The 72,089-nt window shown below is 46.8% G+C and overlaps 1 protein-coding gene, 1 non-coding gene and 1 pseudogene across 2 annotated transcripts; 1 reads left to right on the top strand and 2 right to left on the bottom strand.

Annotated features, from left to right (window-relative positions):
• Positions 1 to 20,542: 20,542 nt before the first annotated feature.
• On the bottom strand, positions 20,543 to 40,656 carry LOC123139029 (receptor-like protein 3; annotated as a pseudogene).
• Positions 40,657 to 47,429: 6,773 nt separating this feature from the next.
• LOC123136360 (receptor-like protein 2) lies at positions 47,430 to 51,790 on the bottom strand. Its single transcript, XM_044555726.1, has one exon. The coding sequence runs from the start codon at positions 51,348 to 51,350 to the stop codon at positions 49,200 to 49,202; it is 2,151 nt and encodes a 716-aa protein (XP_044411661.1). The 5' UTR covers positions 51,351 to 51,790; the 3' UTR covers positions 47,430 to 49,199.
• A 1,042-nt stretch (positions 51,791 to 52,832) lies between these two features.
• On the top strand, positions 52,833 to 53,022 carry LOC123140238 (U2 spliceosomal RNA). The gene has a single exon (XR_006469886.1). It is a non-coding gene; the product is annotated as a U2 spliceosomal RNA (small nuclear RNA).
• The last annotated feature ends 19,067 nt before the right edge of the window (positions 53,023 to 72,089 follow it).

Here is a 72,089-nt window from a genome sequence, read left to right as displayed (position 1 = left end):
TACCTATATGCGGTATTTACCTGCCGTTCCAAGTAAATTTACATGTGCCAAACTCTAAACCTTCAAATAATAATCTGTTTTGTATGCCCGAATCGCTCATGTAGCGACTAGGGGTTGTCAGTATCTTCCATGCTAGGTGGGTTATTCTGACGATGAGTGGACTCCGCTCATCATTCACGAGAAAGTGGTTGGTAACTGGGATGCCCAGTCCCATGATCAAAAGATCAAAAACAAAATCACAAATAAATTAAACAAAACTCCCCCAGGAATGTTGATAGTTGGACGGCACCCGTTGTTTCGGACAAGCCGTGGAGTGTGATTGTTGGTGGAGGGGGAGTAAAAACTTTACTATTCTGTTTGGGAACCGCCTATAATGTGTGTAGCATGGAAGATATTGGGAACTCTTGGTTGTTATGTTGACAATGAAAGCATACCTCTCAAAATTATTTTCATCTCTGTTTTAAAGCTTTGAGCTCTGGCACCTCTGCAAATCCTTGCTTCCCTCTGCGAAGGGTCTATCTTTTACTTTTATGCAAGAGTTAGTAGTATTCCTTCTCATTCCAACCTACTATTTAGTTGGCAAGCATCATGTGATGGAAGATCCAAGCATATATGGCCATTCAAATATATTTGATCATGAATTATTATTGTTGACAATTATCTTTATGATAAGTAAGTTGGGAGGCGAAATATTAAGCCCCTATCTTTCTCTGTGTCCGATGGATGCTATTTGTTCTAAAATTATGCTTTGAGTGGTGGCAATCATGGAAGACTATATGATAGTTGAGTATGCGGGATTTGCTAAATCAAAGCTCTGACATAGACTCTTCATGAAAATAAGATGAATTGCAATTGTTTGATGACTGAGAATGAAGTTTGCTAGTTCTCAGAGAAAGTTTATGGTCTATGCTTTAACATGTGAATAGCTTGTTACTTAGAAGTTTTATGAGATGAACTACGGTTATGACAAATAATCATGCTAGAAAAGGTGATTGAAATTATCATTGATCAAACTTGTGCACCTGCTAGCATTCACACTTCATAAATTCTTTCTTTTATCATTTACTACTCGAGGACGAGCAGGAATTAAGCTTGGGGATGCTGATACGTCTCCAACGTATCTATAATTTATGAAGCATTCATGCTATAATATTATCTGTTTTGGATGTTTATGGGCTCTACTAAGCACTTTTATATTATTTTTGGGACTAACCTATTAACCGGAGGCCCAGCCCAAATTGTTGTTTTCTTGCCTATTTCAGTGTTTCGAAGAAAAGGAATATCAAACAGAGTCCAAACGGAATGAAACCTTCGGGAGCGTGATTTTTGGAACGAACGTGATCCAAGAGACGTGGAGCTGAAGTCGGGGAAGCTTCGAGGAGGCCACGAGGCAGGGGGCACGCCCACCCCCCGAGCGTGCCCTCCACCCTCGTGGGCCCCTTGTGGCTCCCCTGACCGACTTCTTTCGCCTATATATCTCCATATACACTAAAAACATCGAAGCCGAGAATAGATCGGGAGTTCCGCTGCCGCAAGCCTCTATAGCCACCAAAAACCTCTTGGGAGCCCGTTCTGGCACCCTGCCGGAGGGGGGATCCCTCACCGGTGGCCATCTTCATCATCCCGGTGCTCTCCATGACGAGGAGGGAGTAGTTCACCCTCGGGGATGAGGGTATGTACCAGTAGCTATGTGTTTGATCTCTCTCTCTCTCTCTCTCTCTCTCTCTCATGTTCTTGAGGTGATACGATCTTGATGTATCGCGAGCTTTGCTATTATAGTTGGATCTTATGATGTTTCTCCCCCTCTACTCTCTTGTAATGGATTGAGTTTTCCCTTTTAAGTTATCTTATTGGATTGAGTCTTTAAGGATTTGAGAACACTTGATGTATTTTTCGCCATGCTTATCTGTGGTGACAATGGGATATTCACGTGATCTACTTGATGTATGTTTTAGTGATCAACTTGCGGGTTCAATGAATCTATGCATAGGGGTTGGCACACGTTTTCGTATTGACTCTCCGGTAGAAACTTTGGGGCACTCTTTGAAGTACTTTGTGTTGGTTTGAATAGATGAATCTGAGATTGTGTGATGTATATCGTATAATCATACCCATGGATACTTGAGGTGACAATGGAGTATCTAGGTGACATTAGGGTTTTGGTTGATTTGTGTCTTAAGGTGTTATTCTAGTACGAACTTTATGATAGATTGAATGGAAAGAATAGCTTAGTGTTATTTTACTACGGAGTCTTGAATAGATCGATCAGAAAGGGTAACTTTGAGGTGGTTTCATACCCTACCATAATCTCTTCGTTTGTTCTCCGCTATTAGTAACTTTGGAGTGACTCTTTGTTGCATGTTGAGGGATAGTTATATGATCCAGTTATGTTATTATTGTTGAGAGAACTTGCACTAGTGAAAGTATGAACCCTAGGCCTTGTTTCCTACCATTGCAATACCGTTTACACTCACTTTTACCATTAGTTTTCTTGCTATTTTTATAATTTCAGATTACAAAAACCTATATCTACCATCCATATTGCACTTGTATCACCATCTCTTCGCCGAACTAGTGCACCTATACAATTTACTATTGTATTGGGTGTGTTGGGGACACAAGAGACTCTTTGTTATTTGGTTGCAGGGTTGCTTGAGAGAGACCATCTTCATCCTATGCCTCCCACAGATTGATAAACCTTAGGTCATCCACTTGAGGGAAATTTATTACTGTCCTACAAACCTCTGCACTTGGAGGTCCAACAACGTCTACAAGAAGAAGGTTGTGTAGTAGACATCAAGGAGTCCCTTAGCAGTTTTACAAGGCATGGCTACATGACACCCACGCCCAACTCCACCTATATCCACCCACCGCGGTAAGTGACTACTCGCCCCGCGCCCACCCATTTCTAGAATATCATTCAGCCTTCCAGGAGTTGCAACAACCATGTCAGCACCATGCTCTAAATCTCTTAGCCGAGGGCCTTTTGGAGCACCACCATATAGACACCTCAAAAGAAAAATTATGATTGAGATGATATTCTATTACGGCTATATATATCTATGTAGTTTACAAAAACGGAAATACCATTTCTTAGGTATGAGTAACATTAGCATCAAGCATTGTGGATAAACAGTGTATTAAGTGGTCTAAGAGTAGAGCAGTGTAGTGCAGACTGTTAAACAACCGATGCTTATCTTGTATAGGATAGAGTTAGGAGGTTAGGATGTATATATCTTGTAGCACAAGTCTTTGTGTTCTGTTGCGATCTATTGAGATCGTATATACCTACCTGCCCTTGTATTTCTGTGTATAAAAAGAGATGGGAGGCCCTCGTTTAGAGGTGTGCCGAACTGCAAACCACATCTTTGGTATTAGACCTTCCTTTTTCCATCTAAGATGTCGACAACTTCTAGCCAAACCACCTCCACCGTAGCAGCCGCCACTAGCTCCAGCCTCACGACTCTCACCGCCGGTGCACTTTCCACCCAATCCGTCTGCGTCATGGCATCATCGTCTCACGCCTCGCCGTACCTCACCGGCCTCGTTACCATGAAGCTGTCCCATGACACCCACCTCCTCTGGAAGGTGCAGATCCTTCCAGCCCTCGCGGTGCCCACTGGATGGCCATCACAGACGTATCCGAGCCGGATCCTGACAAGGTCATCCCCGGTGCGGATGGCGCTCCGCCACAACCCATCCCGGAGTACATCTCGTGGGTGACACGGGATCAACACTGCCTCAGCTTCCTCCTCTCCACGCTCTCCAATAACACACTCCTGCAGGTGCAATTCTTGCCTCCCTCTGCAGCAGTTTGGGGCACTTTGGAGCGGACGTTTGTGACCCGATCCAGGGCGCACATCATGCAGCTTCGTCGTCAACTAGCCACGATCCAGAAGCGTGACATGACTATGGTGGACTACTTCACTAAGGTCAAGGGCCTCACTGACGCCCTTGCAGCCGCCGGCAAGCAGCTGGACAAGGAGGACATCGTCATCTATCTCCTCACCGGCCTCGACTCGAGCTACGATCCACTGGTGACCTCGGTCACCACGAGGGCCGATGCGATCTCCCTCAATGATCTCTACTCCCACATGCTCGACTTCGAGATCCGCCATTAGCATCACGACCATGTGCTCCAGCTGCCTGGCTCTGGTGGCCACTCGGCGAACAACGTCAGCCTCAACCCCAGTGGTAACAGTGGCAACGGTGGTGGCAACCGCAACCGCAACTCCGGCGGCAACCGGAACCGCAATGGCAGCGGCGGCGGCGGTGGTGGGGGCAATCACCGCTCCTGTGGCTCGGCCGACCACAACCACAACTGCGGCGACCCCAACCACAACCACGGCAACTCCTGCAATGGCAGCGGCGGCGGCAGCCGCCGCCCTGGGGGCAAGAGCAATGTCTTCTGCCATCTCTGCAAGTGCAGTGGTCATGACGTTTTTGACTGCTACAAACGCTTCGACCACTCCTTCATTTGCAAGGAGCGCTTTGCCAACGATGCCTCCGCTGGCCAAGGCTTCGATCCGACATGGTACCTGGACTCCGGGGCCACGGATCACATCACTGGACATTTAGACAAGCTCACCATGCACGAGAGGTACACCGGCAAATATCAAGTTCACGCAGCGAACGGATCAGGTATGCCAATTTCCCATGTTGGTTCATCTCAGATTCGTACGTCTCATAGGCCTCTGATTCTTTGCAATATTCTTCATGTTCCTCAAGCAACTAGGAGCTTGTTATCCACTGATAAATTGTCTAATGACAACAATGTTTGCGTTGAAATTCACCACATATTTTCTTGTCGAGGATCGGGTTTCGAGGAAGGTTCTTCTTCGAGGGGGCACTGATGGGGGGCTTTATCCCGTCACCGGTAGCCATGGCAGGACACCGCAAGCCTTCTCCGCCGTCAAGCAAACACACACACGGTGGCACTACCGTCTAGGCCATCCAGCTTCTCCGGTGGTAGATCAAGCCCTTCATCGCCAAAATTTAGAATTTCTTCGCGATTCCAATAAAAATAAAAGCCCTGTTTGCGATGCTTGTCAATAGGGGAAGAGTCATCAGCTTTCGTTTCCTAGGTCAAATAAATCATCCTCCAAACCTCTTGAACTTGTGTTCTCTAATGTATGGGGGCCTGCGTGCACCTCCTTTGGGGGTTTCAAATATTATGTCAATTTTATTGATGATTTCAATAAATTTACATGGATTTATTGCCTTAAGTCTCGAGCTGATGTTTATCGCACTTTTCTTCAGTTTCAAGTTCATGTTGAACGCCTACTCTATCAAAAAATTCTTTGCATGCAAACAGATTGGGGGGGGTGAGTATGAGACACTCAACTCTTTCTTTCGCCAACTTGGCATTGAATCACGTTTCATGTCCTCACATTCACCAGCAGAATGGCTCTGCCGAGTGAAAACATAGTCACGTAGTTGATGTTGGCCTAACTCTCCTCGCACATGCGTCTATGCCACTTCGTTTTTGAGATGAGGCTTTTCTCACTGCTTGTTTTCTAATCAATCGCATCCCTACACGCACCATCAAAAACTCTACACCTATTGAGCGATTTTTTGGAACTCCACCAGACTATAATTTTTTGCACACTTTTGGGTGTGCATGTTGGCCTTGCCTTCGTCCATATAACGAATGTAAACTTCAGTTCCGCTCCAAGCCGTGCATTTTTCTTGGCTATAGCATGATGCACAAAGGCTACTGATGTCTCCATGTTTCCACGGTCGCATCTATATCTCATGCGATCTGATTTTTGATGAAAATCTCTTTCCTTTTTCTGCTCATACACCAAAGAAATCCCCCGATCAAATGCGTGAAGAAATCCTCGTGTTCTCGCCTTCCTCTATGGGACGTACGGCCTTACATGAACCAACTGACCAAATTGGTGATCCTGTATCTGTTCCTATTTGGACTAATCCGGCTATCCAGCCGCAACTGTCGTTAGAGAGAGAAAAACAAAGTGCCAAAGCTGCACGTACTACAAATGAAGCTGTGCCGATAGAACCCCCGAGCCCTGTGTCGCTCCCCCGCGGGGCGGCCCGGGCGCGAAACCCTCACCGCTGCAGGGCGCACACCCACCACCAGACCTGTCTCCGCCGCCGCCTGCGAGAGCCGGCGGGCAAAGCCCGTGCGGCGGCGGCGGCGGCGGGCCTTCTCTTCCCTCCCGCTTAGACCTAGAGCTGCGCGGGGCTGCTCCCTTGGGCGAAGGAGGCGCTCGGCGGCACGGGTGCTGGACGCGAGCGCGAGCGCGGCCTGGCGCGCGCTGGACGCGAGGCGTCGCGGCCTGGCTAGCTGGAGGCTGGGCAGTGCGTGCGCGGACTGGGGGTGGCGCTGCCATGCGGGCGCGCGTGGATCTGGCTTGCCGCAGTCACGGCGGTGGGTATGGCGGGCGGCTGGGCACAAGTCGGGGTGCCAGAGCTGCGCGGAGGCGCGTGGGCGTCGCGGGAGCGTCAAGCTCCTGGGCGTGGTGAGCAGGGGCTGAGCCCGATCTGGGCGAATCTTCTTGTGCAGCGCGCATTTGGCTTCCCCGGTCCAGATCTGTGGGGTAGATGGCCGGCGACCACCTGGGCGCGGCTCGAGGGCGAGATGTGAATCAGTGCTTGTGCGCCATGGAATTGGTATGCAGGAAGAGCTGGCTGGGTCATAGGTTTGGGTGGGTGAGGCTGCCGGTGAAAGCCGCACTCCGGTTGTGGCCGGAGCATCGATGGCGGCGCCTATGGGCACCGTCCCCTTGTTGGAGGCATCGATTTTGCAGTCCCTCCATTCCCTTGCCTGACATTCTTTGGGGGAAACCCTAGATCCGGTCTCGCGGGTCGGACGATGATGACGCCTTCGGCTTTGCTCGGTGTCGTGTCTCCTCTTGAGGACATCGTCTTGAAGATAGACCTGGTCGGAGGGACTCGGTGCTTGTGTAGGTGGTTGGCGGCGGCTCGTGTAGCATCTTCGTGAGAGCAGCAAAAGCACCCTCCACATGCAAAGTGCGTCAGGCGAGTTATGTCAGCCAAGCTCACGGGATTGAAGCGGCATATGTTTGCTCTATCGGACATAGCGTTCCTCTTTGATGTCGTCGAGTTTTGAGGATATGCTTGTGGCAGCCTGGATTGATACAACGGTTTGCGGTGTGCACTTTGGTAGCGGCGAAAGCGCTCGAGTGCTGGGTCGGGTGTGTTGTGGGGTGTTGGCCTTCTGACGTGTTGTATGTGTTGTGGTGCTTTAGGCCTAGCCTTGTTAGGCGCTGTTTAGGTTTTTGCCCGGTTTTCCTTGATAAACAGAGCAACCCCTCTTCATTTCTTCATTTTTAGCACTCGCCTTATGCGGTGCATTCCTCGAGGTGTTACTTGTAATACCTCTTTCTGATCAATGAATTTGGCAGCTCTCCTACCAACATTCAAAAAAAACTGTCGTTATCTCATGTGCAGGAAAATCCCGGATCACCTGCTGTTTTGGATCCCGTGGCGGATTTGGCTGGCGCAGATCCCGACGGCGATTCGCCTGCCGCCAATCCCGGTGCGCCTGCCCCTCCTGCGCACATGGATCCCGGAGGAGATCCGATCTCCCCTGCTGGTGCGCGTGCCTCGCGCGGTTCGCCAGCCACCGAATGCTAGCCAGGTGGCGCTTCCCCTACGGGTTTGCATGCCGAGCCACCCGCGGTTTCCTCTGCAGTAGACCGGGGCGGGACTCGCGGATAGGCTGCCCCCATTGCAGCCTCTCGGTCCGCGCCGCTTGTCCCTGGAGTGCGCACGCGTTCACAGGCTGGGGTGCACAAGCCCTTCGTCTGTACCGATGGTACGGTCACGTATAACCCGCAGAAACGTGGTTTTCTGGCCGTGGCCCAGGCTGAGGTGGAGCCCACATCTGTTTCTGCTGCTCTGGTGCATCCCTCTTGGGCTGCTGCTATGGATGACGAGTACCAGGCCCTCCAACGCAACCGCACCTGGCACCTTGTCCCTCTGGCTCTGGGCCGAAATCTCATTGATGCAAATGGGTGTTCCGGCTTAAGCGGCGTGCAGATGGCAGCATTGATCATCACAAGTCTCGGTTGGTCGCCAAAGGTTTTAAACAACGCTATGGTGTTGATTACGAGGACACCTTCAGTCCAGTCATTAAATCTTCAACTATTCGTTTGGTCTTGTCACTTGCAGTTTCTCGTGGCTGGGTTCTTCGCCAACTAGATGTACAGAATGTGTTCTTGCATGGCATTCTGGAATAGGATGTGTTCATGCGACAGCCGCCTGGGTATGTTGATTCACGTTTTCCGCATCATGTTTGCAAGTTGGACAAGGCATTGTATGGTCTGAAACAGTCTCCTCGTGCATGGTACTCCCGTCTCAGCTTCAGATTACAGGAATTGGGTTTTTCTTCATCTCGTGCTGATACATCCCTTTTTGTGTATAACTCTGGTGGCGTCACTATCTTTATGCTGGTTTATGTGGATGACATCATCGTCACTAGCTCATCTTCTTCAGCTGTTACCCGTCTGATCGAGGATCTCCACACTGAGTTTCCCCTCAAAGATCTTGGTGATCTCCACTTACTTTTGGTGATCGAAGTGAGGCGATCAGGGGAGGATCTTGTCCTATCACAAGGCAAGTATGCACTTGATTTGCTAGCTAAAGAAGGTATGAGTCGGTGTAAGCCAGCCACCTCGCCCATGGCAACCGCAGAGAAGCTCTCACGTGATGGAGGTACTACTCTCTCTGTCGAAGACACCACCAGATATTGTAGCATGGTTGGAGCCTTGCAGTATCCACTACAAAAAAATACACTTCATGATGATACGTGTTTGTCATAGTAGGTCGCGTTTTTTGTCATGCATGTACATCCATGACGATTTTATGACAGAATCAAGATAGTCATACCTGTGCTGTCGTAGAAGTGTTCCACGACATTACCAAAATTATCATCACGGAAGTGTCCACTTCCATGACGATAAATCGCGCGTCACAGAAGTGCTTTCGTCAAGGGTGACCGACACGTGGCATCCACCATAACGGAACGTCGTTAAGCTATTGGGTCGGGTTTTGGATCCGATAACCCTTTAACAGCCCCGACCAATGGGGATTTTCCATGTGTAAAACCATCATTGGCTGGAAGAAACATGTGTTGGCTCATCGTTGGGACAGATGTCATCCACTCATTGGACAGAAGGCGCCTATGATACATCGACACATGGCACGGCCCAATAGAGGGCCATTCCTTTGAAAAAGCCGGCCCGTTTGACCTGGTCAAAAGGTGGCCGGCCGGCCCATGGAAAGCCTGTTAACGGCATGTTCGCATATAGCCCATTTACAGCCGGCTAACCCAAGGCCCGTTACGCCCTATCCGGATTAGGCCCAGTAGCGTCATCTGGGCCATCCAATATGATTCCAGCCCGTTTTCACTTCTGGCCCATGTATGGCCCATGACGTCCTTCGGCCTATATGAGGCCCTTTGTAACTCTTGGCCCATTAACGGCCCGTGGTGAAACTGGCCCGCAGTGAATAGTGTATCACTTTATACCCATTAACGGCCCGTGGTGAAACTGGCACGTAATGAACAGTGTATCACTTTATACCCATTAACGGCCCATTATTCCGTTGGGCCGTTTCCAGCCCATGTTATCTTTCGGCCTTCTCAGCGCCCATTTACTCTTGGGCCACTAGTAGAAAAGAGGGCTTTGGTCCAGGCCGGGTTAGCCCATTAGTCCCGGTTCAGTCCAGAACCAGGACTAATGGGGGCATTAGTCCCGGTTCGTGAGCCCAGGGGCCACGTGGGCCATTTGTCCCGGTTCGTCTGGACCTTTTAGTCCCGGTTGGTGCCACGAACCGGGACTAAAGGGTGCGATGCCCATTAGTACCGGTTCGTGGCACCAACCGGTACTAAAGGTTAGACCTTTAGTCCCGGTTCGAGCCACCAACCGGTACTAATGGGGTTTGAGGCATTAGTACCGGTTCATGGCACGAACCGGTACTAAAGGTCCCATTTTCAAACTCTACCCCCCCCCCCTCCTCGTGGATCGCCTTTTCAGTTTTAAAAATAAATAAAAGAAAATGATGAAAATGTCAAAAAAATAAAAGAAGATAAGTTTCCCATGTGATATGTGGTCTAGTTGTTGGGAAAATTTGCAAATGTGAATTTCAACTTTATTTGCAAAATCTCTTTAGAATTTAGTAAAATGGGCATAACTTTTGCATACTAACTCGGATGAAAAAGTTTTTTATATGAAAAATCATCTACTCAAAAAGTTACATTCGAATTTAACTAGGGGAACCGAGTTAAACATTTTCAAAATCCTCAAAAACCTAACAGAAAAAAGTTACGGGGCTTTTAAGATCTGGAGGCAAAAAAATTCATCAAACTTCAGTTTTTTTTGAATTTTTGTTAAATCTGGTCAAACTATGGTCAAACTACTTATTCAAGAAGTATTAGTGTTACTAAATAATTATTCAAAAATATTAGTGTTACTAAATAATTATTTCATTTTTTTGAATTTTGGTCAAATCTAGTCAAACTATGGTCAAACTGTAGTCAAACAATGGTCAAACTAATTATTCAAGAAATATTAGTGTTACTAAATAATTATTCAAGAATATTAGTGTTACTAAATAATTATTTCAATTTTTTTGAATTTTGGTCAAATCTGGTCAAATTATGGTCAAACTATGGTCAAACTATGGTCAAACTAATTATTCAAGAAATATTAGTGTTACTAAATATTAGTGTTACTAAATATTAGTGTTATTTTTAGAACAATAGTTTCAAACTCAAACAGTGAAATGTGTGACTTCATGCTCAAGCTAAATTCCTGAGGTTAATAGGATTGACATCTTACTATTGTCAGGAAAACAACAAGTGCAAACTTGGAAACGAGGGAGAATAGAACCCGAAAGTTAAGCGTGCTCAGGCTGGAGTGGTGAGAGGATGGGTGACCGCCCGGGAAGTTAGATGATTTGGAATGATGAGGGGTGATTAGAGATTAGAGGTTAAATTGAGCAGTGATGAGGGGTGATTAGAGATGAGAGGTTAAAATAATTCAGAAATTTGAAAATAAAAAAAAATTCCAAAAAAAATCAAAAAAAAAATTAAGAAAAAATCATAAAAATTCCTTTAGTACCGGTTGGTGTTACCAACCGGGACTAAAGGTGGACCTCCAGGCAGTGGCCACATGGAGAGCCTTTAGTCCCGGTTCGTGTTAGAACCGGGACTAAAGGGGGAGGCTTTAGTAACGACCCTTTAGTCCCGGTTCCAGAACCGGGACTAAAGGCCCTTATGAACCGGGACTAAAAGCCCCTTTTCAACTAGTGGGCCCATTTCCAGCATTCGTTTACTTACGGCCCGTTACTGTCATTTTTTGCTTGTGGGCTAAATTCAGCCCAAGGTTACAGTCGGCCCGTTTTGTGGTCGGCCCATGAACAGACGATTCCAACTCTAGCCCGTTTACGACCATAATGCGGTCTGTTATTGGCCCATGTTTGGCCAACCGATCTTACGGCCCGTACAAGGCCCATTGATGATACGTCCCGTAGAAGGCCCATTGTGTCTATGACACGTAGAAGGCCCATTGTTTCTTCGGCCCGCAGGAGGGAAATGGTAACTACAGTAAATATGTAGCCCATGGTTATTGTGGCCTAGTTTTAAAAAATAGGTTATTACGACCACTGGCAAACCGCGGAAAAAGAACTGCACTGACTACAAGCAAAGAAATAAACAAGACAATAAGGGAAAAAATAAGCAAGCACTTACGCTAGGCTATCACGGCTATTACACATATTACATCCACTGGGCATCAAAGTTCGCCACCAGTGCAAATATAGGAAAACACAGCAGCATATAAACACCGCAGCAAAACAAGTCCAGAACTAAAACCACTTCAGAAGAGCTCAAGAAACAATATCCTGGGTACCCATAATGCTGGCAAGATGCTTAGCAAGCTTATTAACTTTCTCTTGTTTGGTGCTTAAGTCCTCCAGCACTTGTTGTTGCACCAGAAAGTGTGCATCTGAATTCTGTAGGGACTTCCTCAGTCCTTCGGCTTCCTATCGCATAACATCTGATCGATGTCTTTCAACTTGAAGTTGAGACTCAAGAAGCCGAACTGATTCAGGCAACGAGTTCGAAGAGCTGGTGCCAGTAGTAGTAGCCAGTAACTCAAACACTACATCAATACATGACTTTGGGGTTGTCTCAGTGTCTTCAATATAGTTTTTATCAGCTTTCTTGGAGACCAACAGGGATGTCTCACTATCTTGAACCTTATCTGCATTACTTCCTTTACCATTGCATAACGGGGTACTCTTCTCCAATATTTTATCCGCGTTCTAAAAGAGAAACAAACAAACACATCAGAGGTTTACAATGTAGTATATGAAACTCATTTTGGTAAACCAGTTCAGTAGTAAGGGCCAGTTCTTTTGCTAGCTTTTTTGGGCTTCCAGAATAAGCTGCCCCCTACCCATCTTATTCTAGAAGCCCAACCAAAATTTTCTTTTTAAAAGCCTACTAGTCAAGTCTTAACTACTAGTCTTCTAAAAAAATAAATTTGGTTGGGCTTTTAGAATAAGCTGGGTAGGGGGCAGCTTTTTGTAGCTTATTCTAGAAGTCACCAAAAGAACTGGCCCTAAGGTGGACAGGATAACAGCATGAAACAAACATATATCATTCTAGTTTATGTTGCCAAATCAAGATAGATACAGTTTGAATCATATCTATTTAAGACAAAGCAGCATAGACAGAATATAAGTGTGGGAAAAAACACAGCAATAACAACACTTGTAATGTGCATGGCATGAGAACATAACTGTTTATTCAATTGAAACTGAAATCAACATAGAGCAAGTTACAACAGCAAACAGCCAAACACGTTGAAGAAACAGGTTTAAAACATACCTGTTGCGCCATTGGAGTTTCAATTGCATCCTTCAAATTTGAAATTAGTTGGTATCAGTAAATACAGTGATGCAAGAGCAAATTAGTATGAACCATAGCTACGGAACCTGACCCGAGAACAATTCTTCTTCTGATTTAAGCATTGACTTCGGGTTCGGAGTGGTGGTCCTCGTGATTTGGGCACTGCAGTTGCCTTACTAACTGCTCGTGTTTGGGTGCTCTATGGTGGAGACGGTGCTGTGTCAACGGGAACTGGGTGTCTATCTGCTGGGGTTGTGGTTAGAAGGGGTGTAGCTGGTTCTCTGTCCAACTGGGTAGGGGTACAATCTACATGAGTATGGGTTATGTGTGGTGGGGCTGGTTCTTGGGCAAGTACAACCGTGATTCTATCTGCATCGACAGGTAGCACGATCTTTTCTGAAGACCGTGTTTTTACTCCCACAAATACTGCCACCACTCCCTCCAATTGAAATGGCTGATAAACAAGAAAAGTAATTGAATGTACAGACATTGTAAGATAGATAGGTGCAATGGATAGTAGGGAAGAAAACATGGCATGAAATAATTCACATTTATGTTGTCTAAGCAAACAGAATAGCAGGACATAATTTCACATATATGATGGCTAATTAAACATGATAGCATGACACAATTTCACATGTATGATGGCTAACTAAACAGGATAGAATGACATACTTCAAAATATGATGACTATGTAAACAGGATGACATGATATAACTATATGATGTGTCTATTAAAGTGGTTGGCATGCCATAAATCACAAACATGCCGTCGATGGAAACATGATGGCATGATATAATTCACGGATAGAATGACATAATTTAAAATATGATGGCTATGTAAATAGGATGAGATGATATAACTATATTATGTCTTTAGAAAATGGGTTGGCATGCCATAATTCAGATACATGCTGCCTATGTAAACATCATGGCATGACATAATTCAAATATATGATTTATATACTAAGGAAGTGAGCAGAGGGCAATCGCATATATGATGTGTCAACTAAGGAGATGGCATTCAATATTGTGTATATGATGTAAAAACTAAGCATTGCAATACAACATATGCATTATATGAGTAATATAACCCTGCCAAGTTTGAGCATACACCTCAGGGGGGATAATAGGACTGGTCATCTGCCTCTGAATCCTCCTCTGAAGAGCTATCTGTAACCATCAAGATATCTGCTTCAGCAGGTAGCATTGTCTGCTCTGAAGACCTTGTTTTCACTCCAGATTTCTACATCACCAATTCAAATGGCTGATGCACAGGAAGAGCAGTTGAATATACAAACATTGTCGACAAAAGCAATGAGAAATACAAAAAAAGGACGGCATGATATAATTCACATATATGACGCTTGCCTAAACAACATGGCATTGCATAATTCACATACATAATGCCTTGCAACAAGATAACATTGCATAATTCACATATATAATGTCTTGCAACAAGATGGCATTGCATAATTCACATATATGGTAATTAGACACTAAACAGGTGGCATTCATACAAAGCATGTCTGAACTAAGCAAATTACATAGAAATGCAACATACCATACACACGATATGAGCAACATAACCCTTCCAAGTTAGAGCATGCACCTCGGGGGGAAATATGACTGGTCATCTGTCTCTGAATCCTCCTCTGAGGAGCTATCGGTAACCAGCAAGACATGCGCTTCGTCAGATATCATTGTCTGCTCTGAAGACCTTGTTTCCACTCCAGATTTTTCCATGACCGTGCCGAATGGCTGATGCACAGGAAGAGTAATTGAATGTACTAAAATTGTTGACAAATTTAACACGTAATAAAAAAATGATGGCATGATATAATTCACATATAAGATGACTGGCTAACCAGGGTGGCATTGCAAAATTCACATATATAATGCCTGGCTAAACAAGATGGCATTGCATGATTCACATATACGATAAAGAAACTAAACATATGGCATTGACACAAAGCATGTCTAAACTAAGCAGATGACATCTTTAATGTATACAGTAAGCAATGCAAGGCACCATATGCATGATATTACCAACATCAGCATGCCAAGTTAGAGCGAAGACCTCATGGGGTAAATAGGAGTGGTCTTCTCCTTCTGAATCCCCCTCAGAACAGTTATCTTCCTCTTTATTACGATCCAAAATGGGTGGAGGGGGGATGCCTTTGCGCCCACCATGGAACGACGTCTGCATGAAATTTTATTGCCACGCAAGGCTCGTCTCTTTTTCTCTACGTGATCAGTTCCATTGTGTACAATAACTGGCATGCATAGGAATAAAACATAGTGAGATTATGTAAGGAGTGCATGCACAAATCCAGAGTGATGATAGCAAACTGTGGATAGACCCAAAACCAATGATAGCAGGCAGATAATAGCTTTAGTTAAAAAATACAGATAATGGCTCCTTTAATGTTTGTTTGCACCCAACATGAAACTCATAGTAGACACCGGAGATTAACCAGATAGTAGACGGATAGTACTAATTGCTGCCCCAATATGTACCCCACAACCATTTAAAAACTCAAGTTGCAACATTAGTTTGGACCTGACTCGGCATCTAATAGGTGAACACGATGATAATGTAGCATGTCATCATATTAAGCGACACATAACGTAAGTAGACATGGAAGAGTGTGACCTCTCTTGTGGACCCATGTAATCCTCAAGGTCATCTGCTCAGTTGATGATGGTAATGCAGTTGTCGTGGCTGCCGGCGGCGGGAAAGAAGATCTGAGGCAGCGAAAGACAGTCTAGAGAGCTGATCCTTGCTTTGGTGAACCCTTCTGTCGTTGGAGCAGCTGAGCTGGGGTGGAACACAGCATCGCAGGAGCAGGACAAACCACACAAGGTTTTCTTTGACACATATCTGTAACAGAAGTAATTGATTAAGGGCTTGTTTGAATTTGAGGATTCTAACAATGCAGGGATAGGAAATAGACAGGAATAGGATAGGAATGCATGTGCAAAACATAGAATTTAAAAACACAGTATTTCTGCCAATCTGGGTGTTTGATTCACAATAATTGGAAGATCACAGGATGCAAAAAAGCATGGTGAGATTAAGTCAAACCACAAGAAAATGTACGGTTATAATGCTATTATGCTACTATCTCTTAGTCTTGTGCTTGATGAATAGGAATATGAAAAGGAGGACAAGTGGAAATTAGAATTCCTACGGTTTTTCTTTCAAGGAGACACTAAAGGAACAAATCCTATAGTTTTCCTTTGCTCCATTCCTTTGCACCAAATTCATGAAAAGTAGTACCATAGGAAACTTTCCAATTCCTATGTTTTTCATTCACTTTTCCTTTCAAGCACTGGCGATTCTAGTAGGCAGGCTTGAGCAAGGAAAATCCTACACTAAAAAAATGTTTTTGTGCTACTTCTATTACTTTGGACCCAGGCCACTGCCATACTAGCTCAATTCCCATGCCCATTGACAAATGCACAGCTCAAACACGTAGAGATAAATAATGATGGTGTTCAAGAGAGTCCATCACGGATAGCTAAGTTGCCTGGTACCTCACTGCTTGTCATATAGTACGATAAAATAATCGTATTTCCCGTTACTACGAGTGCTCAGTGGACAATATATATAACATGTAGAGTAAAAAGAGATGCAACAAGTGCACAACCTCTTTGGCGAAGCGATGTCGATCTCAGCATGATTGGATTGGCCGGTGAGGATGCTCCGGCTGACTTGGCTGTCGGAGGAGGGGAAGAAGATCTTAGGTGTCTGGAGATGGAGCCTGAGGTACTGCTCCGCTGTGATGGAGGGTTTTGTCGTTGGAGCAGCTCCAGTGAGTTGTACGACGCCGAGGCTGAAGCAGGACAAGGGAGACAACGTTAACCTGAGTGGAATTCTAATAGCATCTCCAATACATGACGTAAAATACATAACCACAAAGTGCTAGATGTAAAATACATCAACAGCTCATCTATGAACTTAACCGTCAAACTGAATTTAACTGTTGAAACTGAACTGAACTGTCGAAACTGAACTTAACTGTCGAAGCTGAATTTTGCTATCGAAACTGAATTTTGCTGTCGAAACTGAACGCACTAGCAAGGTGAGGCTACACGTCGGTCGACTGACTTTTTCATCTCTGGTCAGTCGATTTTGCAGCTGTTGGATACGAAATCAAGGGCCTGCGGTTCATCTTCAACCTCCACCCCCATGAGCCGCCAGCCACCACCGGCCAAACAGCAGACCCCGCCGCCCGCGGCCGGCGGTGCGCCGCCCCGCCCGCCCCGAAAACACTCCCCACTATCGGTGTACAAAAGTAGGGGCCCTGCTTTTAATCCCTTTACTTGTGCACGGGCAGTTAGAGCCTCCCGCCACGGCCGCACATAACATGGTAGGAAAGGGGAGCCGGAGGAAAGCCGAGGCCACAAGGACAATCGAAGCAACAACAAAGACCAAGGCCACAAGGCAAGGACCCCTGCAGGGGCAGCCCCAGCAAGACCCTTGCTGGGGCAACTCGTCCATGCCAACCGAAATGAGCCACCCTTGAGCCCACCAGTGCTCAACAAAAGCATTGGGACAGGGCTCGGGAGGCACCTCCGTGGTGGCATGCAGATCTTTGTGAAGACATAAAATGCTGAAGATCAAAAGAGGATAGGAGGGCAATTATCCTCACCAAAGGAACCCACAAGACCCCTGCAAGATCCTTGCCGGGGGAGCCAGTGCGCCATGACAAGATCCTTGTCGGGCCACCCGGCAAGACCCTCGCCAAGCACACCGGCAGGGCCACCACCAAGCCTGCACAAGCCAAGTAACCACCAACGTCCGCATGCAGCTGCCGACCCAACCAGCTGGGTAGGCAACTGCGTGGCAACATGCAAACCTTCATGGTGGCTCCACCGCCGCGCCACCTCAGCTGCCTGCCTGCATACATGGCACCACATGCATCGCTGCCCAGGGGCGCATGTCGGAGCAAGGAGGAGCAGCGACGGATGGGACGGGCCTCACCCCGTCCCCGATAAAGCGAAGGGACACCTAAGCCTCACATTAAATGCGTCTTGTCATGTAATACTAGCAATAAACTCGCAAATGCTGTAGCACTTTCCACCTCCTGTGTGCCACTGTGGCAGCCCCTTTCGCCTATAAAAGGAGGCCCATGGCACACAGAGAGGGGATTCGGCTCTTTCGAACCGCACAACACCCAGAGCTAGTTCAAGAGCTCAAGAACACTCAATACATCCACCAAAGCAGGATTGTAGGGTTTTACGCATCTTTGTGGCCCGAACCTGGGTAAATCCTTCTGTGTCGTCTGCTAGTCCTGCTCTCCTCACGATCCCCGCGCCCCGCAACCATAGAAGGGATTCCAGTGATCCCATAGGTGTCGTTTCCCACCGACATCTTTGGCGCGCCAGGTAGCGGGCCGCGCAATTGTGAGGATCTAGCCTAGCAGTCGACCTAGTGGTTCTCCATCGCCACGGCTCCTGTGGGGAAGGCAACACTGCCCGTCGGCATGAAGGACGCCGAGGCGGCGATGAGAGAGCTAAGTCATGCTGAATTTTGAGTTTGTCTCCTTAATATAAGGTTATTATCCTCAACGGTTCGGCCTTTGTATGGAGAGCCTGTACGCAGGGGAACCCTCCTGCGATCGGCAACGCCCTTGTTCTGTTTCGAGTCCGCTCAACAGCCCAAGCGGCCGCGTCGGGAGCGGCAGGGTAGCCTTTCGCCATCGGCAACGCTTTCAGTTCTGACTCGAGTCAAGCTCGATAGATCGAGCGGCCGCGCCGAGGGCGTTAAGGTGCTTTGCCCGGCAACAAGCACACCCGGCAGGCTAATGAGGATCCGTCCTCGAGGCACCGCCCTGGGTTTACGTGCCGGCAAGCTTACCCAATTGACGTAGGGTGAACATACAAAGGAAAGTCGAACAGGAAAATAACATGCATAGTTTCAGGGACATCACAGAGTTATATTACACAAATTGCCGCCGCGGTTCTAACTAAAGATAGCTTTGTCTTGGTCATGAACCTACAGCGGCGACGGAGAAGGGGATGCCTAGTCCCGGCGCTGTCCCTCCACCCTCTTGATTTTGTCGATGCGGCTGAGGATGGGCTGGATACTCTCATTAAGCGCCGTGGTGTAGACACCCTCCGGCAAGCTCTTCAGCACAGCTCCAAAGTCGAGGTCGGGGTGCCAGTACGCGATCTTGGTGAGCACCCTGGTCATGGACCCCCGGCAGAGTATCCAGGATTCCTCGGCCAGGGAGGCCGCCCGGTTGGAGTGAAGCCGCTTCAGCGTGCCGACGACCTTCTCGAAGTATATGGTCAGGTTGGCATTGGGGCTCAGGCTCGCTTCAGGGGCGTACACCATCTCCGGCATCCCCATGATGGCCAGCTGATCAGCAGCCGAGTTTGCGACGGCAGCAAGGCGCCCGAGCCAGCGCTTCTCGCCCGCCTTGTAGTGCTTGAGGTTGGCGGCCTCGTTCTTCAGTAGCTGCTTCTCCGCCTCCAGCTCCTTGGCCAGGATACCCTCCCGGGTCATGGCCCCCGACAGCGCGTCCTCGAGCTCTCCCAACTTCAGCTTGAGGTCTTTGATGGAGATGTTGGCCTCGGAGAGCTCTCCAGACTTGCTGATGACCTTACCCTGCTCCACCGTCAGAGCATCGTTGAGCGTGTGTTTCTCCTGGGCCAGCTTCAGAGCTTTCTCCTCCAGCTCCTTCACCTTGCCGGTGTGGGCCTGAGCCAGGGCATTGAGCGCCTCTTGATGCCTCCGCTCCAGCTCCTGGGTCCACTGCAGGACGAGCTTGTCCACCTCCTCGTCCTTGCCGCGGAGCGTGGCGGAAAGTTTCTCCTCGCGCTCGGCAAGGTCCTCCTCCTGGGTCTTCAGGGCGGCCTCGTGCTGGGACCGGACGGCTTCGGCTTTATTGGCCAACCTCTTTGCCATCTCCTGGGCCTTCTCAATGTCGGCCAGCTTCAGGGCGAGCTCCACCTCACGGTTGGCCAGCTCACCCTGGGCGGCCTTCAGCTCGTCCTGAGCCTGGCGGAACCAGTCCTGCGCCTCGGCGACGCGCCCCCCAAAGTCCTCCTCTATCTTCTCCACCACCGCCGTCCTAGAACTGTTGTCCTTGTTTAAGAATATTTTGTGATGGGTTTTTGACATGATGTTCTGTTATGGCAGTCGCTCCTACATCAGTTCATCTCGTTTAGTGTGGTAGTATACTGATTTCGCATGAAGCAAAGTGAACTGTGAAATTCCCTAAAAAAGAGTAAACTGTGAAAAATTGAAGTTTCAGTACAAAATTCGTTTTCCTGAAAGAACAAGAAAATACAGGCAACACCAACTATATGGGATGGGTTACTAGTACAGAAAGCTTCAGCCAACAATCTTACATTGTTACTACATGTAAATCTCCACGAAATGGAATCACTCTTCACACTAGAATATTCCTGTAACTATTTTTTTTGGAAATAGTCATGACTCGAACCTTCTAGAAGCTTGTTCAGTGGACATTTTTGCTGAACCAGATAGCAGCCTAATCTCAAAGAAGCGGAGATAGAATGATATGGAAAGTGAACAGTCCTAGTGCAAAAGCCTTGATAAGACTAGCTGATCATACAACACTCCTACACCAAAGAACGCGCTGAAGGCAATCGCGAAGGCGGCCTTCTAGTCAGTTTGTTTGGTTGCCATAGTGGTGGGTGGAGGTGTTGAAGCTGGACCACATTTGTGAGTGAGTATAGAGCCACGGAGCTTTGGATTCCCATCGAAGCAAGAATTTTGGAATGTGTTAAACTGACCTCCGGATGGGATAGGACCTTCTAGGTCATTGTAAGAAATGTTGAATACTGAAAGGAAGTGCAGTCTGTTTAATGCAGCTAGGATTGCACCAATGAGATTGTTGTTCGAGAAGTCCAGTACCTGCAGGTTTGTGAGATTGCATACAGATATTGGGATCTGTCCTGTTAGGGCATTGAAGCTCAAATTGAGGGAAAGAAGGAATTTCAGCTGGCCGATCTCCGAAGGGATCTCACCAGTTAATTTATTGTTGCTTAGATCCAGCACTTCGGCGAAAGCAATGGGTATGCGGTACTAAAGTGATGGACCCCTATAAACTGGTAGTTCGAAGACCCTTGGGTCTAAACGGGCTTTAGTCTTCTCTGACTTGAATATTTGCATATCCATCAGGTTTCCTGGAATTTTTCTAGTGAGGCTGTTGTTTGATATGTCTAGATAGAAGAGGTGCTTTAGGCCTTCGATCCAGGCTGGTGTTGATCCGGTGAGTTGATTTCTAGATAATATCAACATCTCTAATTTTGCTAGCTTGGATATCCAAAGAGGTATTTTACCTAGAAACGAGCAATCATTTAAGGAAAGTACCTGGAGATTCTCAAAACCATCAATGAAGTCATCCTCTGGCATTAACTCTCCCCTGTAGCTGCTTCCCATAAGTAGTGTGGTAAGGTTGGTGCACCTCTGAAGAATGTAAAGTGCATTTGTGATGTTTGTGAAAGAGTTCATAGCAAGTGAAAGGAAGTGAGGTGCTTCAGATCACCTATTCTTGGTGAGAGCTGCCCAAGTAAGTTGCTGCCGATACGATGGAGCCCCTCCCGACCGTTGCCTCTGGCGACGCCCGGGACGCCCCGGCGGCTTTGCCGCCGCCGCTGTCCCCGCCCCCGGCCGGCCCGCCGGAGCCCTCCCCACCCGCCCCCCTGCCGCCCCCCTCCGTTGGCTCGACCTGCGCCTCCTGGGCCGACCTTGCCGAGGCCGACGACATCGCCGCGGGGAGGCCCATCATGTGCCGCGACTGCGTCCCGCCCCGTGCCCCGGTCCGGCCGATTCGATCCGTCCCTGCTGGCGGCCCTACTCCCAGGGGTGGGAGTCCGGCCACCCGCGGGACCGATCAACGCCACCGGCGGCCGTCGGCTGCGCTGCCGTCTTCGGGTCCGAAAGGTGATGCCTTGGGGTCGCATGCCCCATCCCGGTGGCGTCGTGCTGGCGGCTGGGGAGTCGCCGGCCGCGCGGACCGCGACGCCGCTCTGGCCTCCTGGAAGTGCCCCTCGTCGGCGGCGGCCTCCCTGCTTCGGCCCGCCCGTCGCCGGCGGCTACGTTTTTGCTCTCGGGCGTTATCGTTCGGCAGTCCCTGTTTCGCCCCTTCATATCCTCCTTCGGCGCCCCCTCCCTATCCCCAGCTGGCAGTCGTGCCCTGGCCCGGCCGCGCCGCCCCCGTCCTGCCCCGGTGGCGACCTCCGCGGTGGCGCTCGGGGAAACCCTCGTGCCCCGCCTGGTTGCCCCGGGCCGGTCGTTTCGGGCCGCGCTGCTCCTGGGCCTCCCCAAGGCCCACTCCGCTGGGCCTCCCCCGCCCGTTCAGTCAGCCTCTGGGCCCCCGGGTGGTGAGCGGGATGCGGGCTGCCTCCTGGGCCGGCCTGGCAGACCGGTGTCGCGCGGTGCGGCCCAGCCCCGCCCCTGTTGGACTCTGGCCCAGCCTGGCGCCACATATGGCCTCCAGTAGGGTTTCCTCTCGCCTCCCGTTCGTCGCCCCAGGCTCTCCTCCCCATCACCCTCCCAGTCGCCTCCCTCGCCGTCCTCCCCCGGCCGCCGCGCCCCCCCTCCTCCCTTCCCCTCCGGCCATGCCCCGGCAGTGGGGCGATGATGAGGCGCGCCCGAAGCGGCACGCGGACGACTGGCGGGACCTGCCCCGTTCCTCCCCCGACGGCCACCGGCGGGAGGCCGACCTTCGGTCCCAGCTCTCCTCCCGCCCGGCCCGCCGCTCGCTCGAGCGCGATTCCCGGGACCCCCGCCGCTCTCCTCCTCGCCAGTCCCGCCGATCCCCGGCGCGGGACGAGTGTCGCTCCCGCTCGCCGGCTCGCCGCGCTTCGCCCAGGGCAGACTCGCGGGACCGCGGCTGCTCGCCGGCCCGGCGCTCCCCTGCCCGCGGCTGCTCGCCGGCCCGGCGCTCCCCGGCTCGGAGCGGCCGCGACTCCCGCCGGTCCCTTCCTCCGCGTCAGCCGCCCCTCACCTCCGACTCCACCGCTCCTGAGGCCCGGCGCTACCAGCCCCCGTGTGCCCAGGCCGCATTCCCGCTAGCTAACGGTGGCAACGGGAACTGTGGGCGCCCGGGCGCCAAGAAGAAGAAGAAGAAGGGCCTGCCCCGCCCCCGCCCGCCGCGTCCTCCGCCGTCATGGTACCCCCTGCCATGAGTGCCGCCTCCGCCCCCGATGGACTGCCGTGCTTCAACTGCGGCCTGCCCGGTCACTTCCAGGCGGCCTGCCCCAACCCACCGATGTGCTACCTCTACAAGGAAGCCGGGCACCCCGTGGTTCTGTGTGCAGAGCGCCCGATTACGGAGGAGATCATGATGTACGGGCACGGCATCGAGGACATGGGCTTCTTCCACATCGAGGTGCCGGAGCTCACTCCTCCCTCCCCCTCGCTCCTGGCTCTTGTGACTGTCGTGGGGGAGGGCGTCGCCACTCCGGAGCTGATTGAGGCTGAGCTCAACCACCTCTGCAGATGCAAGTGGGACTGGCAGGTGACCTCCACCGCGGCCAACGCCTTCTCGGTGATCTTCCCTGATGCCATGAGCATGGGCTTCTGCACCCGTAGCGACAACATCACCTTGGCCCTCAACGGGATTGTGGTGAACATCTCCGAGCCGAGGTGGGACCCCAAGGCCGTAGCGGTCCTGGACACTGCGTGGCTCCTCATCGCCGGCCTTCCAGATGTGGCCTGGTCTGAGCGGGTCATCCACAGTATGTCCAAGATCTTGGGCAAGGTGGTCGTGGTCGACGAGCTCTCTCTGCGCAAGGAGGAGGAGGTCCGGGTCAAGGTGAAATACCTGGACTCCTCCAAGCTCCACACCACGCTTCGAGTCTTCTTCAACGATGACGGATACGACCTCACCATCTGCCCTGAGCCTCCGAACCACATCGGCCGCCCCCGCCTCTCCGCCGACAACCTTCAGGGGGCGGCCCCGCCACTCCCGCTTCGATGACCAGGAGGAGGACGATGACCTCTCGGAGGACTCTCGCTCCCCGTCTCGCGAGCCCGCCAACCCGAGCCGCGGCGGCTTCGGATCGGGCCGCACCAGGGTGTCTGCCGCAGACCTCGCGGTGGCTCTCAGGCTGGCCGCTCCCCCAGTGGCGCCCTCTCCCCCAGCTTCGGAGTCGGCCAGTGACATATCGAGCGTTGGTTTGCTCGTCCTGCCTCCCTCATCGTCCCGCTCCCCGTCCGCCGACTCCACTCTCCGCCCATCCCCGCCAGGCCCTGACCCATCGTCCCTCCCGGCCTGACCTCCCTGGTCTCTGCGGGCGTTGACGGTGGTGCCCCCTCCCCCCCCCCCCTCGGTGAGGCCTCTCCGGTGCTCCCACCCGTGGGGGCTGCATCGGGCGACACCCTGGAGCTCGTCGCCCCGATCCCCCCGCTGGTGACTGATGACCCACAAGTATAGGGGATATATTGTAGTTCTTTCGATAAGTAAGAGTATCGAACCCAACGAGGAACAGAAGGAAATGATAAGCGGTTTTCAGCAAGGTATTCTCTCCAAGTACTGAAATAAGTGGTAACAGATAGTTTTGTGATAAGATAAATTGTAATGAGCAACAAGTAGCAAAAGTAAATAAAGTGCAGCAAGGTGGCCCAATCCTTTTTGTAGCAAAGGACAAGCCTGGACAAACTCTTATAATAGGAAAAGCGCTCCCGAGGACACATGGGAATATCGTCAAGCTAGTTTTCATCACGTTCATATGATTCGCGTTTTGTAATTTGATAATTTGATATGTGGGTGGACCGGTGCTTGGGTACTGTTCTTACTTGAACAAGCATCCCACTATGATTAATCTCTATTGCAAGCATCCGCAACTATAACAAAAGTATTAAGGTAAACCTAACCATAGCATGAAACATATGGATCCAAATCAGCCCCTTATGAAGCAACGCATAAACTAGGGTTTAAGCTTCTGTCACTCTAGCAACCCATCATCTACTTATTACTTCCCAATGCCTTCCTGTAGGCCCAAATAATGGTGAAGTGTTATGTAGTCGACGTTCACATAACACCACTAGAGGCTAGACAACACACATCTTATCAAAATATCGAACGAATACCAAATTCACATGACTACTAATAGCAAGACTTCACCCTTGTCCTCAGGAACAAACGTAATTACTCACAAAGCATATTCATGTTCATAATCAGAGCGGTAATAATATGCATAAAGGATCTGAACATATGATCTTCCACCAAATAAACCAACTAGCATCAACTAGAAGGAGTAATCAACACTACTAGCAACCTACTAGCACCAATCCCAGACTTGGAGACAAGAATTGGATACAAGAGATGAAAGAGGGTTTGGAGATGAGATGGTGCTAGTGAAGATGTTGATGGAGATTGCCCTCTCCCGATGAGAGGAGCGTTGGTGATGAGGATGGTGATGATTTCCCCCTCCCGGAGGGAAGTGTCCCCGGCAGAACAGCTCTGCCGGAGCCCTAGATTGGTTCCACCAAGGTTCCGCCTCCTGGCGGCGGAGTCTCGTCTCGACAGGTTGTCTTCTATTTTTTTCTCATCGAAAGACTTCATATAGGAGAAGATGGGCGTTACAGAGCCACCAGGGGGCCCACGAGGTAGGGAGGCGTGCCCCAGGGGGGGGTGCCCCCCACCCTCGCGAGCAGGGTGTGGGCCCCCCTGGCCTTCATCTTTGGCGACGATTTTTCTTTATTTATTTTAAGATATTCCATGGAGTTTCAGGACTTTTGGAGTTGCGCAGAATAGGTCTCCAATATTTGCTCCTTTTCCAGCCCAGAATTCCAGCTGCCGGCATTCTCCCTCTTCATGTAAACCCTGTAAAATAAGAGAGAATAGCCATAAGTATTGTGACATAACATGAAATAACAGCCCATAATGCAATAAATATTGGTATAAAAGCATGATGCAAAATGGACGTGTCAACTCCCCCAAGCTTAGACCTCGCTTGTCCTCAAGCGAAAAGCCGATAACAATAAATATGTCCTCATGTTTAGAGGTAGAGGCGTCGATAAAATAAAATACGGGCATGAAGGCATCATGATTATTTCCATAACAGCAACATATATAGATTTTGTCATATGATTACTTATGTTCAAGTGATGATCTTTCCACAATGCAAAAGTATGAATCAGAAACCTTATTGAGCACCAAAAAATTATAACCTCGGTCATTGAAGCAATTGCAATTTATTATAACATCGGAAAGAGTCTATGTCAAAGCTTAAAATCAAGTCCACATACTCAACTATCACTTAGTCCTTCATAATTGCTAACACTCACGCAATACTTGTGGTTACAGAGTTTTAATCGGACACAGAGAAAGATAGGGGCTTATAGTTTTGCCCCACAACCTTTTACCTCAAGGGTAATGTCAACAATAATAATTCATGCTCCCCTACATCCAATTAGATATATATACATGTTCTTTCCAACATGCTGAGCTTGCCAAAGGATAAAATGAAAAAGGAAAGATGAAGATCACCGTGACTCTTGCATAAGGTAGAGGATAATAATAAAAGATAGGCCCTTCGCAGAGGGAAGCAGAGGTTGTCATGCGCGTTTAGGGTTGATGCACAAAATCTTAATGCAAAAGAACGTCACTTTATATTGCCCCTTGTATGTGGACCTTTATTATGCAGTCCGTCGCTTTTATTACGTCCACAACAAGTTCGTACAAGGTTTATTTTCTCTGCACTAATAAGTCATGCATATTTAGAGAGCAATTTTTATTGCTTGCACCGATGACAACTTACTTGAAGGATCTTACTCAATCCATAGGTAGATATGGTGGACTCTCATGGCTAAACTGGTTTAAGGGTATTTGGAAGCACGAGTAGTATTTCTACTTGGTGCTGAGAATTTGGCTAGCATGAGGGGGAAAGGCAAGCTCAACATGTTAGAGGATCCATGACAACATACTTTATCTCAAATGTAAGAAAGCATAACTCATTATGTTGTCTTCCTTGTCCAACCTCAACTCTTTAGCATGTCATATTTTAATGAGTGCTCCCAATCATAAAAGATGTCAATGATAATATATCTATATGTGAAACCTCTCTTTCCTTATTACTTCCTATTAATTGCAACGATGACCAAAGCTATATTTGCCAACTCCCAACAACTTTTAATCATCATACTCTTTCTATGTCAAGTCATTACTTTCAATAAGATCAATATGAACTCTTTGATTCTTTTTATTCTTTTCTTCTTTCTTATTCACCCAAGATCATGGCAAAATAATCAAGCCCTTGACTCAACACTAATCTTTATTATATAGCTCACGGACTCGATTACAAAGAAGGATCATAAAGCAAAACTCAAAACTAGATCATGCCATGACTCTATTCTACTAAATCAAGATACTACTAATAGGATCGAACTAAGAAAAACGGTAAAGATAGGAGTTGTGATGGTGATACGATACCAGGGCACCTTCCCCAAGCTTGGCAGTTGCCAAGGGGAGTGCCCATACCCATGTGATTATGTCTCCTTCTTTGTTGTTGACGGTGGAGGTGTTGTTGATGATGCAGGCTTGTCGTCCACCTTCCATGGCATAGGCTCACCATCATAGAAGGATGATCGAGTCTCCGGAATCCTCAAATCTGCAGCCAAACTCATCCTTTTGAATCTATATTCATACTCACAGTTTTGATTTTGCAGATCATAGATTTGGGCTTGGAGGTGCTCGATCTTCTCATGTAGCTTGAAGATGGCCTCCTCGGTGTTCTTGGCATCCAGCTCGTAGTTGTTGGTGAACTCCGCGAGCATCTTGTGGCTAGCGTTGATTCCACGCTCCACCATCCCCTGGCACTTGAAAACTTGTTGCTCCATTGCTTCGAGCCTCGACTCCACGCTTTCGGTTCCCTTTGGTCCCTCAACATTGCGGATGTGCAGCAACCCATCATGCATCTCAATGGTTTGAGGGTGTCGCAGCACCTCCGTGAGGTAAGGGTTGATCACCTTCTCGAAGAACTTGTCCTTGGAAGCACTTGGGGTCGTCATGATGATCTAGACCTGTCAGAAAAACAGCTCGAAACAAGAACAGGGGAGATTTGCGTGATACGAGAGTCAAAACCTTCGGGAGAATATACAATGAATTTTTACCAACCAAAATACGTATCGTGCAAGAAAACGGAGTCCGGAGGGCGCACAAGGTGCTCGCGAGGTAGGGGGCGCGCCCAGGGGGGTAGGGCGCGCCCTCCACCCTCGTGGAGGCCTCGTGTCCTCCCCGTACTGCTACTTATTTTTCTATTTTTCTAAATATTCCAAAACGGAGAAATATTGCCTTAAAAATTGTTTTGGAGTCGGTTTACTTACCGTACCACATACCTATTCCTTTTCGGAGTCTGGAACGGTCTGGAAGGTGTCCGTTATGTATTCCTCCGGGGTTACGGTTTCAATAATATTGGTTTCAACATTATGGGATTACCTGAGATATAGTGTTTGATCCTGACCGTTTACCACCTTTGGATTTGTGCCTTCGAAGTTGTTGATTTTTATGGCACCGGAACGATAGACCTCCTCGATAACGTAGGGGCCTTCCCATTTAGAGAGAAGTTTTCCTGCAAAAAATCTTAAACGAGAGTTGTATAGCAATACATAATCACCTACATTAAACTCACGCTTTTGTATTCTTTTGTCATGCCATCTTTTAACTTTTTCTTTAAACAACTTGGCATTTTCATAAGCTTGGGTTCTCCATTCGTCAAGTGAGCTAATATCAAATAACCTCTTCTCACCGGCAAGTTTGAAATCATAGTTGAGCTCTTTAATAGCCCAATATGCCTTATGTTCTAGTTCGAGAGGTAAGTGACATGCTTTTCCATAAACCATTTTATACGGAGACATACCCATAGGATTCTTATATGCAGTTCTATAGGCCCATAATGCGTCATCCAGTTTCTTGGACCAATTCTTTCTAGACCTATTAACAGTCTTTTGCAAAATTAATTTTAGATCTCTATTGCTCAATTCTACTTGACCACTAGACTGCGGGTGATATGGAGATGCAATTTTATGATTAATGTCATATTTAGCAAGCATTTTACGGAAAGCACCATGAATAAAGTGTGAGCCACCATCAGTCATTAAATATCTAGGGACTCCAAACCTCGGAAAAATAACTTCCTTAAGCATTTTAATAGAGGTGTTATGATCAGCACTACTAGTTGGAATAGCTTCTACCCACTTAGTAACGTAATCAACAGCAACTAAAATATGTGTATATACATTAGAGGCAGGAAAAGGTCCCATATAATCAAAGCCCCAAACATCAAATGGTTCAATAACAAGTGAATAATTCATAGGCATTTCTTGACATCTACTAATATTACCAATTCTTTGACATTCATCGCAAGACAAAACAAACTTACGGGCATCCTTGAAGAGAGTGGGCCAATAAAAACCGGATTGCAATACCTTATGTGCAGTTCTATCTCCAGCGTGGTGTCCTCCATAAGCTTCGGAGTGACACTTGCGTAGGATCTGTTCCTGTTCATGCTCAGGTACACAATGTCTAATAACACCATCTACTCCTTCTTTATAAAGATGTGGGTCATCCCAAAAATAATGTCGCAAGTCATAGAAAAACTTTTTCTTTTGTTGGTATGTGAAGCTAGGTGGTATAAATTTAGCAACAATATAATTAGCATAATCGGCATACCATGGAGTGCTACGAGAAGTGCTTATGACATTTAATTGTTCATCAGGAAAGCTATCATCAATAGGTAGTGGGTCATCAAGAGCATTTTCTAACCTAGATAAGTTGTCTGCAACGGGGTTCTCAGCTCCTTTTCTATCAACAATATGTAAATCAAATTCTTGCAACAAGAGAACCCATCTAATAAGTCTAGGTTTTGCATCTTTCTTTTCCATAAGATATTTAATAGCAGCATGATCAGTGTGAATAGTTACTTTATAATCAACAATATAGGGTCTGAATTTATCACAAGCAAATACAACTGCTAAAAGTTCCTTTTCGGTAGTAGCATAATTTCTTTGAGCATTGTCTAGAGTCTTACTAGCATAATGGATAACATTTAATTTCTTATCAACTCTTTGCCCTAGAACAGCACCTACAGCGTAATCACTAGCATCACACATAATTTCAAAGGGTAAATTCCAGTCAGATGGCTAAACAACAGGTGCAGAGACTAATGCTTTCTTAAGTATTTCAAATGCTTCTACACAATCATCATCAAAGACAAATTGTACATCTTTTTGTAGTAGATTAGTCAGAGGCCGAGAAATTTTTGAGAAGTCCTTAATGAACCTCCTATAAAATCCGGCGAGACCAAGGAAACTTCTTATACCTTTGATGTCCTCGGGCATCATTTCAATAGCATCAACCTTGGCTTTATCAACTTCAATACCTCTTTCAGAAACTTTGTGCCCCAAGACAATACCTTCATTAACCATAAAGTGGCACTTTTCCCAATTCAAGACAAGATTAGTTTCTTCACATGTCTGCAAAACTTGATCAAGATTGCTCAAGCAATCATCAAAAGAGGAACCATAGACGGAAAAATCGTCCATGAAAACCTCACAAATTTTTTCACAAAAATCAGAGAATATAGCCATCATGCATCTTTGAAAGGTAGCAGGTGCATTACATAAACTGAAAGGCATACGTCTATAAGCAAAAGTACCAAAAGGGCATGTAAAAGTAGTCTTTGATTGATCTCTAGCCGACACAGGTATTTGAGAGAAACCAGAATAACCATCTAGAAATCAATAATGTGTATGTTTGCATAATCTTTCTAGAATTTGATCAATAAAAGGTAAGGGGTAATGATCTTTCTTAGTAGCCTTATTTAATTTGCGGAAATCAATTACCATCCTATAACATGTGATAATTCTTTGCGGAATCAATTCATCTTTATCATTAGGGACAACAATAATACCTCCCTTCTTAGGGACACAATGGACATGACTTACCCACTGACTATCAGCAATGGGATAAATTATACCTGCCTCCAGAAGCTTGAGTATTTCTTTTCTTACCACTTCTTTCATTTTAGGATTCAACCGTCGTTGAGGATCACGAACTGGTTTGGCATCCGCTTCCAAATTTATTTTATGTTGACATAGAGTGGGACTGATGCCCTTAAGATCATCAAGTGTATATCCAATAGCGGCACGGTGCTTCTTCAGAGTTTTCAATAATCTTTCTTCTTCATGCTCTGAAAGGTTAGCACTAATAATGACAGGATATATTTTCTTTTCATCAAGATAAGCATACTTAAGATTATCAGGTAACGGTTTAAGCTCAAACACAGGATCACCCTTGGGTGGAGGAGGATCCCCTAGGATTTCAACGGGCAAATTGTGTTGCAGAATAGGTTCCTGTTTAAAGAATACTTCATCTATTTCCCTTCTTTCATTCATGAACATATAACTTTCATGGTCTGGCAAATAGTATTCTAAAGGATCACTAGGAGGTACGGCAATAGAAGCAAGACCAATAATTTCATCCTTACTAGGCAATTCTTCCTCACCATGTTGTTTACTAAATTTAGAGAAATTAAACTCATGAACCATATCATCCAAGCCAATAGTAACAACATTCTTTTCACAGTCTATCTTAGCATTAACAGTATTCAAGAAGGGTCTACCAAATATAATGGGACAAAAGCTATCTTGTGGAGAACCAAGAACAAGAAAATCAGCGGGATATTTGGTTTTTACACACAAGACATCAACATCTCTAATGATTCCCATTGCATATATAGTATCTCTACTGGCAAGTTTAATTGTAACATCAATATCTTCTATCTCAGTGAGTGCAATTTCATGCTTAATTTCTTCATACAAGGTAATAGGTATAACACTAGCACTAGCACCCATATCACATAAGCCATGATAACAATGATCTCCTATTTTAATAGAAATAACAGGCACGCCTACCACAGGTCTATGTTTATCTCTAGCACAAGGTTTAGCAATTCTAGCAGTTTCACCATAGAATTGAATAACATGCCCATCAATATTATCAGACAAGAGATCTTTAACAATAGCAATATTAGGTTCTACTTTGACTTGCTCAGGAGGTGTATAAGTTCTAATATTGCTTTTACGAACAACAGTTGAAGCTTTAGCATGATCCTTCATTCTAACAGGGAAAGGTGGTTTTTCAATATAAGAAGTGGGAACAATAGGATCATTATAAGTGACAGTCTTTTCTTCAACTTTAATAGGTGCAGCTACTTTTACTTCTATGGGAGGATGGTATTTAAACCACTTCTCCTTGGGGAGATCAACATAAGTAGCAAAAGATTCACAGAAAGAAGCTACTATCTCAGAGTTAAGTCCATATTTAGTGCTAAACTTACGGAAAATATCGGTATCCATAAAAGATTTAACACAATCAAACTTAGGTGTCATACCTGACTCCTAACCTTCGTCGAGGTCCCAATCTTCAGAGTTGTGTTTAATTCTATCCAATAAATTCCATTTAAACTCAATAGTCTTCATCATAAAAGAGCCAGCACAAGAAGTATCGATCATGGTGCGATTGTTATCAGAAAGCCAAGCATAAAAACTTTGCATAATTACTTCTCTTGAGAGCTCATGATTGGGGCATGAATATAACATTGATTAAGCCTCCCCCAAGCTTGAGCGATGCTTTCTCCTTCGCGAGGCCAAAAATTATATATATAATTGCGATCACGATGAACAAGATGCATAGGATAATACTTTTGATGAAATTCCAATTTCAATCTTTTATAGTTCCATGATCTCATATCATCACATAGCCTATACCATGTCAATGTGTCTCCCTTCAAAGATAAAGGGAAGACCTTCTTCTTAACAACATCATCGAGTATACCTGCAAGCTTAAATAGTCCACAAACTTCATCCACATAGAGTAAATGTTCATCAGGATGCTTTGTTCCATCTTCTGTAAAAGTGTTAGCTAGCAGTTTTTCCATCATACCCGAAGGAATTTCAAAAGGAGTTTCATTTTCAATAGGTTCAGTAGGTTGAGGAGCAACTCTTTGCTCTACTGGACGGGGTGAAGATACCCCGAACAAGCCCCTCAGCGAATTACTTTCCATAGTAACAAGTGACAGAAAATTTCAGCACACTATATAAATTTTTCCTTACCAAATTCCACCTACCAAAGGCGCTACACTCCCCGGCAACGGCGCCAGAAAAGAGTCTTGATGACCCACAAGTATAGGGGATCTATCGTAGTCCTTTCGATAAGTAAGAGTGTCGAACCCAACAAGGAGCAGAAGGAAATGATAAGCGGTTTTCAGCAAGGTATTCTCTGCAAGTACTGAAATAAGTGGTAACAGATAGTTTTGTGATAAGATAAATTGTAACGAGCAACAAGTAGCAAAGGACAAGCCTGGACAAACTCTTATAATAGGAAAAGCACTCCTGAGGACACATGGGAATATCGTCAAGCTAGTTTTCATCACGTTCATATGATTCGCGTTCGGTACTTTAATAATTTGATATATGGGTGGACCGGTGCTTGGGTACTGTTCTTACTTGAACAAGCATCCCACTTATGATTAACCTCTATTGCAAGCATCCGCAACTACAACAAAAGTATTAAGGTAAACCTAACCATAGCATGAAACATATGGATCCAAATCAGCCCCTTACGAAGCAACGCATAAACTAGGGTTTAAGCTTCTGTCACTCTAGCAACCCATCATCTACTTATTACTTCCCAATGCTTTCCTCTAGGCCCAAATAATGGTGAAGTGTTATGTAGTCGACGTTCACATAACACCACTAGAGGCTAGACAACACACATCTTATCAAAATATCGAACGAATACCAAATTCACATGACTACTAATAGCAAGACTTCTCCCTTGTCCTTAGGAACAAACGTAATTACTCACAAAGCATATTCATGTTCATAATCAGAGCGGTAATAATATGCATAAAGGATCTGAACATATGATCTTCCACCAAATAAACCAACTAGCATCAACTACAAGGAGTAATCAACACTACTAGCAACCTACTAGCACCAATCCTGGACTTGGAGACAAGAATTGGATACAAGAGATGAACTAGGGTTTGGAGATGAGATGGTGCTGGTGAAGATGTTGATGGAGATTGCCCTCTCCCGATGAGAGGAGCGTTGGTGATGATGATGGTGATGATTTCCCCCTCCCGGAGGGAAGTGTCCCCGGCAGAACAGCTTTGCCGGAGCCCTAGGTTGGTTCCGCCAAGGTTCCGCCTCCTGGCGGCGGAGTCTCGTCCCGAAAGGTTGCCTTCTATTTTTTTCTCATCCAAAGACTTCATATAGGAGAAGATGGGCGTCAGAGAGCCACCAGGGGGCCCACGAGATAGGGGGGCGCGCCCTAGGGGGGGCGCCCCCACCCTCGTGAGCAAGGTGTGGGCCCCCTGGCCTTCATCTTTGGCGACAATTTTCTTTATTTATTTTAAGATATTCCGTGGAGTTTCAGGACTTTTGGAGTTGCGCAGAATAGCTCTCCAATATTTGCTCCTTTTCCAGCCCAGAATTCCAGCTGCCGGCATTCTCCCTCTTCATGTAAACCTTGTAAAATAAGAGAGAATAGACATAAATATTGTGACATAACGTGAAATAACAGCCCATAATGCAATAAATATTGGTATAAAAGCCTGATGCAAAATGGACGTATCAGTGACCCTCAACGCCCCCCCACCTCCCCGGCTTCGCCGGCCTCGGCAGTGGCCGTGGTCGTCACCACTCCAGTCTCCGCACTTCCTCCCCAAACGGTGGCGTACACCAGGCGGCCCCGCTCCTCCTCAACGCCGGTGACTGCGTCTCGCCGCAGCGCCCACCTTGATGTGGCCCGCCCGGCCGATGCCTCGGTCCCATCCATTGCTGAGCGTGCGGAAATCCGGGCGGTTGCCCGGAACCTCGAGTCACGTGTGGATTCTGCCCTCCCCAGTTCTTCCAGTTGTTCCTTTTCCGCGCTTGAGGCTGTCCCCCTCGGCCACCTCGCCAAGGTGGCTACTGACTCGGCCATCATTTTCAGAGGGGAAGTCGGTCCCCCCTTAGAGCAGATTGCGGCCATTAGGGTACGCGAGATTCTTGATGGTATACTGGCTGAAACGCGGGCTCGCCTGCGTCGGGCCCCTGAGGAGCTGACCGCCACTACCGCGGTCCAGGCTCCTCCGGTGGTCGACGGGGTGATCCGTGGGCGCACTCGGTCCCGCACTGCCGCTCTCCGCGCTCAACGCACTTCCCGTGTCCTTTGGTCAAGCAGCCCCCCGATGGGAGCTTAGATGCGGGCCCTTTTTTGGAACATTCGTGGCTTCGTCCATGATGGCCGACGCCGCCAGCTCGTAGAGTACGTGCGCGATGAACACAATGACATCATTGCGATTCAGGAAACCATGCGTACTGAGTTCTCCCTCCATGAGCTTGATAGCCTTAGCTCCCACCTCTTCGCTTGGCATTGGCTCCCTTCTAGTGGGACCACGGGCCACTCTGGCGGCATCCTTTTAGGGGTAAAGGATGCCACCTTCGAGATGGGCGGCATCGACCGAGGTGAATTCTTCGTTAGTATGGAGATCTTTGAGTAAGCTCTGAACTTCAAATGGGAGGTTGTGATTGTCTATGGACCGGCGGATCACCGCCGTTCCCCGGCCTTCCTTGCAGAGCTTCACCAAAAGATCTCCTCCTCCCTCCTCCCAGTAGTTGTGGGCGGAGATTTCAACCTCATCCGTTCTCCGGACGGGAAGAATAATGATCGGATTAACCTTTCCCGGATGCGGTTGTTTAACGACTGGATCGCGGAGCTTGGTCTCCGAGAGATCGAGCGGTCGGGTGACAGGTTCACCTGGACTAACCGCCAGGCCGACCCGACGCGATCCATTTTGGATCGCGTCCTACTTTCCCCAGAATGGGAATTATGCTGCCGCCTGGCCTCTCTTCGTGTGATTACCCGGATTGGGTCGGACCACGTCCCTCTTCTCCTCTCCTCCGCGGATGAGCGCCCCCCCACCCCGGCGTGGTTTCGGTTTGAGACCTTCTGGCTTAACCAGGCCGGCTTCCGGGAGGCGGTCTCCGCCCGTTGAACTCTGGCTCGCGCTTCCCCCCATCGCTCCATGTCCGCCGTCGACTCGTGGCACTTCTGCACCAAGCTTGCCCGCCAATTCATGAAGGGGTGGGGCGCTAACCTGGGTCGTGACCTCCGCGAGCGCAAGCGGTCTCTCTTGTTGGCTATTCAAGCCCTGGACGCCCGAGACGATTCCTCTGGAATCTCCCCCGATGAGTGGATGCTGAGATATGATCTTGAGGATCAACTCTCAACAATCTACATAGGTGAGGAGGCCTACTGGAGGCTGCGTGGTACCCAAAGATGGGTCTTACGGGGCGATGCAAACATAGCTTATTTCCAGGCGGTTGCGAATGGCCGTCGTAGGAGAAATTCCATCCACTGCCTGTGGGAGGGAGACGCCCCCCTTGTCTGCCCCCCGGCCATCCGGGCTCATGTCGATGGCTTTTACAAAACCCTCTTTACCCCCACCCATCGGTGTGGGGCTAGTCTCGCTCCCGACACTTGGTCGGGGTGCAGTTGGTCTCCGCTGAGGCCAATGCAGCTCTAGTTGCCCCCTTCACCGAGGATGAGGTCCTCGCGGCTATTAAGTGCATGAACCCCACCTCGGCCCCGGGTTTGGATGGCTTGCCCGTTATGTTCTTCAAAACATTCTGGCGGACCATCAAGCCGGAGGTCATGGCCCTGTTCGAGGAGTTTTTTTCAGGCTCTATGGATCTCGGACGCCTGAACTACGGGATCATTACCCTCATCCCCAAGGTTCCGGGCGCTTCTGACATCCGCTAGTTCCGTCCCATCATAGTGATTAATGTGATATTCCGGATACTGGCCAAAGGGTACGCCAATAGGGTGACCCTGCTAGCTGACTCGATCACTCACCCAAACCAATCGGCCTTCATTCAAGGTCGGTTCATCTTAGACGGGGTGTTGGTCTTCCATGAAGTCCTTCACGAAGTCCGGATGAAGCGCCATCGAGTAGTCTTCTTGAAGCTTGACTTCCATAACGCGTATGATACTGTCCACTAGCCCTTCTTGCGCGAAGTGCTGCTCCGTAAGGGCTTTGACGACCGGTGGGTGACTCGCGTGATGCAATTACTCTCCTGCGGTCGGACCGCGGTGAACATCAACGGCGAGATTGGGCCATACTTCCCCACCCTCTGTGGGATCCGTCAGGGTGACCCGTTCTCGCCGTTCTCGTTCAACATGGTGGTCGATGCCCTGGCCGCTATCCTTGACAAAGCGAAGGATGCCGGCCATATTCACGGCATTGTTCCCCACCTTGTCGGAGGGGGAGGGGTCTCCCTCCTTCAATATGCAGATGATACCATTATTATGGTTGAGGGTTCTACTCAGGACGTAGCTAACCTGAAGTTCCTCCTCCCGTGCTTCCAGCAGATGTCGGGCCTAACGATCAACTTCGACAAGAGCGAAGTGATGGTTCTTGGATACCCTCCGGTGGAAGCTCAGGCTATCGCGGACCGACTTAACTGTCGGTTGGGATCTTCCCCATGACCTACCTAGGGATTCCCATTAGTGATTCAAGCCTCACCGCGGCGGACCTTCACCCCACGGTGACCCGTATGCAGCATCGCGTTGAGCCCTGGAACGGGCGCTGGCTGTCGAAGGCTGCGTGTGTGATCCTCATCAACTCCTCACTCGCCAGCCTCCTGTGGTTCCTCATGAGCTTCTATAGCCTTCACGAGACGCTGCACAAGGAAATTGCCAAATACCAGTCCAGATTCTTCTGGGCCGGCGAGGATGACAAGCAGAAGTACCATATTGTGAGTTGGCCAGATATCTGCAAACCCAAGGACCAGGGTGGTCTGGGGATCTTGTCCTCCCGACACATGAACATTGCCCTCCTGACCCGCTGGCTATGGCGCATTGCTAATGGCGATGGAGGACTTTGGCTCACCATCATCCGGAACAAGTACCTCCGTGGACAGCCTCTTGCATTCTGTCAGCGCACGGGCGGCTCCCAGTTTTGGCAGGCCGTCATCCAGGTGCTCCCTGTGCTGAGCATTGGCACTTCCATCTCGGTTGGTACTGGGTCTGCGACCTTGTTCTAGTTTGATCGGTGGCTTGGCGACATGCCTCTGGCCGCTCGTTTTCCCGAGCTATTCGCCATTGCCGTCGACCCTCATTCTCTGTCTAGTCGGCCCTTATTGACTTAGGGCGCCTCTCTTTTCGCCGTCCCTTTGGCCCGCCCGAAGTGGCCGCCTGGGACACCCTCCTCCAGGACATCGCCCTTCTCCCGATGAGCGTCAATGACACACCAGACACCGTCTCTTGGCGTCTAGAATCCTCCGGCTGCTTCTCCACCAAATCCCTGTACGCGGCCATCGCCTCGTCGCCGGCCCCCGAGCCGTTTAGTCTGATCTGGGACATCCGCTTGCCCTTGAAAATCAGGATCTTCCTGTGGCAATGGATCCGTGGCCGTCTCCCTTCCGGAGTTGAGGTCCTCAAGCGTAATGGATCCGGAGATGGGCTTTGCCCTCTGTGCGACACGGTGGAGGATGCTAACCACATCTTCTTCTCGTGTTCCACGGCCCAGTTTCTTTGGTCCAGCTTTCGCGAGACGGTTGGCGGACATTGGTGCAACTCCAACTTCCCTGACCTTCTCGCGGAGCTCAATGCATCCCCCCCTCGCTACCGTCATATCAGATGGCTCTGCGTTGGGATCCTCGCTTGGACACTTTGGACGGTGCGCAATAAGCTTGTCATCCAAAAGGTGCCTCTCAGACGCGCTACTGACGCCATTTTTAAAATGTGTGGGTACTTGCAGCTTTGGCGGCCGCTTAGCCGTCCTCAGGATCGGGACGTCATCAACACCCTCCTCACCGACCTTCGATCGCTTGCCTTCCGCCTGGCGCCACCGCTTCCTCCGCCCCCACCGGAGCCCGACTAGATGGTGCTTTGTACCCCATGTGTGTGCGTTGTTGTTTGTTTTCAGGGCTTGTTGAGCTGTGCCCTCAGCATTAACCCCCCCCCCCCCCCCCCCTCTTCTGGATCATGTGTGGATTTGAACTGTGTGTGTGTGTTTGTGGGTGAACCTTTGTGGTATGTTGGCTTGGATTTGTGCTTTATCTATAAAGCGGGGCGAAAGCCTTTTTCGGTATGTAAGTTGTTGCCAGATAGCCGCAATGCCATCAGATGGCTGCAGGTATACAAACTTTCTGGAACTCTGCCATTGAAGTTGTTGTACAGAACATCTAGAGTTTTCAGCCTAGGAAGGGTGGAGAAGTTGACCTTGCTAAGTTCTCCACTGAGGTTGTTGCTCTTGAAGTTAATTGTTATCAGATTGGTGCAGTAACCCAGGGCTGATGGCAACTCCCCTGACATGTTGTTGTAGTCCAAATGCAACTCTTCTAGTCTCTCGAGCTCACCTATATGGAATCTGGAATCTTGCCGCTGAAACCATTCCTTCCAAGGTCTAGTGTCACCAGATTGCTGAGTTTCATTATCTGAGCACCATCAAGCTCTCCATCTAGAACATTGTCGGGAAGTGAGAGGTACTCCAGTAAGGAAGCATCAAAGAGTTCATTTGGGAGAGTCCCGCGGAGGTTATTGTGTCCAGCCTTGAGCACTCTGAGCATGGAGCAGTTACCAAGTCCAGGAGGGATGATGCCTGTAAATTGGTTGTAACAGAGCTCAACTACAGCTAACAATGACGAGATGCTGCAGAAATTATCCGGTATTTGCCCAGTGAAGCTGTTATTGCTGGCATTGAGCACAACCAGATTGTCCATCACCTCCCAGGTGGTGGATGATGGAAACCGTCCTGTGAACAAGTTGCTTGAGATGTTCAGTACCTGAAGAGGCCGTGATGGGGTTGAAGATGGCAGCTCTTGCACGTCTGCACTGAGGCGGTTGAAGCTGACATCAAGGACGATGATGCTACCGGACGACACCAGTTCCAGCGGCAGGCCACCCGACAGCGAATTGTGGGACAGGTTGAGGCGCAGAAGGCCAGCAAGGTTGCCGAGGGATGGTGTTATGCGCCCCTCAAGGCCCTTCAAATCCAATGAGACATCTGTGACTGCCCCATCCTCGCCACAGGTGACCCCTTCCCATTCGCAGCAGTCTGCGCCGTTCTGCTTCCAGGACGTGGCGAGGCCACCGTCCGACGACAGACCACTGAGAAACTGCAGGAGGGACCCCTTCTCCTTCTTTGTGCAAGAACTGGTGGGAGAGGCCAAGGAGATCAACATCACAAGGGCAAAGAAAATTAATTTTCTGCTGCACTTCGTGTGTGGAAAATGGAATGGCTGCATGGTTTTTGTGCTGAAACTAGCGTGGAAGCCAGATGCTTAAGTTGTGTTGTAGTTGGGTAAGACATGAATGGTGGTCTAATCATGAAAGAGAAATGAGGGGAAAGAAAAAAAATTGGGGTCAACGAAATCAGACACCAGCCCACCAGCAGCTTCTTAGTTCACACTGACGTTTCAGCGTTTGGCTATTGGCTGCCTGCTATACTCTAATGGCAAGTAAATCGCCCATTTTTCCTGAAAACTGACCGTGCAAAACATATCTTTTCTGGTCATCCTTGACCCAATTCTTATTGAATTTTAACAGCATATCATTAAACTTGAGCAGACATCTTCCGTTACCACCTTCACTAAATAAATCTTACCAATACTGATAAATATTATCACTTCTTGATGCATCCTTTGCTTAACAGGAAAATACGTGCATCCAAGTAAAGGAAGCAGTTTTTTCGGAAAAAAAGGTTGAGAAAGAATTCGACAACAGTTGCTGAAGGCTTGCGAAGATTTGATGAGCAAGATAGTACTCCCTCCGTCTCAAAATGTAAGATCATTTCTGACATTATGATAGTAGTACATGAGAAGCATTATTGCGAAAGGCGCTTTCGGTCAAGAGCAATCATTGACTTATCTGTCAATATGTGAACGACGCCAAGTGGGGGATATGTGGTCTCTTCCATCTTCTTTGACCCGAGGTGTTTAATTGCCCACTCGCGCACTATTATTGTCTGATGGTTACGTTTGCTGTTGTTTCCCCACTCTCCTGGCTCCACTTGCACACTATTATTGGGGATCTGTGGTTGCCATCTGAACTCGGAAGCAGTTCAAAGTAAACTGGACAGCGTGTGGTTGAATCATTAGTTGCTTGGTCCTGAAGCTCTGATTCTTGTGTGGACATAGTCTTTAGGGTGGAACCAGCAGGCAATACAGTGCACGGACTGCAAATTAGTAGTTGAATGATTCGTGTTTAAGTTAAAAATAAAGAACCACATTTCCATTTCATGCAGTTTTGTTTTACTTCGAGGTTGTGTTGCGCTGATGATCTGTCCTAGGTGTAGCTCTACCCATTATTGTTCGGTTTTCTTCTTTTATCCAGTGTTCTCGTGTCCCCTGATTTGTCTTTCCGAGGGGAGTAAATTACACGATAGTACCACATTTGGGACGGTGTTGGTGAATTGGTACCAGTTTTCAAAAAATTTACATGTAAGTATCAAGTTTCGGGCAAGCCGTTGCAAATCGGGCTAAATCGCGTATAAGTGTATTGACGCTGTATCTGACTGGCGGGCCCATCAGGCAGGTGCCAACTGGCATGTTTTTTTACAGAAAAGCCCCTTGCTTATACGTAATCATGTAAATGTCTTTTATTTTGTGGAAAAAGGTTCATGTGACAGACTTTTTTTCTGTTAGCAATTTCAACGACCGAATCGAACTCCATTGCAAGTTTTCATCGAATTCGACAAATAAATAAAATAAACAAAACTTTCCGCTCGGGCAGAATTCGAACGCTGGAGTACCACGCTGGCCACCACGCCGCAACGACGCTAGTGTTAGAATGCAGGCAAGAATTGTTTTTATACTTTTCTCGGGCACGCTGGCCGGCGGTTGAGCCCAGCGACACTACGCGCACTAACTTACTGTTTTTCTATAATCATGCTATTTTATTTTGCGATTACTTATTAGTATTATTAAATTTTTTGAGACTAGAACACACGCACAGTCAACATTTTATGTGTCTTCACTCAGGACTACTAGCATGCACAATTATCGTGTATCCTCGTTATATTATTCAAATACAAAACTATTAAAAATATGCTTGACACAAAGTTTTTTTTTGAGTTACTCGTATATTGATTGTATTTAAAATATGTCCAACGTATATTATCAAATGGACGTATTTATTGAAATGCAAGAATGATTTTACAAAATAATTTTTAATACATGCTGAACATATTTTGAAATAAACAATGTTGAAAAATTCATCATGTAGTAAGAAAATCTTCACCATAAATTACAAAAAGTTCACTGGAATTATGTAAAATGTTAATCATATATTAAAAAACAAATTCAACATATATTACAAAAATGTTCAATGTGGATTAACAAAAGTTCATTATATTAAAAAAAGTTCACATTTTGTAAAGAAAAAATCATCTCCATTAAAAAATGTTTACTTTACGCTAAATCATGCTCAGCGAATATTAAATAAATGTCCTTGTGTATTTGAAAACAAGTTCAACATATACTGAAGCTTAACTTAAAAAATGTTCAGTAAGTATGTTAAAAATCCAGGATAATAGCCAACCTAGTGAATGAAAAAAGAAAGAAAAAACAAAAAAAAGCCGAAACCAGAAACAAAACTAAAGCATACTAAGAGAAATGGAATGAAAAGAAACCTGGGCACCTCTCAAAAAAAACCTGGGCAACGAACGAGCCCGAGCGCGTGCGCTGATAAAAAGCGAAACGGAAAAACAAATTGCAGGCCACGCTGGCCCAACCGCCGGCCCAGGGTGCTTCGGTATAAAGAAAATCGAGCGTCTATATTACACTAGTAAGCTTGCACGTGCAACACACGTCTCAACTACAATACATTAATTCTAGGCAAACGATTCTACCCGTCCGACCGACAAAGTCAGCCGATCGCGCGCGGGGTCATTGGATCGTGAGAGATCGTGTGTCTCCCAACGTGTCCCGATTCACCATATCTCTCGTCCTCTTGTTTTGCTCGCTCTCACCATCTCATCCTCTCTTGTTCACCCGTTCCCCTCCCCTGGCTCCACACCTTCCCTCTAGAGCTGCAAGCAGGCAGGGGCGAGGTATACACAGGCGGAGGCAAAGGCAGGGGACGCATGGGGAAGCGGAACACGGAGGCAGGGGCAGAGTCAATCCCGTGCGCGGGGGAGGCGGGCGAAATAGGGACGCGAAATCCATGGTTGCAATCGCTGAAATCGGGCGGCTGCACGGTGACCTGCCCAAATTTGGGCCGATCGGCCCTTAGTTCTATCATTAAATAGACCTACTTTTTTGAAAATTTTAAATCTCATACAAAGTACTTATAATACCTAATTTTAGAGTCATAAAAATGACTGGAAATGGGATGTTTAGGAATTAAGATGCCAACGTCCACTGCTTAGCAACTATGAAGAGCATTGACTAACTCGTACTCCCTCCGTCTCATAATATAAGAATGTTTTTCAAGCTAACATAGCCTGAAAAACGTTCTTATATTATGGGACGGAGGGAGTAGAATATCAATTCCATGTTTCAGAAGGCAGTATATGACATCATAAATCTATGAGCCAATCTATCTAGATCCCAAACTAAAATTCAAGTGCATACAAATGTTTTACATAGGCAGATCAAGGAACAAATCCGTAGATGAGTGCTCGTTATGCTCGAGCTATAAACTATACAGCTAAAAGTATATGATCTACATGTCAAAAAATGTACTACCTCCAATCCAAATTAGTTGTAGCTCAAACTGATGTATCTAACACTTAAATAAGTCTAGATACATCCGTTTCAACGACAAGTAATATGGATCGGAGGGAGTACGTGATCTGAACAGATGGACTACAAACTGGTTGAGAACGACAATTGAACAAAGACAGACTGGAACCGAAGGGTTTACCTTGATGGAAAAGGGAATCAAAGAACATGAATCTGGTTGAGCGCAAGATGGTTCCTGGCCTGGACAAGAAGAAATCAAAGGAGAAAAAAATGTGTTTTCTCGGATGAGCTATCCATCTAAAGTTTATCTCACTTTTGTAAGTGTTGCATCTAAAATACATGAAGGTGGCTAAGATTGGGAAGCAAACCTTTTGATAGCTATCGACAAATCAATATCACTCCACATATGAGAGGTTTACCAATTCTGCAATCGATAGAGATAGACTGGGCATTTAGTCGTTCACCAGAATCATCACCAAAATCCTTTACAGCCACTAACTCTGTTAACCTGACCAGGTAGCTGACGTGGAGAAAAGCAGAGTGTTTATGAAACCAGATGTTAAGTGTGTAGGGTAAAAGATTATTAAATCATGATTTGCATCATCACAACAAAAACTTTTGTAGTACCTCATGAATACGCAATGCATAAAAATATGAAAAACGTGAGAATACAGTTGCAAGTAATTTGATTTGAACAGAAATAAAGATCCCCAACTTACACTATTGTTCCAAACATAGAAGTCCGAAAGAGGAAGATTTTGGCCCAATCATCCACCTCTTATGCCAAACTGATTCGAGCAGGAACTGGAGTACTGTATCTCTAGCACAATCAACAGCTAATTAAAAAATTGAACTACAGAGTCAGAGTGCTAAATCACAAATTAGTGCATGTCTGCAGCTGCACAATTTCCAAAAAAATATATGGTGGAGAGATGAGTTACCTTCTTGCTTCTTAACTACTGAGCATTGTGCCAACTTTCTGTCTCAGTGGTGCTTCCCAAGCCCCAGCTTGAGGTATGTACATGGAGGAGAAGCATGGAAAGTGAAGGGGAGAACTGGAGGTAAAGAAATCAAAAGGATAAATAGTTCACCTAGGCTTGGGGCGACGATGGCATGGCCATGGAGAAGAGATCGAGCAATAGGCCCTAAAAAATCCCATATATTTACATGACAACAGGACCTGGCTAGATCCATCTCCTCTTGGAAAAGATCTCTTGATTCGTTGAAGCAATGAAACTGACACCATAATATTTTGAATTAAAATCAGAAATCATTTTCCTCTCTTGGCTAAGTAAAAGGAAGCTTGTATGTAAAACAATTATTTGGTAACTGATATCATCAAGAAACCTTTGTTTCTATCATGTTTTCACCTGCATACGTGATGCATAGCAGTACCCCATTACATAAGAACCAGAGCTTGAATTTACATGAGTCCATTACTCTCCAGATCTAGCAATGGCTCCTATAAATATGCAATTCCTACAATGCAGTTATATTCTAGACAAGGTCCTGATAAAGAACTTGATTACTACCAGGATAAGAAGGTGCTAATGATTAAAAATAGAAGGTGCCAGTGAACTAAAATAATAGAAGGTGCTAATGATTTCATGTTTCTGAACTAAAATGCAAAAGTTAAAACAACCGTTTTCAGTCGAGCATTGACGCAAACACTCTTTTTTTACGGGGAGGCGCAAACACTTGTTGGGCACACATACAACACATCTGATTACCTGAGTCAACACGCACGCACAACACACATGTATGTCGGTCGACCGGCCGCACATGCCGTTAGTCATCCATCCAACATGCATACCACGTCGGCAGCATCATGCACGTACAAGCCAGAATTTGTAGGGGGCATTGGACACTGAGGCGGCCATTGCAACGACGATCGAATGATTACAGTCAGCCTGCTATAATGTGCCCCAGAAATCAGGCTTGCTCTACAATTCTTATTGTACAGTGAGTCATGCATGAACAAAATCCCATGCGCAAAACCCTAATATATATGATTGAGAACCGTAAGGCACGAACAAAATCCCATGCGCAGAACCCTAATGTATATGATTGAGAACGGTAAGGCATGAACAAAATCCCCTGTACAGTTCAGCAATAGGAAATCCCCTGCACAAAATCCCCTGCCCTTTGGTTGGAAGTGCAAAAGAAACTCGGTTTGGTATGTTGCAGATTGGTATGTCACACACTATGGCAATACTTTTACTCAGTTTCTTCAGTTATCAAATCTTACTTGAAAGAACACCTAAATTTATACTCCTTCATCTTCTTCATGAAAGGCATATTTTGATTGCTCAAATCCAAGTACCGACTAATAGTACAGTGGGGTTCATTTAACACAACGGTGAACATTTTCATGCCCCGGTGATATGATACTTCTATCTCCGCTACAGTTTTATTGTGATTCAAATAGGACCTGGAGGCATTAGACATTACCAAAAAAAAGACAGAGAACTGCCATAATTTACAACATGCTTTTGGTTTCTGAAACTCTATTGCATTAAGTGGGTTCCAAAAAAGAAACAAAGAAGAGTTTACTAACTTTGAGTTGTAGATCAAGAGTGCAGACCAAAGTGTAGTTGTCATGCACGTAGTATTAAGTTCACTTGTCAGGGACTGCCAGCCAGGTAATGATTATCAAATCAACTGATCTCCAATTTCATAAGTTAGTTCGGCGATGCATCGATCCACCCAAATTTAACAGAAGTTAAAAGCCTGAAAACAAAAAAAAACATTTTAGAGTCGTGAAACAAGTGAATCTTCTAACCATACAAGTAAATCTTAAATTATGCTACACACTTGGTTTTGACACCATAAACAAAGTTTCAGACAGCTACATGGAAATATTCTTTCTCTTTCAATAGCCATGATCTATGAAATATACAATTGTTACAAATACTATCAGTATTAGCTTACTTATAATTACTACTGTAGCCTTGACAACCCATAGCTCATAGTCATAGATGAATCCATTGGTGACACTCTACTACCATTGATGAATCCATTAGGAGTGTGCCTGCTGAATCAGAACATCTTGCCATGATCGTCCAGTTCTCTGCTAACATAGATTCCAATGCTTGTAGTAGGTTGAGTTCTTCCTAGAGGCATCTTGCAAAAAGAAACTTACTTGCGACGGAGGCGTAGTGGTGGCGTGGCGTAGGCCAAGCTGTGGCTCTGGAGGCGGCGAAGGACGCGGCGGGGTGGCTCCGGCGGCTGGGGAGGCGGTGACCCGCAGCGGGGCGGCTCCCGCGGCTCGGAGGCGGCGACACGCGGCGCCGCGGGAGGCGGCGACCCGCGACGGCTCCCGTGGCTCCGGCGGCGCGAGGCGACGGTGAAGGGCGCGGTTTCCCGTGGCTCGGCGCGAGCCTGCGGCCAAGGGCGCGGTTGCGGGAGGCGAACGGCGCATGAGGAGGAGGAGGAGGTCGTGCGGGAGGAGGAGGAGGTCGTGCGGGAGGAGGAGGAGGTCGTGCGAGCGAACGGTTCTTATTTTTTTTTACTGCGGGGCAGATTAGCGATCGATCGATTGTGGCTTGTTGCGGGTTGGTAGCGTTAAACACAGAATGATTAAGGGTCATTAGATTTTGATGATGGATGTGTGTGATTGTTTGGATCTGCCCCTCTCTTTCTTTTATAATGGTAGTAGATGAGCGTGTCTATGGCGTTGTGGCTAGCACGCCCGTGTGCGACTGGTCGCGAGTTTGAATCCTGGCAGGACGCGATTTTTCGTTTCTTTTATTTGTTGTCCAATTCGACGGAAATTTCAATCGAGTCCGTGGAAAACTTACGAACTAAAAAAAAGTCCCTCAGAGGACTTTTTCCCGCAAAAAAAAGACGTTCATGTGATTGACTATAAAGTAAGGGGGTTTTCTGCCAAATAACATGCCATGTAGGCACCTGATAGGCGGGCCTGGTTGGTCAGATACACCGTCGGTACGTATTTATACGCGATTTAGCCCGATTTGCAACGGCTTGTCTGAAACTTGATACTGATACGTAAAAATTTTGAAAACTAGTATCAATTCGCTAACACCATCCCAAACGTGGTACTATCGTGTAATTTACTCTTCCGAGGGCTTTGTGAGCGGAAGAAGAGGCCCGCCGCCGGCGGAGCCATGGTTGTTGTGGCACGTCGGCCGGGATCCTCCTGCTCCTCAAATACCGGACCCGACGCATGCCCTTGACATCGTCGAGGCAGATCCCCTGATCCGCCACCTCTGTGACCTGATTTAAGTATGTCCACCTACAGACCGGGCCGCTTGCCGTGCCCGGTTCATCTCCTATTGGCCTATCCCATCATATGAAACCCAAAACCAGCTTCTCACAGGCAGTGACCCAGTTCGCCGGCGGCCGGCGGCGCGGCGGACCTGTGCTGCAGCACCCGGTGCCTGGACGAAAGGCATGTAGAGGATCAGCTCAGGGCTGAGGGGCACGTCCCTTGACCTTCCTCTGGCTCCGTAATCCCCCGCGAGGGCGACGGAGCAGTTCGTTGCGACTCGGCGCCGTGCAGCCCGGCGTGCGCTGGTGGACGGAAGCCGGAGACTGGGAAAGCAGTCAAGTTGCATCCTCTCAAGAGGTACATCGCTCGAAAACACTCGCTGTTAATACATGGTGGGTGCGAAATCAGCGTCCTTCTTACTCAATACCTTGAGATGCACTCTGCTTATAAAATCTGTTCAATGCCAGTGATTGTCTTCATAGCAGCTACCATCCTTGTTATCGTAAGAACATTTTGTTATGGATTTTTGGAGGTGTGCCGTTCAATGATGTTAGTGCTTATACCCAAGGATTTAGTATGGCTCAACCGTGTGGTCTTATATTGCTCCAAAGCAAAGTAAATTGTTAAAAGCAAAGCTAGGTGAACACAAACAAGATGAGTTCTTGACACATCTAGAATGCTTCAGTTTAACCAGTAAGAATGGAACTAGAATAAAAGGTTGTGGGTAGCTAGTCACTCCATTACTGAGAAAAGAGAGGATAACAATTAAGTAGACTCCTTCAAATGTAGCTTTTTGCGGTTGAACTCTGCTCTGTCTTCGGTAAATCGTAGGTTCTTTTCCTTCCTCTATTCCTTATGTTTGGAAATAATTTTGCTCGGTGTTGTTTTGATCCTATTCATTGTCTAGTGAAGTTGCAGTAACTTATTTGTGATCGATCCCATGTACATGTACCTACTGATATTCTTTACTGATGCAAGAGAAACAGCAAAGTGGCTGGCACTGTACCATTGTTTTCCCCGGCTGATGATCTCAAATATTATAAGCAGTGTTTATTGTCGAAATTTAAGCTATTAGAACATCAAGAGTACATACTCTGATGTGCTGAATTGTGTTATATGGAATGCTGAGATGACAGTTTTCTACAGAATATCTTACATTGTTACATACTTTAACATCTCCACATATTGAAATCACTCTTCACCCTAGAATATTTAATTGCTACTACCTAATTGTGACTTGCACCTAGAGGAGAAGCTTATTCGCTGGACGTGTTGCTAAACCTGAGTAGCAGCCTAATATGAACGAAATTATCATAAACCAATATGTGAACCCAAGTAGGACTAGCTAAAATACCTGGATAAGACTAACTGATCATACAACACCCCTACACCAAAGAACGCACTGAAGGCAATCACAAAGCCCACCTTGTAGTCAGTTTGTTTTCTTGACAGAATGATGGCTTCTTGTGCTTTTACAGAAACACATTTGTGACTGAGAATAGAGCCACACAGCTTTGGGTTCCCATCAAAACTAGAATTCTGAAATGTTTCAAACTGGCCTCCAGATGGAATAGGCCCTTGTAGGTCATTGTTTGAAATGCTGAATGCTGAAAGGAAGTGCAGGCTATTCAATGCAGCTGGGATATCACCTGTGAGATTGTTGTTGGACAAGTCTAGCACCTGCAAGTTTGTGAGGTTGCAAAACGATTGGGGGATCTGCCCGAATAACTTATTGAAACTGAAATCAAGTACACCAAGCACTTCCAACTGACCAATCTGTGGGGGAATCACACCTGTGAAGTTGTTGTTGCTTAGATTTAACGTGTTTGGGAAAGATGTAACCACACGGTATTGAAGTGATGGACCTTTATAAAGAGGCAGCTCAAAGACCCTTGGGTCCAAATGAGTTTTGCTGTCAGTTAGCATGGGCATCTCCGTGAAGGTTAACAGAATCTCTCCTATAAGATTGTTATTTGACACATCCATAAAGAAGAGATATCTTAGGGAGCTGATCCAGGTTGGTATTGGCCCAGTGAGTTGATTGCTATTTAAAAGTAACATCTTCAAATGTGTGAGCCTTGATATCCATACAGGTATTTCTCCCGACAACTGGCAATCTTTGATGTCCAAAACCTGGAGATTTTCAAAGCCATCATTGCTGTCATCCTCTGGCATGAGCTCTCCCTTGAAGTTATCGCCGATAAGAAGAGTGGTAATGTTCCTGCAGCTCTTAAGGATCTGAAGTGTATTTGTGATGTTTGTGAAATTGTTTTTACCAAGTGCTAGGAAGGAGAGGGACTTCAGATTGCTTATTTGTGGTGAAAGCTGCCCATGTAACTTGTTGCCTTCTAGCCGCAGTGCAGTCAGATTGCTGCAGGAGTAAATGCTTTCTGGAACTGTGCCAGTGAAGTTGTTGTTCAGAAGGTCTAATGTTTTCAGAGAGGGAAGGTTGGAGAAATTGACCTTGGTGAGTTCTCCACTGAATTTGTTCGTCTTGATATCAATTGTTCTGAGATTCGTGCAGTTGCTCAGAGCTGATGGCAACTCCCCTAACATCATGTTGTTGTCCAAATGGAACTCCTCCAGTTTCTTGAGCTGACCTATAGAATCTGGAATCCTGCCACTGAATTTGTTCCCTCCAAGATCTAGGGTGACGATATTTCTGAGGTTGATTATGAGCACATCATCAAGAGCTCCATGTAGATCATTGTTAGGAAAAGACAGGTACTCCAACAAGGTAGCGTTGAAGAGTTCATCTGGGAGTGTTCCACTGAGGTTGTTGTTCCCGGCCCTGAGCTCTCTCAGCCTGGAGCAATCACAAAGTCCTTGGGGGATGTTGCCACTGAATTTGTTGAAGCATAGATCAAGCACGGCGAAGAATGGTGAGGTTTCACAGAAATAAGCTGGTATCTGCCCAGTAAAGCTGTTGTTGCTGGCATTGAGTGCGACCAGATTCCCCATTGCTTTCCATATGGTGGATGGAAACTGTCCCACAAATAAGTTGCTTGAGATGTTCAGTACCTGCATAGACCGGTCAGGGGTTGAAGATGGCAGCTCGTCGAGTATGCTATTGAGCCGGTTAAAGCTGACATCAAGGGTTGTGATGCTGTTGGAGAACACCAACTCCACCGGCAGACCACCGGACAACAAGTTGTCAGAGAGATCAAGGTACTGCAGCCCGGTTAGGTTTCCAAGGGATTGTGAGATGTGCCCGTGGAGGCCCTTCGAAGGCAGCAAGACAGCGGTGACCGTCCCATCTTCCCTGCAGGTGATCCCTTCCCACTTGCAGCAATTCGTGCCATTCCGCCAGGATGCAGCGAGGCCACCGTCTTGTGAGAGCTTGGCAAGGAACTGGAGAAGGGAGCCCTTCTCCTGCTCCGTGCAGGAACTGGTATGAGAGGCCAAGCAGACCAGCAGCATAAGAGCAAGGCCGAGGGAAGGTATGTGCAATTTGTTGGTGTGTGTCTTGTACGAAAAATGGAGTGACTGCATGGTTTAATTATGATGAAACTAGCATGGAATCCAGATCCTTAAGTTGTGCACTGGCAAGGTAAGGCATCAATGGTCTTATGGAGAAACAACACGAGATGAACAGAGAAGATTGTATCTTCTTGCCCCTTATAGTTTTTTTTAGAAGAATAGGGCAGCGCCCCTTATAGTCGTAGTCGTTATGAGAAGATTGGGTCAAGGATTCTGTGGCTGTTGTTTTCATGGACCTTGGACTGGGATTTGTGTTTACCATGGACCTTCTGGGTGGGACTCGGTAGTGCGTGAGGACTGAGGAATAGAGTGGCAGGCTGACTGGTCACTTGAGTGATGCGTATGTGGACAGTGGACATGGTCTGTCGAACAGAATCCGGTTGTGATTCGGGGACTGAAGGTTTAGTTGAATAGTATTGTATCCAGTTTTGATGATCTTTACTGTATGCGTAGCTGTACTTGTACTCCTTTGTAGTCTCTTTGTACGAGTACTTTCTCATTGACCATCAGTACGTGTAGACGTGTTTGCATTTATTTAACCCAAAGCATATCATCATTAGTTTCATAAATCCACATGTTTAACCAGTATTTTTCACTTTGCAACAGATAATTTGAAAGCAGTTTGCTCCAGCTGAACCATCTTGCTCACCCATAGTAACAGAGACGATGAGCTCTGCCAGGTGATTGAGAAAGGTGTGGAGCATGGCCTGATGGGCATGCCCAGCTCGTGCTCTGAGCGTCCTGAGCACGGGGTGACTAATAGATCATCGCGGGTGCAGCTTCCGTCAGAGTCAGAGGCCGTGGCGGGGCCTCGGAGTTCTCCATTCCCCTTGTCCCAACTTCTTCTCCTCGGTAGTAGACCGGGTAACGTGTGAAGACTTGTAGTAGCAGTATAACTGATTGTGATGGGCTAGCTGATTACCAGTTAGCTAAATAGCCGGTCTTAAGAATTTGTATTTATTTGGGGGTTATAATAGTTCTGTCCTGATTTTCAGATGGTGTCATTTTGATTCTCTTCTTGGGAGTTAGCCTATGATTTTGCTCGCCTGTCGATGATCGATGTCTTGTGATTCAGTTCCAAGGGAGGGGATACAACAAGTCGCTGGCGCTCTGCAACCTTGAGCATACGGCCTGCCTGGTATCCTATTGTTGGCTTCACAATCTGTTTGATAAGTTATTGGGCTGGACAAAAAGCTGGCCCGGTATCGTATTGGTGGCGCGGAAGGCGGAACCCAGGTTGCGGAGGATGCTGCTTCTAATTTGTTTAGTCCCACACCTGTCAGCTCAAACAACTCAGTCGGACCAAAGTGCTACTACCTCCGTTCTAACTAATAAAATATTAATGCATGTCATCAAAAATTATATCGTCTGATTCGTATTGCATTAACTTTATGTTAGTTAAATTTATGGTCAAATTTTAACACTAAATACGAAGGGGGCCAATAAATCAGGACGAAGGTAGTATAATTGGATAGGCAGGAAACGTTTCAAAGCATATCTTTCTCGGTCTTTTGGCTAAGATCAATTGTAGTATTTGTTCTTATCAGTATCTGATGTGGGTTACACACCCACAATGATATTAAATTTATCTTTTATGGGGGAGAGTTCACCATACTAGCTTGCTAGTGGGGCTCTCAAGTGTCACCTATGCGTTGTATAATTGCCTAGGCCTGGCTCACCCCAACCAAATCAAAACTATCAATTTATCTTTTTTAAGTTACAATTTATCATCATAACCAGTGATTTATGTGAACACATTCTTTACTGTATTTTTTTTGCGGGGAAAAAAAGGTTCTTTACTGTCAATGCAGCTTTAAAATTACAGATTGAAGACAACAAACTCTTTGCTGAATTGATTTAAAAAGAACTGTTTGTTGAATTACTAACATGTTCCCCTATGTTAGGTCTTTCAGAAAAGTACATGCTTCGTTGCTAAATGACCTCAGCTATTAGCCTATCACCTATCAGCACAGTTTTGGGCATGGGTTACAGACTTACAGTTCAACATGTTTGTAATAATTTCTTTGTGTTAGCTTCATTCCGCGTCACCAAATTACAGGGAAGTGCCATGGAAGGATCTGTTTGGGGGCACAGAATATAATCATTGTCTTCTAGTGTATAGAGTTTAATTTTTTTGAGGGGTGTGTATACTATAAATCACGAGTGGACATGGTACCACGCGAGGTTGCTATCATGCCCGCCCGTTCCCACATGATTCGTGCTATTGTAATACACTCACCAGGTATATGCATTTCTCAGGGTGAAGTATTCCTATATGGACAATGTATTCCCAGAGTCAATTAGTGACCATGGCCCACCAATCTGACAAGAGGAGTTAATCTCTCATTTATCTGGAGCAGATGTCTACGGCAACCTGCACACTAGTCTGCATTTTGTCCCCAGCCCCTCTCCATCCGGTAGCTCCTCCTCTGGTTCTCACAGCCTCTTCATGTGCTACTCCTGTATGTCGCAGATTAGTTCAGCAGCTCTAATCCATGTACAGAACGACGAGGGTGTTCTCTCCCCTGATCTGCTGCCTCATTGTAATGGCTGGGTATGTTCTCACAAGTCTTGCTATATATAGTACTAGTGAACATAACAAACTGCAAACGTTCTGCCCTCGCGAGCGCTGGAGCTTGATGCCATGGTCACCTTCTTGTTCTATCTTTCCCCAGCTGGCAGGTTGAAGAAGGTTGTACAGTGTAGGAGTATTCCAGTTGCCTGCGCTAATTAATCTATCATGCCTAATTTTCAGAACAAGACTTGTTTTGTGTTATCTTCCCGTGAATGATATTTTTTACCACATGCGTGTATGTTGTTTACATTCATTCTTAGGGGGGTATCCCATCATGCGCTAGGTAATACAACGTCATTATCATGAACGCATAACTCTTATAAACTAATACAGCAGTACACCAGAATTATACACACGCAAAATAAACTTGGACAAAACAAACCAAAACCAAAACGGCAGGGCCACACTTGTTAAATGCCATTCAAGGCGTAAGTATAGAATAAACACACCTTTAAACCCTGTTGACCAGTGTTTTAAATGGTCTCGTCAGATTAACATGGCAGAACAACCAGGACCGTACTTTGCATGGTTATGCATGTGTATTCAGCTCCATTTAAAATGGCTAGCCACCAACACATGTACGTGTATTTGCCGAATTGACCTGACGTATCATTCGGGTATCTATTTAATCACTATATTAATTGCTAATCTCATAGCATGAATGGGCTGCCCAGATTACATCCTCGCTTGCCACCATGTCTTAAAAATCCACGTCCGGTGTGTAAAAAGTTTAAAAGAAAGAAAGAAAAACAACAGTTGAGTGGCCTTGGCCCAAACATTCAGACCTTGGCCCACATCCAGTGCCGAGCTATCCCTAGAAATCGAACACATTTAGCGTCGCGCAAATGGCGCCCCCTCGCCTATGCCACATCATCACAGCGACGCAGCCAATGATGAGAGAGGCGCACTGTATATCGAGCGAACGAAGAAAGAAACAAAACATGATTTCCTCGAGCGTCGGATTGGGCGAGCGACTCCTCCCAGCTAGGGTTACCACCACCGCCACCGCCGCTGCCCTCCCCCACGCTCGTGTTGGAAATATGCCCTAGAGGCAATAATAAAAGGATTATTATTATATTTCTTTGTTCATGATAGTTGTCTTTTATTTATGCTATAATTGTATTATCCAGAAATCGTAATACACGTGTGAATACTTAGACCACAACATGTCCCTAGTGAGCCTCTAGTTGACTAGCTCGTTGATCAACAGATAGTCATGGTTTCCTGACTATGGACATTGGATGTTATTGATAACGGGATCACATCATTAGGAGAATGATGTGATGGACAAGACCCAATCCTAAGCATAGCACAAGATCGTGTAGTTCGTTTTGCTAGAGCTTTTCCAATGTCAAGTATCTCTTCCTTAGAACATGAGATCGTGTAACTCCCGGATACCGTAGGAGTGCTTTGGGTGTACCAAACGTCACAACGTAACTGGGTGACTATAAAAGTATGCTACGGGTATCTCCAAAAGTGTCTGTTGGGTTGACACGGATCGAGACTGGGATTTGTCACTCCGTATGACGGAGAGGTATCACTAGGCCCACTCGGTAGTGCATCATCATAATGAGCTCAAAGTGACCAAGTGTCTGGTCACGGGATCATGCATTACGGTACGAGTAAAGTGACTTGCCGGTAATGAGATTGAACGAGGTATTGGGATACCGACAATCGAATCTCGGGCAAGTAACATACCGATTGACAAAGGGAATTGTATACGGGGTTGCTTGAATCCTCGACATCGTGGTTCATCCGATGAAATCATCGAGGAGCATGTAGAGCCAACATGGGTATCCAGATCCCGCTGTTGGTTATTGACCGGAGAGCCGTCTCGGTCATGTCTACGTGTCTCCCGAACCCGTAGGGTCTAACACTTAAGGTTCGGTGACGCTATGGTTGTATGAATATGAGTATGCAGCAAACCAAAAGTTGTTCGGAGTCCCGGATGAGATCCCGGAAGTCACGAGGAGTTCCGGAATGGTCCGGAGGTAAAGAATTATATATAGGAAGTGCATTTTTGGCCATTGGGAGAGTTTCGGGGATCACCGGTATTGTACCGGGACCACTGGAAGGGTCCCGAGGGTCCACCGGGTGGGGCCACCTATCTCGGAGGGCCCCGTGGGCTGAAGTGGGAGGGGAACCAGCCCCTAGTGGGCTGGTGCGCCCCCCCCCTTGGGCCCCCTGCGCCTAGGGTTGGAAACCCTAGGGTGGGGGGGCGCCTCCACTTGCCTTGGGGGGCACTCCACCCCCTGGCCGCCGCTCCCTTGGGAGATCTGATATCCAGGGCCAGCGCCCCCCAGGGGGCCTATATAAAGGGGGGAGGAAGGGCAGCCGCACCTGTAGTCTTGGCGCCTCCCTCTCCCCTGCTACACCTCCTCCTCCTCCCATAGTTGCTTGGCGAAGCCCTGCCGGAGCCCTGCTGCATCCACCACCACGCCGTCGTGCTGCTGGATCTTCAGCAACCTCTCCTTCCCCCTTGCTGGATCAAGACGGAGGAGATGTCACGCTGACCGTACGTGTGTTGAACGCGGAGGTGCCGTCCGTTCGGCGCTAGGATCTCCGGTGATTTGGATCACGATGAGAACGACTCCCTCAACCCCGTTCTCTTGAACGCTTCCGCACGCGATCTACAAGGGTATGTAGATGCACACCTCTCTCTCGTTGCTAGAAGAACTCATAGATTGATCTTGGTGAACGTAGGATTTTTTTTATTTTATGCAACGTTCCCCAACAGTGGCATCATGAGCTAGGTGTATGCATAGTTCTCTATTGCACGAGTAGAACACAAATCTGTTGTGGGCGTAGATCTTGTCAACTTGCTTGCCACTACTAGTCTTATCTTGCTTCAGCGGTATTGTGGGATGAAGCGGCCCGGACCGACCTTACACGTACGCTTACGTGAGACAGGTTCCACCGACTGACATGCACTAGTTGCATAAGGTGGCTAGCGGGTGTCTGTCTCTCCTACTTTAGTTGGAGCGGATTCGATGAAAAGGGTCCTTATGAAGGGTAAATAGAAGTTGACAAAATCACGTTGTGGTTATTCGTAGGTAAGAAAACGTTCTTGCTAGAACCCAATTGCAGCCACGTAAAAGATGCAACAACAATTAGAGGACGTCTAACTTGTTTTTGCAGCAATTGCTATGTGATGTGATATGGCCAAAAGTTGTGATGAATGATGAATGATATATTATGATGTATGAGATCATGTTCTTGTAATAGGAATCACGACTTGCATGTCGATGAGTATGACAACCGGCAGGAGCCATAGGAGTTGTCTTAATTATTGTATGACCTGCGTGTCAATAATTTAACACCATGTAATTACTTTACTTTATTGCTAAACCGTTAGCCATAGTAGTAGAAGTAATAGTTGGCGAACAACTTCATGAAGACACGATGATGAAGATCGTGATGATGGAGATCATGGTGTCATGCCGGTGAAGAAGATGATCATGGAGCCCCGAAGATGGAGATCGAAGGAGCTATATGATATTGGCCATATCATGTCACTACTATATAATTGCATGTGATGTTTATTATGTTTTATGCATCTTGTTTACTTAGAACGGCAGTAGTAAATAAGATGATCCCTCATAATAATTTCAAGAAGGTGTTCCCCCTAACTGTGCGCCATTGCTAAAGTTCGTCGTTTCGAAGCACCACATGATGATCGGGTATGATAGATTCCTACGTTCACATACAACGGGTGTAAGACAGTTTTACACATGCAAAACACTTAGGTTAACTTGACGAGCCTAGCATGTACAGACATGGCCTCGGAACACAGAGACCGAAAGGTCGAACATGAGTTGTATGGAAGATACGATCAACATGGAGATATTCACCGATGATGACTAGTCCGTCTCACGTGGTGATCGGACACGGCCTAGTCGACTCAGATCGTGCAACACTTAGATGACTAGAGGGATGTCAAATCTGAGTAGGAATTCATTAAATAATTTGATTAAATGAACTTAATTATCATGAACTTAGTCTAAAATCTTTGCAAAATATGTCTTGTAGATTAAATGGCCAACACTCATGTCAACATGAACTTCAACGCGTTCCTAGAGAAAACCAAGCTGAAAGATGATGGCAGCAACTATTCGGACTGGGTCCGGAACCTGAGGATCATCCTCATAGCTGCCAGGAAAGAATATGTCCTAGAAGGACCGCTAGGTGAAGCACCCATCCTAGAGAACCAAGACGTTATGAACGCTTGGCAGTCACGTGCTGATGATTACTCCCTCGTTCAGTGCGGCATGCTTTACAGCTTAGAACTGGGGCTCCAAAAGCGTTTTGAGCAACACGGAGCATATGAGATGTTCGAGGAGCTGAAAATGGTTTTTCAAGCTCATGCCCGGGTCGAGAGATATGAAGTCTCCGATAAGTTCTATAGTTGTAAGATGGAGGAAAATAGTTCTGTCAGTGAGTACATACTCAAAATGTTTGGGTTGCACAACCGCCTGTCCCAGCTGGACATTAACCTCCCGGACGAGGCGGTCATTGACAGAATCCTTCAGTCGCTCCCACCGAGCTACAAGAGCTTTGTGATGAACTACAATATGCAGGGGATGGTGAAGACCATTCCTGAAGTATTTTTAATGCTGAAGTCGGCAGAGGTTGAAATCAAGAAAGAACATCAAGTGTTGATGGTCAATAAGACCACTAAGTTCAAGAAGGGCAAGGGTAAGAAGAACTTCAAGAAGGACGACAAAGATATTGCCGCGCCCGGTAAGCCAGTTGCCGGGAAGAAGTCAAAGAATGGACCCAAGCCTGAGACTGAGTGCTTTTATTGCAAAGGGAAGGGTCACTGGAAGCGGAACTGCTCCAAATACTTAGCGGACAAGAAGGCCGGCAACACTAAAGGTATATGTGATATACATGTAATTGATGTGTACCTTACCAGTACTCGTAGTAACTCCTAGGTATTTGATACCGGTGCCGTTGCTCATATTTGTAACTCACAGCAGGAGCTGCGGAATAAGCGGAGGCTGGCGAAGGACGAGGTGACGATGCACGTCGGGAATGGTTCCAAGGTCGATGTGATCGCCGTCGGCACGCTACCTCTACATTTACCCACGGCATTAGTTATGAACCTCAACAATTGTTATTTAGTGCCAAGTTTGAGCATGAGCATTGTATCTGGATCTCGTTTAATATGAGATGGCTACTCATTTAAATCCGAGAATAATGATTGTTCTATTTATATGAGAGATATGTTTTATGGTCATGCCCCGATGGTCAATGGTTTATTCTTAATGAATCTTGAACGTAATGTTACACATATTCATAGTGTGAATACCAAAAGATGTAAAGTTGATAATGATAGTCCCACATACTTGTGGCACTGCCGCCTTGGTCACATTGGTGTCAAGCGCATGAAGAAGCTCCATGCTGATGGACTTTTAGAGTCTCTCAATTATGAATCATTTGACACATGCGAACCATGCCTCATGGGCAAAATGACCAAGACTCCGTTCTCCGGAACAATGGAGCGAGCAACCAACTTATTGGAAATCATACATACTGATGTGTGTGGTCCAATGAGTGTTGAGGCTCGCGGAGGACATCGTTATGTTCTCACTCTCACTGATGACTTAAGTAGATATGGGTATGTCTACTTGATGAAACACAAGTCAGAGACCTTTGAAAAGTTCAAGGAATTTCAGAATGAAGTAGAGAATCAACGTGACCGAAAGATAAAGTTCTTACGATCAGATCGTGGAGGAGAATATTTAAGTCACGAATTTGGTACACACTTAAGGAAATGTGGAATCGTTTCACAACTCACGCTGCCTGGAACACCTTAGTGTAACGGTGTGTCCAAACGTCGTAATCGCACTCTATTGGATATGATGCGGTCTGTGATGTCTCTTACCGATTTATCGCTATCATTTTGGGGATACGCTCTAGAGACAGCTACATTCACTCTAAATAGGGCACCGTCTAAATCCGTTGAGACGACACCGTATGAATTATGGTTTGGGAAGAAACCTAAGCTGTCGTTTTTAAAAGTTTGGGGATGTGATGCTTATGTCAAGAAACTTCAACCTGAAAAGCTCGAACCCAAGTTGGAAAAATGCGTCTTCATAGGATACCCTAAGGAAACCATTGGGTATACCTTCTACCTTAGATCCGAAGGCAAGATCTTTGTTGCCAAGAACGGATCCTTTCTGGAAAAAGAGTTTCTCTCGAAAGGAGTAAGTGGGAGGAAAGTAGAACTCGATGAAGTACTACCTCTTGAACCGGAAAGTAGTGCAGCTCACGAAAATGTTCCTGTGGTGCCTACACCGACTGGAGAGGAAATTAATGATGATGATCAAGGTACTTCGGATCAAGTTGCTACTGAACTTCGTAGGTCCATGAGGACACATTCCACACCAGAGTGGTATGGCAACCCTGTCCTGGAAATCATGTTGTTAGACAACGATGAACCTTCGAACTATGAAGAAGCGATGGCGGGCCCAAATTCCAACAAATGGCTAGAAGCCATGCAATCCGAGATAGAATCCATGTATGAAAACAAATTATGGGCTTTGACTGACTTGCTCGATGATCGGCGAGCGATAGAAAACAAATGGATCTTTAAGAAGAAGACGGACGCGGATGGTAATGTTACCATCTATAAAGCTCGACTTGTCGCTAAGGATTATCGACAAGTTCAAGGGGTTGACTACGATGAGACTTTCTCACCCGTAGCAAAGCTGAAGTCCGTCCGAATCATGTTAGCAATTGCCACATACTATGATTATGAGATATGGCAGATGGACGTCAAAACGGCATTCCTTAACGGCTATCTTAAGGAAGAACTGTATATGATGCAGCCGAAAGGTTTTGTCGATCCTAAGAATGCTAACAAGGTATGCAAGCTCCAGCGATCCATTTATGGGCTGGTGCAAGCATCTCGGAGTTGGAACATTCGCTTTGATGAGATGATCAAAGCGTTTGGGTTTATGCAGACTTATGGAGAAGCCTGCGTTTACAAGAAAGTGAGTGGGAGCTCTGTAGCATTTCTCATATTATATGCAGATGACATACTTTTGATGGGAAATGATATAGAACTTTTGCACAGCATTAAGGCCTACTTGAATAAGTGTTTTTCAATGAAGGACCTTGGAGAAGCTGCTTACATATTAGGCATCAAGATCTATAGGGATAGATTGAGACGCCTCATAGGTCTTTCACAAAGCACATACCTTGATAAGATATTTAAGAAGTTCAATATGAATCAGTCCAAGAAAGGGTTCTTGCCTGTATTGCAAGGTGTGAGATTGAGCTCAGCTCAATGCCCGCCCACGGCAGAAGATAAAGAAGAGATGAGTGTCATCCCCTATGCATCAGCCATAGGATCTATTATGTATGCCATGCTGTGTACCAGACCTGATGTAAACCTTGCCGTAAGTTTGGTAGGAAGGTACCAAAGTAATCCCGGCAAGGAACACTGGACAGTGGTCAAGAATATCCTTAAGTACCTGAAAAGGACAAAGGACATGTTTCTCGTTTATGGAGGTGACGAAGAGCTCATCGTAAAGGGTTACGTCGACGCTAGCTTCGACACAGATCTGGATGACTCTAAGTCACAAACCGGATACGTGTATATGTTGAATCGTAGAGCAGTAAGCTGGTGCAGTTGCAAGCAGAGCGTCATGGCGGGATCTACATGTGAAGCGGAGTACATGGCAGCCTCGGAGGCAGCGCATGAAGCAATATGGATGAAGGAGTTCATCACCGACCTAGGAGTCATACCCAATGCGTCGGGGCCAATCACTCTCTTCTGTGACAACACTGGAGCTATTGCCCTTGCCAAGGAGCCCAGGTTTCACAAGAAGACTAGGCACATCAAGCGTCATTTCAACTCCATCCGTGAAAATGTTCAAGATGGAGACATAGATATTTGCAAAGTACACACGGATCTGAATGTCGCAGATCCGTTAACTAAACCTCTTCCGCGAGCAAAACATGATCAACACCAGAACTCTATGGGTGTTCGATACATCACAATGTAAGTGGGAGACTGTTGGAAATATGCCCTAGAGGCAATAATAAAAGGATTATTATTATATTTCTTTGTTCATGATAGTTGTCTTTTATTCATGCTATAATTGTATTATCCGGAAATCGTAATACACGTGTGAATACTTAGACCATAACATGTCCGTAGTGAGCCTCTAGTTGACTAGCTCGTTGATCAACATATAGTCATGGTTTCCTGACTATGGACATTGGATGTCGTTGATAACGGGATCACATCATTAGGAGAATGATGTGATGGACAAGACCCAATCCTAAGCATAGCACAAGATCGTGTAGTTCGTTTTGCTAGAGCTTTTCCAATGTCAAGTATCTCTTCCTTAGACCATGAGATCATGTAACTCTCGGATACCGTAGGAGTGCTTTGGGTGTACCAAACGTCACAACGTAACTGGGTGACTATAAAGGTATGCTACGGGTATCTCCGAAAGTGTCTGTTGGGTTGACATGGATCGAGACTGGGATTTGTCACTCCGTATGACGGAGAGGTATCACTAGGCCCACTCGGTAGTGCATCATCATAATGAGCTCAAAGTGACCATGTGTCTGGTCACGGGATCATGCATTACGGTACGAATAAAGTGACTTGCCGGTAACGAGATTGAACGAGGTATTGGGATACCGACGATCGAATCTCGGGCAAGTAACATACCGATTGACAAAGGGAATTGTATACGGGGTTGCTTGAATCCTTGACATCGTGGTTCATCCGATGAGATCATCGAGGAGGATGTAGGAGCCAACATGGGTATCCAGATCCCGCTATTGGTTATTGACCGGAGAGCCGTCTCGGTCATGTCTACGTGTCTCCTGAACCCGTAGGGTCTACACACTTAAGGTTCGGTGACGCTAGGGTTGTATGAATATGAGTATGCAGCAAACCGAAAGTTGTTCGGAGTCCCGGATGAGATCCCGAACGTCACGAGGAGTTCCAGAATGGTCCGGAGGTAAAGAATTATATATAGGAAGTGCAGTTTTGGCCATCGGGAGAGTTTCGGAGGTCACCGGTATTGTACCGGGACCACCGGAAGGGTCTCGGGGGTCCACCGGGTGGGGCCACCTATCCCAGAGGGCCCCGTGGGCTGAAGTGGGAGGGGAACCAGCCCCTAGTGGGCTGGTGCGCCCCCCCTTGGGCCCCCCTGCGCCTAGGGTTGAAAACCCTAGGGTGGGGGGGCGCCTCCACTTACCTTGGGGGGCACTCCACCCCCTGGCCGCCGCCCCCTTGGGAAATCTGATCTCCAGGGCCGGCGCCCCCCCAGGGGGCCTATATAAAGGGGGGGAGGAAGGGCAGCCGCACCTGAAGTCTTGGCACCTCCCTCTCCCCTGCTACACCTCCTCCTCATCCCGTAGTTGCTTGGCGAAGCCCTGCCGGAGCCTTGCTGCATCTAGGGCTGGACCAAAAACTCGTAGCTCGCGATCTTAATGAGCGCTCGATAGTTCGGCTCGTTAAGCTTGTAGCTCGCTTCTTAATGAATAGAGCCAATCATTGATTTTAGCTCGTTAAGCATAACGAGCTTAACGAGCGAGCTAACAATTTTCACGAGTAGCTCGTTAAGCTTGTTAGTAACAACACAACATATATTTTCATATTACGTGACAAACTTTTTGTTGCACCTTAGCCCATCTATTTAATATAATCGACATATGAGGCAACATACTACTTCATTTATTTTCTTAGTCATAATATTTTATCTTGAAAACCATACCCACACATTCATTATGTATATCGTAACACATTATAATCTGTTAACGAGCGCTCACGAGTGCTCACGAGCTTAACGAGCTTCAAACGAACCGAGCCGAGCAGGGTTTTCTGCTCGTTAATCTTAACGAGCTTAACGAGCCGAGCCTTAACGAGCACGAGCTTAATGAACCGAGCTGCTCGTTAGTCCAGCCCTAGCTGCATCCACCACCACGCCGTCGTGCTGCTGGATCTTCATTAACCTCTCCTTCCCCCTTGCTGGATCAAGACGGAGGAGACGTCACGCTGACTGTACGTGTGTTGAACGCGGAAGTGCCGTCCGTTCGGCGTTAGGATCTCCAGTGATTTGGATCACGACGAGAACGACTCCCTCAACCCCGTTCTCTTGAACGCTTCCGCACGCGATCTACAAGGGTATGTAGATGCATATCTCTCTCTCGTTGCTAGATGAACTCATAGATTGATCTTGGCGAACGTAGGAATTTTTTTTTTATTTTATGCAACGTTCCCCAACAGCTCGTGCCCTCCATCTTCCCCCCGAGCTCCATCTCCTTCGCCCTCGGCCTGCGCTCCGTCCCTTCCTCCTTGTTGGCCCATGAGCGTGAACCGCCGGAAACAGCAGCAGAGGGAGAAGTCGAGAGGGCATCAGGCAAGGTGAGTTCCCAATCCTCACATTCTCTGTCTCTCTGTATTGCTTGACGCGCGGGACCGCCCCCTCCTCTGCTGCCGCCGTTGGGCCGTATGGCTCCCGAGCTGCGCAAGCAATGGAAGAGCTTCCTCATCACTCGCCGCCGCGGCCGATGCAGACACACCCTTCGGAGCCGCCGCCGGCCGAGCCCGTGCCCGCGCAAGCCAAGGCTGCCACGGGCCAGACCGTGATTCCAGCATCGACGAAGGCGATACGGTTCCCCCTCCAGCCGGGCAAGGGCAGCTTAGGCACCAAGCACCTGGTCATGCCCAACCATTTCATCGCCCAATTGCTGGACAAGGACATCCACCTCTACGATGTGTGTTTCTTGTTCTTCTATTATCCCCATGATTAATCAGCAACACTCTCTTGTCCTAAAGAAAATCATGTGTGCATGCGCGCGTGTGTGTGTCCCCTAATCTTCCATTCAGATTCATTGTGCAATGTGGGTATATTAGTTTTGCAATGTTCTCTGTGGGTAAATGTTCCTATTTATCTGTGTATGCTCTTGTGAAGATTCCTGTAAACTGGAACATTGTAATCCTGGGGCATGGTTTTGGCAACTTCAATAGTAGGTGAAAACCGTCAACACTTTGCCCAAGTTGAAATTAAGGTGGAAATCTGACGTTATGTTTGCATTGTGTTGCTGCACGATAATTATATTAGAACAAGTAGATGTTCCTGCTTTGTTGTACTTACTTTCCTAAACAAATGAAGCACCATCCGCTGGAACAGTTTTTATTCTCCTTTCAGTATTTTGTACTACCCCCGTTTCATAATTCTTGTCGTCGTTTTGAACTAAAACGACAGCAAGGATTACGGATCGGAGGGAGTACCTATGAATTGGTCCTTTTACAAATCTCTTCTGAATAGTTTTCATGTGAAACTGAATGCAGAGGCTGGTACTTCAGCAGATCGTCCAAAGACCTTTTCTAAGAAGGTTTGCATGCATCATTTTCTTCCCAATTACAATATCAGTAAGATCAGTTTAACTAGACTATCTCATATATGCTTGTTTTGGCTCTAGGCTTGTATTTGTAAACCAAACAAAAGCAAGAGGTATCTAACAGAAGGAAAGCGTCAATTAAGGAGGAAAGCGATGAAGACGTTGAGAAGACCGAAGTTATTCTCTTCCTGAAAAACTTACATTGAACTCTATCTAGATCCTTCAGTCCTTCAACGTATACATTATTTATTTTACGTGACAATCTGCTTCTGTTTTTACTTTATCAGAAACACAAAGGCACTGCAGGTGTCATCGAGATTGGCAATACAAACCTGGTGAAACCAAAGAGTATGAACGCCAAGGATATTGATGTAAGTCTGATTTTTAATATGTGTTCCTGGCTCATCTTCAAAATATAATGTACTACCGTCCATGATTGTGGATAGGCTGGCCACATTACAAGTTCACTTTTTTAGAAAGAAGATTTACTGTTCCAATATACGAATTTTCTACTGCATGTACTTGACTCCTTCAAATTGTTATTATACATACTCCTGTCATAACCTGTGTTATAGTTAGGGCCTTGTTTTGGTTACATTTTTAAGCATTTATCAGTTCATATCTACTCGCTGACTCGTTTTGCACCTGCACAGGTTGATAGGACAACTGATCTCTCCAGGCATGAAAGTTGTGTGCATGCATTTCCTGGGCATGCTTCTTTATGTACCATTGATTCTGTAAAACATATTTATCTCCTTTCTATGCGAGTTATAAGTGCACTTGAAATGTTGCTGACACAATTGGTACAAGTTCTGGAATGAAAAAGGAAATTTCAGTGAGCTCGAAGTCACATTGCGCGCGTCCTCAGCCGAGCAGTGATCAACAAGCCGGTGAACCTGCACAGGGCGTCTTATCTCGGCGGGAGGCTGTCGGTGTACGATGGCAGGAAGAGCATGTACACGGCAGGCCCGTTGCATTTCACTGTCAAAGAGTTTCATATCACTCTGCTTGACGATGATGATGGCTTTGACTCCCAGAGGTCAATTCACAATCAATATTTTATCCCCGGCTGGTTTGTATGTGTTCAGTGTTCTTAATGTATTTTTCTTTTCCTTTTGATTCATGCGGTAGAGGAAATTTAAGGTGGTGATTAAGTTTGGGATGTTTGTGGCCCGGAAGCACGCAGAAGCACCTCAGGAGGCGTTGCAAGTTCTTGACATTTTGCTTTGGGAGCTGTCCTTTGCAAGGTAGCAATGACGTGCCATCATTAGTTATGTTATATTAACTCAACAGAGGATATGTAAGAGGTGATGCAGGAAGATAATATTTCTAATTGGTTTATCTGACAGATATGCGCCACTTGGACGGTCGTTCTTTTACCGAAAAAGGGTTTCCCCCCGCTTTGTATTCCAAAGCACCAACACCGAGTACAGATAACGCTGTGGCGAGCAGCACAACACACCAGGAGAAAGAAGAAGAAGAAACAAATGCCAACCACGGCAGCTTGGCAAAGCGCGGACGACCCGCCACCACGGCGCCCACCGGAAATAAATCACCACAGACCAAGGCTCCGATCCGCCGCGTACCAAGCAGCACCTCCAAGAAGGGATGCGACGCCGGCGACGCTGCTGCCCGGACGAGTCCTCAGGTTTCCCCGGGCACGCGGAGGGAGGTGGGGGTGGAAACTCCCGACACCCTCCAGGAAGGAATGGTGGCACCCGCAGGTGTCACCGCGTCGGGGCTGAAGCCGGCAGGGATTTCTCCCGCATACCAACCCCAACCTCCCAACCGGACGGAACCCACCCGCCAAACCGTCGCCCACCACCATGCGCCAACGCAGTAGCGCCGCCACCCACGCCGCCTCACTATGAACACCACCACGAGGCCAAGAGGACCGGAGAGAAGCTCACCATGACGGGAGCAGCAACACCGACGCCGGGCGGGAGGGAACCACCTCCACCGCCGTCGTGCGGGAGGCCCGTGCCTCCGGCACCGTCGCGGTAGCCGTCCGGACGCGGCAGCGGGGCATGCCGGGCCACCCCCGGCCCAGCCAGGCCCAAAGCAGGCCCGTTAAGCCCCGCCGGCCGCGATGCAGCAAGCCGCGTCGTCGCCGCCGGCGCCCAGCCACTCGTGGCATCTCCCCCGCCTCCCAGAAGCCACGCCGGAGCCATCCCCGCCGCCGGCCCGCCCAGGCCCAGATGGGGCCCGAAGGGCCCAGATCTGGGCCGAGCGGACGACGCCAGATCCCGCCACCGCGCCGCCCCGCCGCCAACGGCGGCGCCGCCGCCCAGCTGCTCGCCTGCATGCGCCACGGATCCCCGCCGCCACGCCAGACCGCCGTCGCCTAGATGCACCCCCCGGAGCCGCACCGCCCGCGCCGGAGAGCGACCGGGAGGGGAAGGGCCAGGAGGCCGCCGCCACCAGCAGCCCCGGGCCAAGCCGGCCGCGGGCGCCGGCGACGGCGGCGAGAAGGAAGGAGGGAGGGGGGAGCCTGGAGAGGGGAGGCCCGTCGCGCGGCCGGTCGCCCGCGGGGGGGGGCGACGCGGTCGCGAGAGAGGGGGGGGGGGGGTTCCGCCCGCCGGGGAAAAAATGATTCCACGGTCGTTCTTTTTGCCTGACCTGGATAGGAGGCAACCCCTCGGTGACGGATTAGAGGGCTGGCGTGGGTTTTGTCCGTGTGCGCTCTTTCCCAGGTGTGTCCTCTCTCTCTTGATCTGATATGAAACTGAGAGTGGAGGGTCGAGGGGTTGCTATTATCAGATTGAGCAGGTAGGGAGAGAGCCTTGCTGAGGATTGTGCACTGTACAGAACTTTTGAATTTGGTCCCTCCGTTGTGGATACTGCTCTGCAAACAGCTGCTAATGTTTCCTTTTCATCTGAATTGCAAAATGGTTTGCTTGCCGCTGGCTTTTTATGGTACTGCCCTGCCATCTTTTTGCTATTGCTATAATAAAATCGGGGCGAGACAAGATCGATTATGAAGGTTTTGTTTTGCAGCACGCCTTCTGGATGGGAGGGACATCCAAGTTCTATGCTTGTATTTCATCTCTTTTTTGATAAGCTGCAAGTAATTGCTATCATCATAAACATTAAGCAAGTCAAAATATACTCATGGATCCTCTTTAGGTTTTGTTCCCTTGCCAATAAGGTTTTGAGAAGACAGAAAAGGAACAGTATGCATGCTAAACAGTCTTTCTTTTCCAGTTATTGATCACTCACAAGCATGTGTGTATGTATGAGGGCATGTGCGACATCTCAGTCTGTTATTTTCCGTCTCTGAACCACACATAAAGAATTTGGATATTTAACTTTTTTGTTACGTTGTTGCCTATATATTTTGCTTTGATAAGATGTTCTTTGCATGTTGATCAGGTAAGGAACACAAGGACCGTAAATCGTACTGGGCAGCCAACAGGTTTCAAGCTCATACCTGGTTCAAATTGTCTGCCATTCTGCCTGCCAGAGGCAAAGTTCCAGAGACGAGCTGGATTTTTAAAGCATAATCTTTGGGTTACATCATACAAAAGTGATGAGATATTCCGTGGAGGAGATCGACTTTCCAATCAGAACCGGCGCATCCATGAGGCTCTAGCTACATGGGTCAAGATCTCTGGTACGTTTGTCGCCACCTGCTAGCTGGTATCGATTTGCAGGTTCATTTTGGTTTGAAACACTTATCTGCAGTCTTATGTCGTTGAACATTTCGCCTATTAGTCCAATTTGAAGTACCAGTACAAATGGTACATTAACTTTTAGACACTTATATATTCATTTTCTGCGTTCTCTGAAGTCTGACCGCTACTTGATGCATCGATTGGGTCAAAATGATTCTAATGCATTTTCATTTTAATTACAGATCATTTTAGATGGATAGATAGCAACAGGTCAATAATTACACTCTGAATAAACAGTAGACCTCATCTCTCCCTTCTTCCTTAAACCGCGTCTTGATTTTATGAATTGTTTGTAGTTTTGACTTCCACTTGTCCATGAAGGATGCTTAAATGGTCTAATGGCCTGATCTTGATAAATACCTACAGGTGTTTATGAGGCATGCATTCGTATTATGAATTGGAAGAACATCAATCAGCAAGTATTTATGGCGGATGTCTACTAGATGAGATAATTTTCCGCAAACTATGTCTGATCCAATTGCTCTAGGTAGCAACATCGTGGAATCGTAGTGTTATTTTTTATGCCCTACATTCTACCGCTGATACACTTGGATTTGTATATTTTGAGTCATGCTTCTACTAATTTGACTTATGATGTCACTGGTTTAGGACGAATGCTCGCAGCTCATCTTCTATTCTAAGGTGTGTCTTGTCTTCCTCTCGGTTGTAGTTACTTCTACATTATTATACGATTAAGGCACACATGATATATTGAACTTCATGAAGTAGTTAGAATGATTATTTATTTGCCGTTATTCTCTGGCTTCTACATTATTATACGATTTAAGGCACACATTGTATATTGAACGTCATGAATTAATTAAAATGATTATTTCTTTACCATTGTTCTCGGAGCTCATTATTTTAGTCCTTTTCTATTAGATTTTTGACTAATCTGGTTGCTCTGGTGCTCCAGTTTCTTATTTGCAGGTGATGATCTTTCTGCAACTTGCTACCTGGGTTTACAGGTTGCTGATTCTTCTATCCCTTGATCTTCTTTTGTGCATGTGTGTCGTCTATATGCTTACATCTGTGTTGGACGCGACTATTCTTTTTCCAGTGAGCTAGCTGATGCAGTCCCGTTCGTTTCTTTCGAGGACATAGATGACAGAAATGCTGCCATGGGATCAGATCCTTACCTTTTTCCCATCTCTGTCCGCGTGTATCCATACAATTGTTTGTATGTCATTTGCCCACTTAAATGTGTATATATGCTTCTTTCTAACAATGGTCGTTTGGATGCATATCCCATATTGCCATTTTTTGTGAAGTGTGTAGTACAACCACTGGTTGTTCCTTGTAATATCCAAATGGTATAAGAGATTTTTTTAGTGCACCATTAGCATATTCTTTTCTTTCTATCGAATAAGAGGTTATTGTTATGTTATTGTCATTTATTGCCTTGCATTGAATGGTTATGTAGTAACATGCTTCTCTGATAAAACTTAGATCTTGTACAGCAGTGATGTAAATATCATTTCTTCTGTTTAAAATGTAGATGATTCACCAAGGTGACAAAGCCACACACCCAATTCATTTGGAAGTATCTTCAGAAGATCAGTTCTGCCATATTGCCCTTGCTGCTGGAAACAGAATTTGATGAGCTCTTTTTTGGATCATCTTCCTTGTATTGGTTAGTTTATGGTCGCTGCTACGTTTAGCCATTGTTTCCTTGAGAACTTGTTCAGAGTGTAGATAAGTTAATTATGTAGCTATAGAAGGATATATGGCATTCAGTAAAACACCAAAAACTTTTGAAATCTATATATTTTATTGCCTGTGCACCTATTCCATGTGCAAAATAACTTCTGTGGGATCATCCCTGATGGGAATTTTATAAAGCTTCTGTTCTTTTCATTCCCGTGCTCTCTTATACGGAGTCAGATCTATTAGACCATAATATTACCATGTACTAATATTTTCTTTGTCTGTTGGATTCACATCTTCTATATGAACTTGCTAAGATTATTTGTTTTTCTTTGGTCTTTCATCCTACCGTAGATATCAATCTGTTGCATATGCATTTAACATTAGGCAGAGAAATTTTTGGCAATTAGTGACATAATCCTTGTTAGTTTGCTACATTCTTCGACTATTTGAGAACTTGTTAGTTTGTGTGTTTGATGTTATGATCTATGTACTGACAAGTTGTTTGTACCATGGTCTTTGACCCTGTTTCCGAGACAGGTATCTAGACTACTTTGACACATAATTGAGATAATTACACTACTTTTGCACTATACTTAGATGTTACTTGGTTTTTGTTCTAGAGCACTTTGCATAATGTTTGAACTATTGGGAGATTTGTTTTAAAGAGTTTAGATTAGGATGAAGAGGTGTTCTTCCATGGCGGCCAAAGGAGGAGGCGCTTCTCCGGCCAGATCCATGGCCACCTGTTGCCCTTGATGCCCACCCTCCTTGAGGGATCGATCGAGTGATGGTCACCAGTTGCCATCGACGCCCAGCCTCCTTGACAGATTGATCGAGCAGACATCATTGAGTTGCACGACTTCCCCGTCTTCCTCTTAACGAGAAGATGTCATGTAACCTCTAAGAATACATTCTTTGAGTGTGTTGCTTTTGTAAATCTCTATCTTAAAATTTTAGATACTGCACGTACCAGTACTAATTATGCATGTACTTTTGAGTGATGAAACAACACGCCTTCATACAAACAAGAGAGTGGAAGAGGCGCTTTCCAACCTGACACAGTCCCAACTTCCCTCATGCGGTGCCACCAAGTGGCGCCCCAACCACTAGTTAAAACTGTTCTGAGTAGAACAAGAGACAACGTAAATGATTCAAGTCACTTATTCCATTGACGATCACAGTATATATACAAGGGAACAGACGCGAACGAAGAGATGTGTCCATTTGCAGGGGCGTGAGAGTGGGTCGCGACGGTTGCAGAAACAACCGCACGAGATATTACAAAGGGAGGATTATCCCTTTAATTAACAGAATTAATTAAATCCTAACACTCCCCCTAATCCTTCCTTGTGCTTGCGATCGACGATCCTTGGAATAATCTCCTCTAAAAACCCGGTGGGAAAAATATGAGGAGTATAGTGTTTGATATGTTGCCAAAACTCCTTCAAACCCAATGGGAAAAATAAGGAGAAAATG

This window comes from Triticum aestivum, chromosome 6B (genome assembly GCF_018294505.1).
Source record: "Triticum aestivum cultivar Chinese Spring chromosome 6B, IWGSC CS RefSeq v2.1, whole genome shotgun sequence".
Taxonomy (NCBI): domain Eukaryota; kingdom Viridiplantae; phylum Streptophyta; class Magnoliopsida; order Poales; family Poaceae; genus Triticum; species Triticum aestivum.
The sequence above is the reverse complement of the archived record's forward strand: the minus strand, read 5'-3'. Positions and strand labels throughout refer to the sequence as shown.

What these genes read in the sequence shown, in the direction of transcription:
- LOC123136360 (XM_044555726.1), bottom strand. Translation starts at nt 51,350, where the DNA reads ATGCAGTCACTCCATTTTTCGTACAAGACACACACCAACAAATTGCAC.